The sequence below is a fragment of the Mirounga leonina genome, unplaced genomic scaffold (assembly GCF_011800145.1).
Source record: "Mirounga leonina isolate KUSES-001 unplaced genomic scaffold, KU_Mleo_1.0 Mir_166, whole genome shotgun sequence".
Taxonomy (NCBI): domain Eukaryota; kingdom Metazoa; phylum Chordata; class Mammalia; order Carnivora; family Phocidae; genus Mirounga; species Mirounga leonina.
Window position 1 is genome coordinate 23,378,296 of NW_023270418.1, and position 60,948 is coordinate 23,439,243.

The window sequence follows — 60,948 nt, forward strand, 5'->3', positions numbered from 1 at the left end:
GAGTTCAGTTAAGGGGAAACTGCCCAGGGTTTTGGGACCTTTGACTGAGGCCCAATCCAAGGTGGTTCCTGGCTGCACATCACAAGTCCATATTTCTTATGATAGCCGCTAAACTTATCTTGCTCTCCTTCAGTTGGGCCATAGCAACCAGCAGGCCAGATGGGAACTTAACCATCCAGTTGGCTCACCAGTCTCTAGAGTGGGATTTCTCAGTGTCAGCTCTATTGGCATGTTGGGCTGCATAAGTCTTAGTTATGGGGGGCTGTCTGGTGCACTGTAGGATGCTTAGCAAGATCCCTGGCCTCTAGCCTCTAGATGCCAGTAAAAAAAAAACACACACACACAGAGTCATGACTATCAAAAATGTCTCTAGACATGCCAAATGTCCTTGGGAGGCAAAAATTGCCCCTGGTTGAGAACCACTGGTCTAGAGTGATCCAGGTCTATAAACCGATCACACCACCGGTCCCCATGGTGGCCTCATTGCCTTGCATCACATCTCAGTGGGCCTGGATAAAAACTATTAGCCAACTCCTATTTCCAATGACAAGTGTTGAATACTTGGAACCCAGCATGAGTGCCTATGGGGTTCCAGACACCATACAAGGTGTTGAGAAGGAAGGGCAAACAGACAGACATGGCCCCTGTCTTCATGGATCTGACAGGCTGAGACAGGGAAGACGGACGTTAAACAACCCTGAGCGAGAGGCATGTAAAGAGAAGAAATGGCATACCATTTCTCTTTTTCGAAGAGGGTTTGTCACCTAGGTGGGGGGGTCAAGAAGGGCTCTTGGAGGGAATGAGGAATTAGCCAGTTGGAGATTTGAGGGTGAGGGAATGTTTTGCGGAGTAGGGACAGAGTGTTCAGAAGCCCTGAGTTAAGAGAGAATGTTGTGTATCCAAGGATCCCAAAGAAGCCTGTCATGGAGCAGGCTTCAGACGGTGGGAAGTCATCCTCTCCTCTCATCCCCAAACTTGCTTCTCCTGTACTCCTTCTCTGGATTTCTAGTACAAGCATATAAACTTAGGATCATGTTTAGCCATACTTAACCCCCTCCTTGTTCCCGGTCAACCCCCTCAACCACCCAGCTACCAAGTTCTGTTAGTCCTACCCCCAGGCTCCCTGTCATCCCAGCTCCTTGTCTCCCTTCCCAGCACCACAACCCCGATGCAGGCTCTCTTCATTACTCAGCCGAATTTGTGAAATAGCTTCCTAACGAGTCATCCTCCAGTCTCTACCTCAGAGAAAGACAGAGACAAAGCCCACATCTCTGCTGGGTTAAGAAACCCTGCATGGCTTCCAGAGGCCTGTCAGACAGGCTGTTTCCTCCTGTGACTTTCGTGACTTTTGGGCGCTCTTCGTTCCCTGCTCCCAGCATACCTCCCTCCCACTCTCCAGCCACACCAGGCCACGAGCCACACCCCGTGTGCCCCCACAGCTCTGCGAGTTGGCTGTTCTCTTTGTCAGAATTGTCCTTCCCCAACCAAAATAATTGGGGGAATTCCCACCTATCCTTTGAGACCCAGACAAAATGAACTCATTATACTCTCCTATCCCTTCTTAGCAGCCTTCTCTTAATTCTTCCCTCTGTTTTCATTGGGATTTATATATAGCTGCTAGTTTACCATTTGTCACGTTGACCCATAGTTATCTGTTTAAAGACGTCCCTTCCCTGACCCAGAGTCAGAGGGCCTCCAAGGCAGGTCATGTAGTGTTCCCTGCTGGTTGACTACCCAACACCCATTCTCTCCCTTCCTAAAAGAAGCCAAAGAAATGCAAGGCACGGTGTATTATTTAGTGTACAAGCTAAGCCGCTGAACAAACAGACCCAGAGTCCAAAGGCTTACGCAAGCCCATGTGCCTCAGTGGAAGCTGACCCCATGCCCGGCTCCAGGGGTTGGCCCACTTGCCCTTTCCAAGAATTGGTTCAAGCACTTGGGCCTAAACTAATCAATGTGCAGTCGAGGCTTTTCTGGTTTCCCAATATCAACAGTCACCTTCTTTAATAATAGAACTCCTGATTTTGGGCCAAGCAGATGGCTGCCTCGTAAAAGCTACATTTCCCAGCCTCCCTTGTAGCTTGCTGTGGCCTTGAGTTTAAGGTCTCACCACAGACTGTGGGCAGAATGATTGTACCGCTTCTAAGCTGTGCCGTCAGAAGGATTGTGCATGTGCTTCCCCCTGCCTAGAAGATGATAGAAATGAAAGCAGTCTCCCTGGACCCAGGGAGGGACGCCACATGTGGAGGATGGCGGAGCCCTTCTCTCAATCTTGGATGACTTTTCTCTGAACTCTTATAGGATAGAAAGTGACATAAATTTCTATTTTGCTTACTCTTCTGTATTTGAGGCCCTGCCTCTGCGCCTCTGGTTAGGCGAGCCGACAAATGTCCGTTTTTCTAAGCCAGCTTGGGTTGGTTTTCTGTCACATCTTACCTTACGGGGTCTCACTCCTCGTCCCATCCCTGCTGGGCCTCACACAGGAGTCAATAAACACTTGTGGAATAAATGCTCCATTGTTATTTTTCTTCTCTTACCTGTAATGACTACCCCCATAGAAGCTGTAAGCAATCTTCTTTCTCTCTGCGCCAGCCTAAACCCCTAAAGTACTCACGTGGACCTCATGTCTGGCAAATTCTTCTCGGAACCTCCCCCCCCCCCAACTAGCTACTTATACAGGGAGCTGAGGATTCCGCTATAAAATGAGAGAGTTGAATCAGCTACATCTAGCACATTGTCCCATACTCATGTCCTATGGCTCTGCCTGAGGCTCGTTCTGAAGGAGTCATTCTGTGCTCGGACTGAAGACCCATCTAGCACTAGCCATGTACAGTCTACTGAAGGTCCCCCTGGGCTCCTGCCCCAATTCCCTGTGGTCCCACAGGAGGCCCCTTCCAGCACTAACAAGCCTAGGGTTCTGTTCGACGTCTTTTCAAGCTCTGAAGGCCCATGATACTCTAATACTATACTAAGCCTAAGAGATTTTTTTTTTTTTAATATTTTATTTATTTATTTGAGAGAGAGAGAATGAGAGACAGAGAGCATGAGAGGGAGGAGGGTCAGAGGGAGAAGCAGACTCCCTGCTGAGCAGGGAGCCCGATGCAGGACTCGATCCCGGGACTCCAGGATCATGACCTGAGCCGAAGGCAGTCGCTCAACTGACTGAGCCACCCAGGCGCCCCAACCTAAGAGATTTTTGATTGGCTACTAGACCTCCAGCCCCAAGCACAAAAGATAAAGGCCTCGGGAGGGCCTGGACCGTCACAGCGTTGTCCTTCCAGATGAGACCAGAAACACTGGCAGGCAGCGGGGAGGGGGCCTTGCAATGCTCAGACATTCAGTAGGTCCTGTGGTGAGGACACTCAGCTTCCTGTGCCCACTGCCCAACCCTCCCACTGCCGTTAGTGCTGCTCAGAATGGGCGTGCAAGCCAGTTCCAGGCGACACATGCAGGCCTCCTTCTAGCCTTGAGAACTTCATGAGACCGGGGAAAGAGCTGTCCCATTACTCAGCCCCCTGGAATGTGGGAGACTTAGATCTCAAGGAAAATGACTAGTAATGGACCCTGGCAGCCAGGACCTTGAGGGTCCAGAGGTGCTTCCTCCCGAGTCTATGGTGACTCCCAACTGTTCCTTCCCATGCTTTTTGAAGTTGCCATTTATAGGACACTCATTAAGAGCTGAGCCCTGTGCTCAGCACTCTACTTGCATTAGCTTATTTTATCTTCACAGCAGTTCTGCAGGGAGGTATTGTTGCTAGTCCCATTTCGCAGATAAGCAGACTGAGGCTGAGAGGGCGAAATTGCGTGGTTGGAGTCAGAAAGCCACAGAGCTGGATCGGACCTCAGGTTCTTAACCAGAGTGTTTGGTGGGAGACTCTTGGCAGCATCTTCTCTGGTCTTCTAAGTTGGGCTGGCAAGGGGGAAGGGCACAGTAAGACCCCAGCCCTGTGAGGGCAATGCTGATGGGGAAGAACTTAGGACCAGAGAGAAAGGCAGTCACTGAAGTGAAGGACAAGGCAAACGAAGACCACTAGGCAGTCTCAGTCAGATATAAGGAGGGTGGCCAGCTCCACTGGACCCAACCAGTAGCGAGCAGAAGTCCTCTTCATAAGGGGGAGTATGGTCATCAGCATCAGGAGCTTGCCCACCCGCTATCCTGCTTGCTTGCTTATCATTTGCTATCACATCTGTTCCTTACTTTCTCTGTTCTGTTCAACATCTCAGAGGGCAAATGTCATATGACAGACTCCCCTGCTAACTGGCTTCTGACTAGGTTCACCCAGCGAAAGGTGCCGGAGGAAGGGGGGGCAGGAAGAGGAGAGAAGTCTGGGTGTTTCTCCAGACCCCCAGCTTCAGGCAGCAACTCTGGCCACAGCCTCCTCCTTGGCCCTAGCTCCCAGTGGGCAGCCCCAGCCCTGAGCTCTCTACCAACCCCTCCTCCCTGTGAGTTTCCAGCCTCAGAGGTTGTGGCAGTTCTCCATAGCTGCTAACTCACTTGCCTCCCCACTCCCACACCCTCTTTCCGCACTGCCAGCCATTCTCGCTCCTGAGTGGACCTCACCCAGACCGGGTCCTCACCTCCTACCCCAGCCGGGCTGAGCAGCAGTGCCTTGGTCTGCTGGGGCCACTGTGACACAAGACCACAGACTGGGTGGCTCATAAACAAATTTATTTCTCACCGTTCCAGAGGCTCGACTCCCAAAATCAGGGTGCCTATATGGGTTGGGTTCTGGTGAAAGCCCTCTTTCGAATCACACCTTGCCAACTTCTTGTTATGTCCACACGTGGTAGAAGGGCAAAGCAGCTCCACGGGGTCTCTTGTATAGGGGCACTAATCCCATTCAAAGGGTTCCACCCTCTTGACCTGAGCATCTCCCAAAGGCCCAACTTCTAACCTCATCACATTGGGCATTAGGATTTCAACATATGAATTTGAGGGGGGACACAAACATTCAGACCATAGCAAGCAGGCAACTCCTGGGCATGAAGGAGAGTCGAAGCCTATCCTATCCTATCCCCTTGAGCACCAGGTTAGCTGACTATGAGCAGAACTGAGCAGCCCCCAGCGGGACCCCATGGATCCCAAACCAGGAGCAACCGATGGGGTCTGAGTGTGCAGAATGTCTTCCTACCCAGCAGGGTCCATTCTGCCACTCACGTCTTCCCAGCCTCGGTACAGTCTCAGGTGGGTCACTTTCTCCATGATGACCGAGTCACTTGACCCTTTGGGTTTCAGTGTCCTCGTCTGCATTGTGGGGACACTGAGGTAAGTAACTGGGAGCTGCGTTCATCATTGTTGTGAAGAACAGCCTGGGCAGGACTAGAAGAAAGAATCCACAACCTGTGAGGATCTTTGGAGAGCAGGGACAGAAGAGATACGGTCACAGCCAGTGTGGGGCTGTCAAACGGGGAAGCAGCAGGATTGGGGGTGATGCGTCACGGGGCCACCTGCTGGTCTCCCTGCCCGAAGGACTGGCACCCATCGCTCTGGTACCTCAGACTCAACCACAGTTCTCCCTCCTGCTGGTCCTCAGGTGTGGTAGGCAACACGGTCCTGAACAAAGGAATACTCCATGCCTAAGAAGGGGATGGAAGAGGTTTGGGACCTCCCCCGCCACTCCAGACTGAAGACTGGATCACTAAATGGGGCTGGGGGTGGGAGAGGCCAAGGGCCACACAAGCATTAGGCGCTGCCACTGGGTGTTTGCCGCATGCCAGGCTCTACGCACAGCACCCCAACACCACCTGTGCGCTCTCGGGCTTACTCCTCACTCCCCCTCCAGCCACTGGAAGAGGAGGTGGTATCTGTTATCACCACCAACCAACACATCCCCATTTGATAAAGGCATTGAACCTCTCAGGTTAAGAAAGCCACCCAGGGTCGGATAGCCGAATGTGGCAGAGCCAGAATTTCAACCAACTTCATCTGATAGAAGCCTCCAGCCTCCCCAGGATGATTTAATGTGTCTCACTGCCCATGGCTCTGACATCGAGAGGGCACTGGCCCTGGCATTTGAGTCAAGGAAGTAGGGAAACGGATTGCTTGCCGAGCCCGCCCATGACCTGGCGTGGGCCTCCGGGCCTGTTCCGCCTTCGGGCGGTGTGCCAGATGTTAGAGACAAGGGCAAGGCTGAAAAGGATGGTCCACTAGGAGGCTGCCTCTGCTGATGTTTGTATGGACTCGTGCACACGTGTGTGTGTGCGTGTGTGTGTGTGTGTGTATACATGCACGTGGACACACCAGTCTAACCTCCACCTTGGCCCAGGAGAGAATCAGGGAGGACTGTGCATTCGGTAAGTGAGGTGTGAACGGCTGGGTGGCTCCGCTTTCTTCCCCACCTCAGTTCCCAGGGGGACACTCTAATATTTTCCTGGAAAGCTGGCTATGGGCCTGGAGGCCTCAGGTCTCCACAAAGTCAAGAAGAAAGGACACTGGCAAACTCTTCTCCAAAATCAGTTCAGACCTTATCAGCCTCTCTGAGCCCCCCAAGCCAGAGGGGGCGACTCACGCCAAGTGAGGACAGGCTGTCTCAGAGCACTTCATCCCCAGATCCCGCTGCCTCCTGAAAATCAACCTCCACATCCCCCCACGCCTTGCCCCAGACTCTGAGCAACACAGAATGGCTCTCTCATAATTGCCCCATGGGACACAGCCCGGTGTGGTGTGAGGAGCATGAACCTTGGGCTCACCTGAATTTCCGCCTGGACCTCAGTCCAGGAGCCATGAGGCCTGGGGCTGGTGTGACCCAATCCTTCTGAGCCTTTTTCAGAGCTCTCCTGGAAAACGAAGATAATAACTACCCATGGTAATAGGTGCAGTCAGTGTGAATGCTCCTGCCCCGTCCCTTTTTCCCTGCTTCCTTCTGGATCTCCTTAACCTCCACTGACCACTTTACCACCTAGCTTCAGGCCCCTCATTTCCCAGCATCCTCCCAGCTGCGGCCCGGCTTCTGAGCTTTGCAGGAGACAGTGGTTTTGCCACTCTTTGCTTGTGGCCTGCCATGAGCCAGCTCCCCTGAGAGCAAAGGCCTCAGAGCCCTGCGCCTGGGGCCCCACCCTCTTTGTAAACACCAGTTGGGCACCAACTGACCTCGGGAGGGAAGCGCTTCACCGGAACCCTCCTCTTCCAGCCCTGCCTGCTGCTGAATGTTCCAGAGGAAGTGCCAGGCAAATCTGACACCCTCGCACCCAGGCCACCTCCGTCCTGGAAATAGGCACTTAGAGCCAAACCCTCAGCTGAAGGTGGAAGGAAGTCAAAGTCCCTGAGTGCTGCTTCTCTCCTGCCCTCCCACAGCGCCCCCCTGCCCCACCCCCCCAGCCATCCCACCCAGGGCAAGTGCTCTCACATTTAAATGTTTTTTCAGGATCCTGATAGACGTCTGTAAGGAGGGCTTTCCTGTTACTCCTTGTTTCTTAAAAACAAAGACAGAAATTAAGTATAACCAAATATTAATCATTTTTATTGTTCTTTGCAACATCTTTTTTTGTATTGTTAAAATTGCTCTCAATACAAACATTTTTTTTAAGATTTTATTTTTAAGTAATCTCTACACCCACCGTGGGGCTCGAACTCACAACCCCAAGATCGAGAGTTGCATGCTCTGCTGACTGAGCCAGCCAGGCACCTGTAAATAAAAATACTTTTAAGTCAATAAGATTCATACAGCTTTATTGGGGAAAAATTCAGGAAATGCCAAAAGGTAGAAAGAGAAAAATAAGAATCACCAGAATCTCTCCTCTGGAACCAGACCATTTATCTATTGGCTTATCTCCTTCTGGTCCTTTTTCTAGCATGTATTCATGTCCTTTTATGCTTTTTTTTTCTTTTTTAAGATTTTATGTATCTATTTGAGAGAGAGAGAGAGCACAAACAGCGGGGTAGGGGCAGAGGGAGAGGGAGAAGTAGATACCCCGCTGAGCAGCAATCCCAACACGGGGCTCGGCCAAAGGCAGACGCTTAACCGACTGAGCCACCCAGGTGCCCTATTCTTTCTTTTTTTAATTAAAATATAATTGACATATAACATTGTACTTATTTTAGGTTCATTTTATTCTTTTTACCCCCAAAAAATGGAATTATACTGTTTAATAACCTTTTTTCCCCTTCATAATATATTTTGAGCAGTTTCCCATGTCCTTGGATCTTAATCTTTACTTTAGTGCACTTCTTTTTGTTTCAGTTTTTTTCCCATGTAATCATGAGTAAGGTATATTTCTTATGATTAGGATCCACATTGATCCCATTAGGATCATACCATTTACACCACTTATTTATTTTTTCCTACCTGAAAAGTAGTACACTTTTGTTGTGGAAAAGTTAGAAAATACAGACAAGCAAACAAATGAACACATAATATCCTTGCAGCCTCACCCCGCTGAAATAACCCTTGCTAACATTTTCGTGTTTAATCGTGCTGTCCACATTTTTAGGTATGCAGGTAAATATATAGAAACACACATTTTACAATAAAATCAGAATCCTATGATTCATATTATTTTTAACTTACATTTTGTTGTTTACTTAACAATACATCTGACATTGATTAGAATTGTTTCAGCTACAAATGACAGAAGACCCAAAGGAACAGTGGCTTAAACATGTTCATTTCTCTCTCTAGGAACTGATGTCCAGAAGTAAGCAGCCCAGGCTGGTACAGTAGCCCCGTGACCATCAGGGACTCAGGCCCCTTCTACCTGGGGCTCTCCATCGTCAGCGCATGCCTTCCACTAGTGACCCAAGACCGCCAGTGGAGGAAGAAGCAGCAAAGAAGAGAGAGCCCTGTCTCCTCGAAGGATGCTTCCTAGAATTCACATGCATCACGCCTGCTTATACCACGCTAGCCAGAACTAAGTCCCATCCCGCCACCCCCAGGAAATGGGATTTATCTGAATAGAGCTTTTATTACTATAGAAAAAGGGAAGAACAGATTTTGGGGGGCTAACTGGCATCTCTGCCACATTTTACAAACATCTTTCCAGGGCACCTAGTTGTATATCCCATTTTTTTCTTTTTTTGGTGAATGTTTGACCACATCATTAAATATCCTTCCATTTTTAATGGCTGCTTCATATTCCATAATACGCAGGTAACATTACTTATAGATCCAATGCCTTCTTACTTGATATTTGGGTGTTTTGCTCTGACAAATAAGGCTCTTCTATGGTTAAAACTTGTCAGAGGAAGAGATCCCAATCTTTCCTCTACACCCTGGGGTTGCCCACCAATGACATTTTGCTGAGGAGTCAGGGTAGTATCTGCCTTGAAAGCTGGCTTATGGGTCTGAGTTTATTTCTGCAAAAAAAATGAAGCTTTTTGGCAACAGGTATACCCCTCAGTTCCCCTTGCAGAGGAAGTCCAGGGGAGGGGGACCGCTGGGGTGGCGGGCAGAACCTGCTGGACAGTTCTGCCCTGGGCAGGAGGAAGATGGGTTGGGGGACGTGGGGGGCTGCGGGCTGGGGGTAGGGAGTGAGTGGGAGGAGACTGGGGACTCTCAGGAGCCAGGGGTGGACCTGGTCCTGGAGAGGCAAGGGGACTTGATGGGCCCAATTCATTTTTTTTTTAAGATTTTATTTATTTATTTGAGAGAGCAAGAGCAGGGGGAGGGGCAGAGGGAGCAGGAAAAGCAGCAGGGAGCCCAATGCAGGGCTCGATCCCAGGACCCTGGGATCATGACCTGAGCCGAAGGCGCCCGCCAATTCATTCTTTATTCAAGTTCAACCAGTGCTTTTTGTGTCCCTTCTCAGGGCCATGCCCTCTGCCAGTCCCTGGGGATGTCTCAGAGAAGACATGGTCCCTACTCTCCAAGAAGTCTAAATTTTCAGATATTAGAGTTCAGCCTGTAGCGTTGCCTCAAATACAGAATCCTCAGGCCCACACCCAAATACCTGATGCAATTCACGTTGGTGGGCCTAGAATCTGCATTTCTTTCAGTCTCCCCAGGTGACTGATGAGTATGATCAGGAACCTTTTTTTTTTTTTTTAAGATTTTATTTATTTATTTGACAGAGAGAGACACAGCGAGAGAGGGAATGCAGGCAGGGGGAGTGGGAAGGGGAGAAGCAGGCTTCCCAATGAGCAGGGAGCCCGATACGGAGCTCCATCCCAGGACCCTGGAATCATGACCTGAGCTGAAGGCAGACGCTTAACAACTGAGCCACCCAGGCACCCTGATCAGAAACCATTTTAGCGGAGGACTATCAGTAAGGCGTTTGGAGGAAGTCTCTTAAACCAGGCAAACCTGGAGCCTCCATCTGCTCAGTATGTGGCTTGAGGCTTGATTGAGCGTTAAGCTGTAACAAAATAATGAGGACACCTGTCAGACACACCTGAACCCAAATAACAGTTCCATCCTTCCATAGCTGAGTGACCTCAGGGAAAGTATTTAACCTCCCTAAGACTTGATTTTCCCATTTGTAAAATGGGAAGAATCATAGTGCTTCCCACATGGGAATAAACATCAGTGCTTAGCAGTATGTCTCTGCACTCAATAAATACTAGATATTATTAAATTAATTACAACTGCCTCTAGGTAGGTAATTCCAGCAAAGGACTGGAGACAAGGTATAGAAAGCATCTTATATGCTGCCTGGCTCAGGTGGTAGGCATTCAATACATGGCTATTATTATTGCTATCATCCTTATGTTCATCTCAATTCTAGGCTTACCCTCTCTGCAAGCTGCACCTGCCACACAATCTTATCATCCCAATAGAAATCATGGATGAAGCTACAGACTCATGACTCCAAATTGCGGGCTTCCTGTCATACCCCTAGTGCCTGCCCAGCATGAAAGAGGTTTTCTCAGGGCCTTCCAGAAGGACGTGCAAGCAACAAGCAGGTCAGCAGGAGTGGGGACCTCAACTCCCTGCTTTTCTGGGGAGCCAGGCATAGCCCCAGGCCATTCGCCTGGCACCGAGGATCCGAGAACTGTGCAGCCCAGGGCTGCTAGGAGGCCAGAAGGAAGAGGCAGTGTCACTGTTGATAACTACATTTTCAAGTGTTTCGTGGATGGAGCAGTTACCATGGTGATGCTCATGGCTCTGAGGAGAGCTGCAGCCTCTCTTGAGTTGTGAGTCAGGTTCAGCTTTATTTATTTAAAAAGAAAACCAACGCCCTGACCTGTGAAGGACAAAGCAACGCGCAGGTAGAGGCTGGGGCGTCCACTGAGGGCGGGGGCGATTCAGCACGCTCGCCGGCCCCCCGTGTCCTGACGTCAGTCAGCCCAGCTGGCTACCGGGCCTGGGAAAGTCCACAGAGGTAAGTGGGGGAGGCCGGCATTTCAAACTGGCCCAGGAGAGGAAGCACAAAGGGAAGCCACATGGCCAGGCCAGTCGGAAACCTCTTAATAGGAAGCAGATCCCATTTGCTCAGCTCGGACCCGAGGGCCAGACTCCTTCAGGGGACGCTTCCCCACCCTGGTATGGCAGGCCTCAGGGCCCAAGGAGAGAGGCAAGTGAGGGCCAGGGTCTGGCCTTGAGATGACCGTGCTGGCTGACCCACCTCCCCTACCCCCCATGTGTATACACCAGCAGTGCCCTGGGACGGGGGGGTTTCTCCCTGGGGGCAATGGAGCCCCTTTAACCAGAACCCCTGCAGGGGAAGAGGTAATCATAATAGCACCTACTCACAGGGTGGCTCTGAGGATGAAATGGCGATAATATTTGCAAATGTTTAACGTAGAGCCGGACTGGCATATAGTCAGCCCTGGATAACTGGGCTATTGTTAACTTTGGTTCAGGCCCTTATATTCCCCCTCTTGGATAGAACCGCAAAAGCCTCCTAACTCCACTGGCTGGTTCTAGTCTTACTCACCTCCGATCTATTGCCCACACCACAGCAGAGCGGTTTATTGAAAATGCATCCCGATCATGCTATTTTTCTCCCCTCAAAATCTGCCAGTGTTTCCATTTACCTTCAGGGTAACTCTTAGAATTCCTTGGAGGGGCCTAGGCCTCGAATGATCTAGCCCTTGGCTGCCCTCTCCAGCCCTGTCGCCCACCACGCCCCGCCGGCCTTGATAAGTTTTGGCCGGTACCCCAGTGTCAGCACTCTCCTAGGGTGCCAGGCTCTGTCGTACCTCCAGGATCTTTGGCATGCTATCCCCTTGGCCCAGAAAGGGCAAACACTTGCTTATCCTCCCAAGACCCCCATCAAGGACCCCATGTACCAGGAAATCTCCCTGTCCTCCCCTCGGATGCAGAGCTGGCCACTCCCTCCTCTGAGCAACTTGACGTCGCAATTCTTGCGACCCACGGCTGTGACACCTTTCAGCTTCCTGAGGGCAGCCCTGATTCTCAATAATGTCTGCATGCCCAGAACATACGACAGTACCCTAACATTCACAAGGGAGGACTGTGAATGAATGAAGGAATGAATGAAGACAAAAATCTCATTTCTAGAAAAGGGTACTGAGGCCCAGATAGGAGGAGTGACTTGGTTCAAATAGAGTCCCGAAGCCCTCTAGCTCCAGGCCCTTCTGATTCCAGAGACCAGGGACCATCCATCTGTTCATCCATCCATTGCTTACTAAGCACCAATCATCCAGCAGATACCGTGTTGCTCCCTGGAGTAGCCCTGGCCCCCAGGGGCCCACAGACAGGTGGGATAGAATGACAGGTATTCGGACAATTCCCTCACTTTTCACGATGAGCCGGGACAGAGGGTGCAGGAGCTATGGGAATTCCAGGGACCACGATATGGACGGAGGTAGAGGGAGGCCCTCTGTGTCTGTGTCTTCCACTCCCTCTGCCCCAGCTCCGGAGCCCAAGCTCCCACAGAGAGCCAGACCAAGGCAGCTGCCCTCCAGGTGCCGTCAACACAGGTAAACAGACATATATACGTAGGCTCACACATACCTACGTCGGGTGACATGGACATACATGCCTGGCCCCGTGGGCAGGACACACAGTTACAAGGACACATGTGCACCCCTCAGTGATCATGTCAAGAGCCATCAGGGAGTAAGGACTGATGAAATCAGACCGCAGAGCATTTTCGGACACTTCACACCACCCCTCGCCCTTCTGCACACCAGGTCTCCTGGATTCCCCCCCCCCATGTGGTCCTCTGGGCAAGACAGATATATTGTTCTCTCCCCAATTTCCAGATGGACAAACTGAGACTCAGAGAAATTTAACTGACTTGCCCAACCACCACCACCACCACCTGGTCAGTGGAAGTTCTGGAACTGACCCGTCATTCCCCAGGCATTTGCTAGCATTTAGTCTGTGCCAGGCCTTCTGCGGGGCACAGGGGATGCCGAGGGGAATGAGCCACAGCCCCAGCCTCTTGTGGGAGATGATAGCCTTGTCTATCCCCAAGGTTTGAACCTCAGTGTCACCGACTAGCTGGGTGAGCCTGAGCTAGGTGTTAGCCTCCGCGACTTAGTCTGAGTCTCTGATTCAATATCTAGGGGCGCCTGGGGGGCTCAGTCGGTTAAGCGTCTGCCTTCGGCTTGGGTCATGATCCCAGGGTCCTGGGATCAAGTCCCACATCGGGCTCCCTGCTTAGGGGGAAGTCTGCTTCTCCCTCTCCCTCTGCCTGCCACTTTGCCTGCTTCTGCACTCTCTCTCTCTCTGTCAAATAAATAAATAAAATCATAAAAAAACAACAACACAAATTAGATCAAACCCTCCCATCACACTCAGCAGTACCCCGCATGACCCAGCTCCCGCTCCCTTACCCAGCTCTCTTCCTATCACTGTCCACCTCCCGTCCCACTGGCCTCCTGGCTGTGCCCGCAGCAAAACAAGGACCTCCCACCTCCAACGTCCAACCTTCACACCTTCTCTTCCCTCTCCCGGACACGGTTTCCCCCAGATTGTCACAGAGCGAACTCCCTCCTGCTGCCCACGTCTCTGTGTCTTCACACGGGAGGACACCACTGAGTCCAAAATGATGGCCCTATACTTTTCTTGAAAGTACTGTCTTCATATTATATGACATGATACTATGTGTATTTGACCGTTTGTTTACGACCTACTGGTACAGAAGGGGAGGAATGTGCGCACTGTGTTTACTACTACACCCTCAGGGCCTAGAACAGTGCCTGGCGCATAGTAGGAACTCAGTAAATTTTTATGAACAGGAATATATCAATCATCCTGTTTCCTCCCCTTTAAAATGATACCTATAGCACATAGCTATAAGGATTAATTATGTTATAAATGGAAGATGCTTAACCTGGTACCCGGCACTTCATTGGCACACCATAATGCTGTTATTTTTTTGCTATTGCTGTTATCATTGGGGAGTCGATGGGGGAGCAGTGGGGGAGACAGGTGTAAGAATAAACTACACAGTGTGGTAACAACACTCTTGCTTCTGAGTCCAGTCGTCCAGTTTGGGGCCCAGGTAGCAGCCCCTTCATGTGCCTGAAGATCAAGAACCAAAACTCTTGCCCTCTTGTCTGCAGGGATCACCCTCAGGGTCTCGCGCCGATGGCCAGGAGACCTCTGGGCCCCACCTGGGCTGGGGGCAGTGGGCAGAGTCCAGCCCAGGCCTCAGAAACCCTTGATTCCCACCCCCCCCCCCAGCAGGCCCCACATCAAAGCCAATCTCCAGAGGGGCGAGGCCTCAAGATAAATGGAAGATTAAAGAAGGCAGGCGAGGTCTCCACAGGCCACAGGGAGAGGCAGCAGGCAGGCGACCACAGAGGGGGGGCCCTGACACAGCCCTGGCAGCAGCCATCTTGGGGGGCAAGAGGCAGGAGGGGGGCCCAAGCCTAGGCAGTGGAGCAGTGGAGCAGCAGGGGGGGGGGGGAGGGGATGGGTAGCTCAGCCTGGGTCTGGCATTACACTTTGGCCTGTTCCTCCAGTCCGTGCCTACTTCTTAACCCTTTCCCAGCCAGGCAGCAGCAGGGAGGTGCATCGGAGGAAACCCCGGGCCTCTCTTCAAGAGAGTTTTTTTGGTCATTGGGTTCGGTCATTGGGGTTTGCTCCCTCCAGCAAAGGAGCCTGTAATGAAGACCTCCTGGTCCCAGTCTTCCTCCCCAGGAAGGTCTGTAATTAGTGCAGGAGGCGAGGCTGGGGAAGCTCAGACAATGTCATTTGAACCAGGATGAGACAGGGCTCAATTGCTAGTCTGCACATTTTTTTTTTCCTGGTGCCATTTCATATACAAAACTCCAGCAAGCTTAACCCTTTTCTGGATGGGCCCTGATGCTGGGGTTTCAGCCTGGCATATCACCCATTCCTGTGCCCAAGTGTTCCCATCTCACCTGCCCCCCATGCACACCCCAATGCAGGGGAGCCGTGATTTCCAGCTTCCCTAACAGCCAACACGCCATCTGACAATCCATCATCCAACAAGCCTTTGGAGAGGGGACCCAGAGGAAAGTCTACCATCTTGCCATCGAGGAGATTACAATCCTCTGGGCAGTGGAGGAATGCAAACCAGCAACAGGTGGTAAGTGATGCAAGACAGGATAGAATGAGATGGTGAGGACCAGCAAGGGGCAGGGAAGGAAGTCGCATGCAGGAAGCATTCTGTAAATATGTACTGAGAAGAGCCATCTTCCTGGAGCAGAGCATTTCGGCAATCAGGGTGTGAGGGCCGAACCCACAAGGAGCAGGGAGGCCGGCAAAGCCTTGGCAGCTCTAAGCCAGCCCCAGATGGAGACAAATGTCAGAGTCTACTTGGAGGCAGAGGCTTTTGCTTCCTCTCTCCTTGCCCTGAAGCACTCATTCTGAATCCCTGAACTACAGTTCATCTCACACTGCCGTACAACCTGTCTGATCACAGATCCGAGACCCCACTGGACTTTGAGCAACCTAAGGGCTTTGTCTCTTCCTCTGGTCTCTGATGCCTAAGCACAGAGCCTAGCTCTCAAGAGGTACTCAATAAATGCTCATTGAATAAATGACTGAGTTTGGATGGGAGGGTGGAGGTGTGGGGAAGAATCTACCTCTACTGCCTTTCCCAGAGGGGATGCCAATTGTGGCCTCACTGCTCCTATAAATCATAGCACAATCTCCCTAACATGTAAAGAGCTTCTAAAAATCAATAAGACAAGACCGACCACTAATTTTTAAAAGGTCAAAGAATATGAACAGAGTCTACAGAAAAGGAAACATAAAGTGTTCTAGGGCATCTAAAATGACTCTCAGCCTCACTAATAGAAGAGAAATGCAAGCTGGAAACCATTCAAAAGTTTACTAATATCCTCTATTTGAAAGACTGTAGAGAAATCAGCATTGTCATATATTGCTGCTTGGGGGTGTAAATTGATATGAACTAGTTGACAATATCTATTGACATTACAAATGCATATTCTCTTTGACCCAGTAATCCCATGCCTGAGAATTTACCCTACAGATATACAGTGCTTGAACAAGGCTATCATTACTGCATTGTTTGTGATAGTAAAAACTTGGCAATAATCCAGATGTCCATCATTTGGGGACAGGTAAATAAATTAAGGTACGGTCATACAGTGGGTAGCTATGCAGCTATTAAAAAAAAAAAGAATGAGGAAGTTCTCTATGTCCTAATATAGGCAGATCTCCAAAACAGATAAAATAGGGGGGAAAAGATATAGAACAATGTATATAATAATCCTCTTTTCAGTTAAAAAAGAGAAAGAGATGGGGCACCTGGGGGCTCCGTTGGTTAAGTGTCCGACTCTTGATTTCGGCTCAGGTTTTGATGTCAGGATCGTGAGATCGAGCCCCGCGTCGGGCTCCACACTGAGCATGGAGCGTGCCTAGGATTCTCTGTCTCCCTCTGCCCCTCCCCACCACTCTCTCTAAAAAATATATGGATACATACGCATACACACACATACACACCCCAAAGAAGATGCCCAAGGAAGTAATTAAATTGATTATACGTTGGTTAAAGGGTGGGAACGTAGTGGTGAGGATGGAGGGTATAGGGATGGGAGGATTAACTCTCATTGTATTCCTTTTTTTATGTTTTGAGTTCCATGACATATTATCTATTCAACAAATTCAAAAAGACAAAAAAAAAAAAAAAAACCCTCAAAAGCCATCTGCCTGGATATTGGGGGTTCTAGGCTTTTTCCCAAGTTGCTAGGTAGAAAGGATCTCACCTCAGCTGGCAGCCCCTCCTTCACTTTCCCTCCCCAGGCCCTGCCATATTTTCCTGAGGCCTTGGGTCCCAGTCTGGGGTGGCTGTCATCCCAAGCGGTACTTCTGTAAGTACAGACTATGACATCGGACCAAGTCACTGTGTGAGCCTCAGGAAAACAGGATAATCCTGGTATCTGCCTCCAAGGGGTGTGATAAGGCTTAAACGAGGCTTAAATAAGAAAAGGCATAGGAAATGCTTAGCATAGATCCGGAAACGTGATAAATGTTATTGTATAAATGTACCAGACCCACTGTTCATATTTTTTTGCCAGTATATTTATCGGATTTTTGGTCTTTATCTTATTGATTTATAGGGGCAATTTATGGATTCAGAAGATTGAGATCCTCATGGCAAATTGGCAGAGCATTGAAGGGCCATGGGACCATAATATATGGCAGTGTGTGAGAATCATTATTTCTGTGATGATTTCTCCCCTGGGCCATGCATGCGAGTGTCTGCAGGCATCCCACATTAGAGGCCTCAGGGCTCATCTGGACAGGCCCGAGGGACGGAGTCTTTATTCATTGGCTCTACGTCACTGTGTGGCTCTGCCAGGGTCCCCTGGGTTGCCAGAGACTGTCATTCTCCACTTCAGCTCTCAGAACAACATCCCCTTCCATTCTCGATTAGACTTATTCTTTGTGCCTTCCCAGAGGTCCCCAGGTTTGTGGAACACATGTGTGGTGCCCGCTCATGTAAGGACTGAATTCACTAATGGATAAGTTAAGGCTGACCCTGGGAATCCCTAAGTCTTCATGCACGGGCTCCCCAGGGGAGACAGACTCCAGATGGACAGGCCTGAAGGGGTGCAGCAAGGGATCAGCGCCCAGAACACACACCATTGGAGCCCCTCACCCTGATCCTTGGATCCTTGGTGCTTGCTTGCCATAGAGCTGAGAAAAAATGTGGCTCCCCTGGGCCCACATCCATTCATTTTCTCCAGGGCATTAGTCCGCCCTTCAATTCTGGAGGCTCCAGAAATGTTCCTCAGAGCATCTGGAATATATATTTGCTCTCACTGGTGATTGCCAAGGCCAGCTCTGCTGGTTTTCTGTTTGTTCTGCTTAGCCATGGGAGCTGGGGCTGGTCCCTGAGGATGGGGGATGCCCATGGCCCCCAAAGTCCTCTCTCTCTCTGCATGACATGGGATGGGAGCCCTGATGTGGACCTGCTCTTCAAGCAGAGGAGCCTGGATGAGGGCCACCAAGAGCTAAAGGGTTGAGTCTGCAAAGCCCCCAGGCTCCTTCCAATGCCCCAGAAAGCCCCCAATTACTGGGCAACTTGTCCAGTCCTAGAGTCTGGTACAGTGGAAAGATTAAGTCAAACAGACCTAAGATCAAATTCCCACTCTCTTGCTTAATAGCTCTGTGACCCTGGACAAATAACATAACCTCTCTGAGCCTCACCTTCTTCATCTAAAAAAGTAAGAATATTTTTGTATTTATACCTTATCTCACTTCAGGGTACATTAAAGATATTTGGGAAACCCTGCAGACAAGGGAATTAGACAGCTTTTAATAGAGGAAAAAGGATACAGAGAAAGGGGGATAAAGACCTAAGATGAAGCCAGGGCCACAGTCAGTTTGTGAGATGCACCACCCGTGAGATCCTCTTGCAAGAGGTGTGCCCCAGCAAATTCACCTCTGAGCTTCCTGACAGCCCAAATAAAGGAAATTCAATGAGACACAAAATCCAAAGTGGCCATGAGATTCAAAATAGACCCACCGCTCAGAAGCAACCCGCTTTTCTGTGTCCTGAAGTCAACGAAGCTCTCTCCCCTGGACCTTCCAAAGGGGGCAAGTTGGGGAGGAGGAGCGTGTGCACAGTGAAGATGAGGCTATCTTCTAGAGCTTTTGTGTGTTTGAAATAGAATAAAATGCCTGACGGCAATCCTTAGAGTGGCCAGCACATAGTAGGTGCTTAATAGGTCTGTCCTTCCTTCCTTCCTTTCTTCCTTCCTTCTTTCCTTCCTTCCTTCCTTCCTTCCTTCCTTCCTTCCTTCCTTCCTTCCTTCCTTCCTTCCTTCCTTCCTTCCTCCTCAGTCCTCTGTCTCCTCCCAGGTAAGGAGTATCTGTGAGATCTTTCGTGCACACAGCCGTCAGCTCTTCAATCCTTCGGCACACGCTAATTAAATACTTACCATGTACCAGGCTCTGGGGAAGGCCAATGCGGGAACTGCCCTAAACCTCACTAGATTCTTTCCTGCTGTCCTCAGATCCTTGGTCTCAAAAGTTCTCTCCTTCCCCCCACCACCCACCCTTTTGGGTCTCAGGACTCTGCCTCCCCTGGAACAGGCCTATAAACCCCAGGGAACCCCACTCTTGTGGCTTGCCCCTCATTCCCCACATAGCTTCAGGCTGCTCCCTCCTACCACCACATTCATGGAGCTCAGCCATGTGCAAAAGCACAATTAATATTCCACTCAGTCTCCCCCAGCCCTGCTGCCTATTGGAAGAAGATGGAAACCAGATTGGCGGCCGCACGCGCTGGCATGGATGTGCACGGAGGGGTGGGCCCACCCCTAGGTGTGAGCTGGCGCTTTCTCCCCTGAGGCTCAAACGTGGGCACGAATGGCAGAAGCCCCCCCACCCCCGACCAGGTCGGTCCGCACCTCCAGACACAGGATCAGCCGCCCGAGCGGCGTGAGCAGGCATGGTCACATGGCTGCGGACTGCACACTCAGCTCCTGGCCAATCGATGCCCAGAGAACACAGGGGCACCTCACATACAAAGCCCACATTTGCTTTCTGGACAGAGGGAGACAGAATCATAGCAGCTCAGGGCTGGTAGGATGGAATCTGAGCGATCATCCTGTCCCAGACCCTCATTTTACAGAAAAGAATCTGAAAGCCTGGCTTAACCTTGAGTGTTATCAGTCCCCGCTAACCTGAACACTGCCTGGGTGCATTTTAGCAAAGCTTTGGATTTAAATGCCCGATGCTGCCTCTGTGCTTTCCTGCTGATGGGCCACTTCGGCCTCGCCAGCCTTGGAGGTTGGGGAAACTGAGGCATAGGGGCAGGCTGGGGGTGAACTTGGCAAGTGCGGCAGATAATGGGCAGGGTCCAGCCTCTGAACTTTCCTCCCTCTCAGTCCCCTATTTCCAGCTCTGCCAGGCCTAGGTGGGGCAGGATTTGCAGGAGAGTGTGCCCGACAACATGAGGGCTTGGGGAGGCAAAAGGAAAGCCTGGCGTGGTTGATTTTTCTCCCCTGACTTCTGACTTAGAAAGCAAAGGGGCTGGAGGCTGGATACCTGAGAGTACGTATGTATGTCTCTGGGGTTGGAGCCAGTGGCCTGAGTTATAGAGGCATCTAGAAGCAGAGTTGCTACAGGTGATTCGAGGTAGAGGAAAGAAGGGTGAGTTCAGAGCAGGACTGAGCAAAGCAGGAAGCGGGTGGAGCTGTTCTCCAGGCGGCAGGCAGACCAAGGGCCAAGGGGCGGGCCTGCCTCCAGTCCAAAGATGGGACAGTAGAACAGAAATTCAGGGAAAGTGAAGCTAAGATAATTACCAGGAAAAGTCGCTGGAAGAGAGGCAAGTGTTTTCTTAGTCCTTAAGGAACTTCAGTCTTCAGAGAATTTGGAGAGGGAAAAAAATCTATCTTCAAGGTCCTTTTCCAAGGAAGGGTGGCTGGTGATTCACTAGCTGCTGAGGAAGGCCCTGGAAGGCCCTCCCCTCAGCTCCTGCCTCTCCCTAGTGAGCAAACCCTGCAAAGGCAGTTCATCTGGGGTGAGTGGAAAGGGCCCTGGGTAAGAAGCCTGGAGGCCCAGATTTCAGCCCTCTCTCTGCCTCATTGAAGCTGGTGACCTAAGGCAAGCCTCGGTTTTCTCATCTGAGGATTGGGGATGATAATAAATCATGTTTCATCAAATCTAAGGATCGATATCATCAATTATATGATGCACCACTATATTATGTACATTAACAAGGAAAAAACTACCTAACTACCACATACCATCGATTATAAGACACATTCTGATTTCAGCGATGCTAAAACGTGCATCCCAGAATCAGTGAATATGATACTCATTTCACAAGCTTCTTCCAAGAATTAAACGCGATAATATAAGTATTTAGTGCCTGGCACAACGCAAGTACTCAATAGATTTCAGGTATTTTTATGGTTCGGGGTGGAGCAGTGGAGGAACCACAGGCCAAGGGGATGGGGAAGAGTGAGAGCCTGGGTCTGAAGCCCACCCCCACCCACCTGACAGGGTGCCACCCCAGGGACTCCACATCTAGCCCCAGCAGGGGACACAGGGAGAACAGCTGTGCAGCCCATTTTAGGGAGCCACAAGAGAACAAAGGGCCCCATCTGTGCCCCGGAAGTCAGCCTAATCTCCAGGATGAATATGTTTTCATTTCTCAGAAGTTCCTGTTAGAGTATGCCAAAGTGTTTTTCCCTTTACAATCCAGGCAAACAAGGCAGGTTTACTTTGGGTGACCTTCTCACCACCACCCAGGGCCTGCCTGCCAAGTGTAAATACCCAGCCTTGCACCCTTTTGGAGGCTCCAGGCGGGAGCCTGGAACATAGGAGTGCCAGGCTTCCTAAGGAGGCAGGCCCTTCACCCCTTCCCATCTGCACTCTCCAACAAGACCTGTCCTGGTATAGGCACATTTAGAAGGTCCTTGGAGAAGACGGGACCCTATGCGTCCTTAACACGTCTCCCATTGTATAGATGTGAAAACTGAGACCCCAGAGAAGGACAGTGACTCTCCAGGGGTATCAAAGTGTGGCAGTCCCCATCCAAGCTCCCCCACCCTCAGATACACACACACCATCCCTACTCACAGCTCAGCCAGACAAGGAGCCCCTCTCTCCACCTGACCTTCAGGGTCCGGGACAGGCAGGAAGCTTCTCTCCGTCCTTTCTCTCCTGTGTGTCACTGCGGGGTTGGGATGCCTTTATGCCTTTCACGTCACATCCGAAGTAGCAGCAGGAAAGCAACAACCAGATCTTGCTAAGCCCATAATAGAAGGGGCTACAGTCTGTGCTTTTCTTGACCTGGATTGTGGGTGTTTGCAGAGCCAATTTTGGTCTCCTTCCCCTGACCCTTCAGATGTAGAGAAGGGGCCTGAGAGGGGCTGGGTTGTGGAACCAGGTCCAGGGACTGGTGGGGAGGGAGCAGACCCTCCCTGTTAGGAGAGAACCCAAACTTCAGACCCAGGGAGCTAACTTCCTCTCCCTGAAAATGGAAAATCGGTAAGAGAAGATACAGAAGGGATGCACTGCTCCAGAAGGCTTCAGGTGGGCCCTCTAATCTGAACTAGCTCCACTCTTTTCAGTACTTGAATAGATCAGAGCCTCGAGCCTCTGTATGATCCTAAGTATCAGGTTGGTAGAGGGCACTGGAGTTTCCCATTCATCCTCTAGCTCCCACATCAGTGCCTGCCCCTCCCACTCTTTCTCTCCTACTTACTGTTCCCTCTGTCTGGAATGCTTTTCCCTCCATTTTGCTCCCTTTTGCCATTCAGTTCAAGCTTCCGTTCTCAGCTCACACATCCCCTCTTCAGAGAGGGCTTCATTCCCCCACTCAGTTGTATCATACTACTTTATTTCCTTCGTGGTCTTCCCACTATCTGAAATCATCTTCTTAAATTTTTTCTACCCATTCTTCCCTCATTGACTATGGAAAAATTCTTAATCACCGCTGTATCCCCAGTGCCTGGTCTAGGGACTGTTCATCATGCTCAGTAAAACTTGCAGAATGTGTGACTAAATCCCCTGCCATTCTCATCTTTGCTGGACTTCGTCATCCCCTTCATCCCAGAAAAAAAATGATCATGCTCCTACTACGTGCCAGGCTCTGCACGGCCCATTCTCTCTTCTCTCCTCCTCCCCACTGCCCCCACCCCCAGGATTTTTCCTGGGAGATCCTGCCTCTCAGGCTCCACAGGAGGTGCCGGAACCAGAATGTCTCCCCAGGATCATTTTCAATGGTTTCCTGGGGTGTTCACCTGGGTAAGAATCAGGAAAGAGAGGACACTCTAATCCTATTTATCTAAAACTATATAATCTTCCCCAATCACTTAAATGGTGCCTCTGTCTCTAATTACAGAGCCAGCTGGGAGGAACACAGGCAAAATTTCTAGCCAACCTCAAGCAGAGGGACACTTTTGTTCCTCCTGGGGGCCTACAAGGACTCCAGCTTGGGGAGCTGGACCCCAGACACCTGCTACCTCGAGCTCACCCATCCCAGACTGGTGTGTTGGCCCAGCCGGACACTGCGCCCCCCACACCTTCCTGGAAAAGGATCAGCCACATTCTCGGTGTTGTTAAGGTTCCCCAGTTGGCCAGATGTGAGGCATGTGGGAACACGCCCGTGGTCCCAGCACCCTAATTCTACCTGTCACTGTTTTGAGAGTCAACTGATTGCTTTTTGGCCCACCCTAAGGGCTCAGAGTTGCACTGCTGGGTGAACCCTAGAGCATGGGCTATATTCTCAGCTTCTCAGAAACAAACTCTCCGGGAGGCCTGGAAGCTAATAATCATGTGACAGCCTGGAGGTCAGAACCTTATTCTCCAGAACTCTGTCAACCGGGTCATGAGATGGAGGGAAAGCACGTGCCTGCCTCCCTGCCCCAGGCAAGCAAACAGCTTCTATCTCTGCCTCACGGTGTGTTGCCCACCTTGGCACTGAGAGCAATTTCGGTGACATTCTGGCTTAACTGCAATGACATCTGTGCTTCTTAAAGGCTTTTTGGTTCCTGAGCTAATTAAAAGCCCCAAACCGAGAGGACACACTTAATCCTATTAATGACTTCTGGGCAGGAACCCGGTGTGCTCAGCCCTCTGAGGGAGTGCCTTTCTCACTCCCTCCATTTGTTCAGGTGCCTGGTGATTGTTTATCAGCCCTTTCAAGAGATTAAGCTGAACTCCTGAGCAGGCCACTTAGGTAAGGGATCCTGGGGAACTGGGAGTGTTCGGTGACCCTGGGTGTGCAGCCAGCCACACCTAGCAAGCTCCATGGCCACTGTTCTTCAACGTCTTGCTCTTCTGAACCATTACAGGGACTGGACAACTGATGAGAAGAGGGGTCCTCGCCTCATTTCTGCTGTTCACTGGGCCCTTTCAACAAACAAGAAAGCTGGATACACTCCTTGCCCTGAAGGATCTCAGAGTCCGGTGGGGTCAAAGACACGTGAGCAAACAATGACAATAACACATTTGACAGGCCACAACGGAGGTAAGAGCACCGTGTCTCTCGAGTGTCTAGGATGCTCACTGCTCCAGCCTGCAAACCAAGGAAGTCTCCCTGGAGGAGGAGACATGTGAAAAATCTCCCCACTGAGAGATCTGTTGAGGGGCCCATGAGATGGAATTGCCCCACTTTGGATTTGGTTCAGGCTCTAGCATAAGGCTGGAAGAATGGAAATAACTCAGCTCCCACCTGAACTTATGGGAGAGTGGTTGGCAAAGCCTCAACAAGATGCCGAGGTTCCAGGAACACAGTTATTGGCTCCAGGATAATTTTGCTCCAAGCCCCGACGTTGATCTTCCAGAGAACAGAGACTTTGGCAAGGAAGATTAGCTTGCAGATGTCTCTTTAAAAGAGGAGGGACCAAAAAATAAAAAAATAAAAAAAAATAAAAGAGGAGGGACCATTCCTCAGGCCGCTCCCTCTTCTCATTAATATGAAAGTTATCGTGAATATTGATGTGGGGGCGTGGCGCCTCGGCCAGCTGGGCTAACCAGCCAGGGGTTCCCGGTTTCACAGAGAGGAAAGTGACAGAAGCCGTGCAGAGGGAGACGCAGAGAGAGCAGAGCCCCGGGCAGCCACCCAGTCCCGGGGGAGCGCTTAGCTCCCCCACCCCCCGCTCCCACCCTGTCCGGGGGGCTCCTGAAGCCCTCAGCCCCACTCCCAGGCTCCCCATGGAAGCCAGCTGTGCCCCGGGAGGAGCCGGAGGAGGAGGAGTCGGCTAAATGCTCGCGGTGCGCCCGGGGCCCCTGAGCCCAGCCAGCTCCGCGCCGCTGCCCTAAGGCCCCCGCGCCCCCGGCGCCCCCTACCCGGGGCCGCGCCGCCTCCGCCCGCGCCTCCCCGGGGCTTTGCCCCGGATCTGCCCCCGCCCGCTAGCCGGCGCTCAGGCAGGAGCTCTGGGCCGGGCGCGCCGCCGCCCTGGAGTGAGGGAAGCCCGAGCAAGGGGGGTCTCCGGAGCCGGCCGCGATGGACGCGGTCTTGGAGCCCTTCCCGGCCGACAGGCTGTTCCCCGGATCCAGCTTCCTGGACTTGGGGGACCTGAACGAGTCGGATTTCCTCAACAATGCGGTAAGACGAAGGGTCTACGTCCCCCTTCCACCACTCCGCACCCCTCTTCGCGGCGCGCCTGCCTCACCTCCCCCCTCCCCGAAGGACCGGGTAGAAGCGGGGGAGGGGGGCTCGGTGCAGGGTCCCCGAGAGACACGTGTTGAGAGCTCTGTGATTCGGAGACCAGATCCCTCGACACCCCCCTAGACCCCGAACCCGGATCGGAGCCTCTGAGCTTGCGCTAATGCGCACCCCTCCTGGGGGCTCCGTCCGCGGATACATTGACCTCGGCTTTCTAGGGGAAGGGGACGTCGAGGCGTCCGGGCCAGCCGATCCCTGGATATGAGCCCGAGAGACACCAATCCTGCCCCCTCCCACGTCCTCTAGCCGTCGTCCACCCACTCCCGGGGTCCCCCGACCAGATTGGGCGCAAAGTGGCGGCGCCCCTTCCTGCGCCCCCTTTAGGACCTCGGTGGCTCCGCGACTGGTTCTCCGCTGGGGGGCGCACAGGGAAGTGTTCGGAAGGCCAGGGACCCGACGCCCCTTGGGGGGCCAGAGCAGTACCCGGGTTCTGAGCCAGTCCTGGAAACTTAGGGGTTCTGCCGCGGCCGCTCCGTGAGTTCCCCAAAGACGGACCTGACGCTCACGCTCAGATGGTCAGGGCAGCACAGGGTGATCGTTCAGGAGGGGGGAGATCTATCTCCCCATCTCTCTGTCTCTAGGTGTGTTCCTCTGTCCCTCATGTCTCCCTGACCTTGTCTCTCTCCCTGTGTCTTCGTGACTGTCTGTCTGTGAGCTTGTCCTTCTCTTTCTCTCTCTTCCCCTCCCTCCCTAAGGAAACGTGGCTTCTCTCTCGTCTTCCCTCCCTTCCTCCCTCTCTCAGGCTCAGCCCTAAAACCCTTCTGGGGGGAGGGACATGGGCTCCGAAACGCAAGAAAATATTTGGGTTCAGAAGGGCCTGCTGGGTTGAAATGTGGACAATTTGGGGAATCTGGTGGGATTCCCCCACACACACACCCCGTGCAGTAAACTGCCCATCTCTCTCTCTCTCTCTACACACACACACACACACACACACACACACACACACACACCCCACCTAACGGGTCTCTGCTGGCTGGCCTCTAGCTCCTGGGACCACGATAAACTTGGCCAGATAAGAGCCAAATGCACAGAGACTTTCAAGGATTGGGCATCTTGGACTTCCACTTCAGTTGTCCCAGGCTTCTAGACTGATGGTGGGGAAACAAGCCAAGGGACAGGAACCTGACCGGGAGGCATGGGGTGTGAGGTCTCCCAGCCCTCCATTAGGGAGATCTGGGTCACCCTGCTTTCTGAGGATGGCCCCTGGTCCCAGTCAAAGGGAGCACACTTCGGCACACAGGCCAAGTGGAGAAGGGGAGAGGACTTGGGCTGGTAGTGGGGAGAGCAGGGTTCTAGGCCTGCCTCTGCTTGGGCATCCCACTGTGAGCCTGGTCCTCTGCTTCTTCGTCTATAAAGTGGGGAGAGGTTGGGTCAGGTCTTTCTAAGGATGGTCTGGCACAGATCCTAGGAATAAAGTGGCAGGGATTGGGGGTTCCGTACACCCCTCCTGGAGTTGGTAACAGATACTGGTCAGAGGGAGAGGTGTTTGTTGGAGCGTGTAGCCTTGCAGCCAAGGCGGGTGGTAGAGCCCTCCCCACCACCACAGTGAAGTGCCCTCAGCAGCTGAGTGGGGCTTTCTTCTGAATGAACTCTGCCGCCTACAGCCTCTTCCTGCTCCTCCATTCAGCCTTGTGTCCCCAGCTGCTCAGCTGGGCCTTGGTCCAGCACAGGAAAGGAGGCAGGATTAGACAGTGGTATCCAGCACTGGGACTGGGGAGGGAAAGCCCTGCTGGGGGCTGACCTTGAACTAGGCAGGGCCAGGCCAGGCAGGGAGAGAGGAAAGGATTTCTAAGAGGAGAGACCAAAAACTCCCAGGAGATTTGGTTCTTGGCTGTTCTGCTACCAGCCAGCTGGGCAGTTCAGACAGGTGGCTTTTCTTCCTCTGGGCCTTGGTTCCCTCATTTGAAAAATGGAGGTATAGATCCTTCCCCATAGTGGTAAGAAAATTAATTAAAAATTAATAGAGGAAAATGCCTGGCAGGTAAGTTTCTATAGTTAACTTGTTCCAGAAACTAGATGGGGTGGTGGTAAGAACTATGCAGCAACGAGTTGCTGTGGGACCTTGAGCAAGTCACTTTCCTTCTCTGGTGCCTCCACTTAGATGTCTAAGATCCCTTACAGCTGGGACCACATAACCAACCCTACCCCCAGCTCCCTCTTCATTCTGCATGAGGGTAGGGAAATGTTTCCAAGGTAAGGATGGGAAGGGATAGGGTCTGTGTGTTTCTCAGTCTAGAAGATGGAGAACCGGGTATTCACTATCCTGCTTAAAAATCCAGATAAAGACCATAATGTCATGTGGAAAATGTGTGTGGTCTGTTGCTCCATGCAAAAAGCAAGAACCCAAAATTCTGATGCTCACACTGGACACAACTCTATAAGAAATACACATTCGCTTGGGCAGAGACAGAATGAGTATGCAATTCAAGTCAAGTGTGCTTGGAGGGGTCAGGGATGCTTTCCTTTTACCTTCTATGAAGATACCTTCATGCTGTTCCCAGCTTATCCGTGTGATTCTCGGAGACACCCCTCAGAAGGGGCTGTGCTTCCTGCCAGATGTGCGGGACTTCTACTCCCTCTCCCTCCCCCACCCTCCCACAGTTCCTGATGTGACCACAGGAGAGCCCTTGTCCCCTGTATCCTGTGATCCTTCAGCCCCTGGGCAGGTATGAGATAGGGTCTGGTGCTCAGGAAACTGGGATAAAGGACCAGAGGGAGAACAGGTTGTGTCTCCAGATAGAGATATTAGGTCTCTGTGCCTCTTGTCTTCTTCTGGCTAAGGAGAGGGGATGACTCTAGTTTCTCTAGAGAGAAATGGCTTTGGATCCCAGAGACGCCCCAGCTGGGAGGGTGTGGGGAGGAGGAGGAGGAGGAAGGGGAGTGCTATTTTCTCAGATGGGAGCAGCAGGAAGCTGCAAGGATGTTTGCCCAGTATATTCATTTACCTCCCAGCAGTTGGGGAGGCCAGGTGTGGGAATGACTAGGACCCAGGGACCAGCCCAGGGGAAGGGAGGTGTGGGGGCTAAACCAGGCCCATAGCCCAGCTTCTCTGGAGCTAAATAGGGAAACAGAGAACCACCACCACCACCACCATCACCACCCTGGCCTTGGGGGATTAGGGAGATTAGAGAAGTATGTGCATTTGGGTGTTCCTATGTCTGTGTGTGGGCCTTTAACAGCCCCTAAAAGGGGAGGGGTGTGTGTGTGTGTGTGTGTGTGTGTCTCTTTAAATTCTCACCAACAGGAAAGAGGACCTAAGGGCCAAGGCACTCTGGTCTCAGAGTAGAATCCCCTAGAAAAGGATCAGTGGGGAAGCCAAAATCTCAGGGCTCCAACTCAGGAAGGGAGATCTCCCCAGACACCTAGTCCTCCTCCAAAACATTGAGTTTGTTTGGGGCAGGGGTATTTTGTTTTGTTTTTGCCTCCCCCACTGGGATACAAGCTCCTTGAGACAGGGGTTTATCTGTCTTGTTCGCGGCGATATCCCCAGGGCCCAACACAGTGCTTGACACAGAGTGGGCCTCAACCAAGGATGGCTAAATGGGCCCAGCCCAGACCTCACATATTTTTAGGGAGGAGGAAAAAGGGTGCTTTAGCCCCTAGCCATCAGGATCCTGCAACCCATACTGTCTCTGAGATTCAGGAAGGGATCGCCATGATTTCCAGGGAGTTGTGGTTGCCTTGAGCCATCCACCTCCTATGCACAGAACCCCGGAGCCCCTGCATGAGGATAATGTATAATTAGTTGACCTACAGCAGATCTGAACTTGTGGCTTAGAAAGCCCCACTCAGCTCCATCTTTGAACATTGGCTCTAGGGCTTCCATCTTCCCCAGTCTTCTCTTGTTCAGGTTGCTCTGGGACTCCTGGATCCACACTCACCCAGCTTCAAACAAAGTCTCTTCTAGTCCTGCCTCAGGGCCTTTGCATGTACTTGCATGTACTGTTCCTGACATCTAGAATGCTTTCCCTCCAGTTCTCTCCATCCCATTCTCTTTAGTCCAAATGCCACCTCTTGAGAGCAAGCTCCTGACCACCTCAAGTGGGGCCCCCTCTCATTTTCTGTTTCAGCCCTTTGATGTCTTCATAGCCCTCATTCCAGTGTAGAGCTCTGTTATTGGCTTATTGTCCATCTCCTCCACTGAGAAAGCAAGTTCCGTGAGAACAGAGACCCTGTCGGTTCTGTTCATTGCCATAAACCTAGCCCAGTGCTGTGGTACAAAATAGGTGCTTAATATGGTAAAACTCTGCCATAAGAGACAAGAAGCCACGTCCAAAATTTTCAGTCCCGTAAAATGTGGAGTTATGTTATTTCAGGAGCAATGAAAAGCAGCGTTTTTCTGTTGGTCCATACTATTGCAAAAAGCCCCAAAGTAGAGCTCGTGGGACCTTACCACATGCAGCAGACCAACTTGAGAAAGCTCCAGAGAAGGACAACTGCATCACTTCTTTACCAACCATCCCGCCCCAAGATAAGAGTTTTGCCCACCTTTATTTGAGGTGGGCCCCAGGCAGAGGACAGAGCCAAGTTTGGGTTGCCTTGTAGTGGACTTTGCTCCATTTCAAGGATTTACTGTATTTGTCGAGAAAATTACTTCAGACTAGAGCAGTCCCTGGAAGGGAAGGGGAGAATGTTTTTTAAAAGACAGGCCTGAGCGTTCGAGAAGTGTATTGCTCATTCCAGAAGGGGCCCCGGGGTTCTCAGGGTCCTGGCCTGGCCAGCCCTGAGGGTGATGGGGATGCTGGATCCCACGAAAATGCTGTCTGTACCCCAAACTACGATGGGGTCCCTCCGGCTTCCCTGGACCAGCTGGGGCTTCGCTTGGTCGTTCTTCAGTACATGCATCCAGGCCTTTGACAAATGGGCACAGAAGGAGCCCCTTGCTGGTCACTACGCATAGCGACCTCAGCCACTGCCATGAGAGAGAGGCGAAGCTGCAGCACCACGGGGCGCTGGATGGAGCAGAGCAGGGCGGGTGCCCGAGGAGGAGCGTCCAGCCAAGATGGAGGTCACAGAGGGTTTCTTAGAGGAGGTGACCTGGCACACGCCGTCCCTCATGGCCCCATCCCTATTGGCAAAGGAGTTGCTGGAAGGCACTGTCTCTTTTGAGCATATAGAGGTATCAGTGTCCCCTGTGCAGATAAGAAAGCAGAGTTTGGAAAGGAGGCAGGGGTCCCATGGAGAGAGTCTAGTTGGGGAGATAACCATCTTCTCTCTCTCTCTCTCTCTCTCTCTCTCTCTCTCTCTCGTTCTGGTTTGCACTTTGCTCTCTAGGGCGAGGAAAGTTTGGGCTCTCTGATATCAGAGGGGCCCCGCCTTCACTCTCACCCACTGCCACCGTCAGGGCACCTTGGATGCCCGGAGCATTAGAAGCAGAGCCAGCGGGTTGCGTGGCCTGTGAGAGCCGAGCAGAGGCCCCCCCTCCCGCCCATCCTGTGCCCTGTCCTCAGACTCACTTTGGGATGCTGCTCCCCAGCCCACCTGGGAACTTGGACCTCCGCTCTCTGTAGCTCCCAGGACTCCCCAGGAGAGTCTATATATGCCTGGCCTGGCCTGGCTACTGTGGCAGGAGAGGAGAGGACCAAGGACACCCCCACCTTGTGTCTTCCCCTCCCCATACCATGTGCCTCCTGCAAATCCCAGTACAGAGGCCCTCCCAGAGCATCCCTCTCTGGGACCTGGCTTGCCCCCGAACCTCCCTCAAGAAACCAGCTCCAGATGCTGGAGAACAAGCTGTTCTTCTGGAAGTCTCTGCGCTCCAGGGGGCAGGATAGAGGAGGAAGATTTGGGTGGAGTTAAGTCAAGACCATGAGCATTGCTTTGGCTGGGACACTGTGTAACCCCCTCAAGCAGACGAGGGGAAGTCAGAATAAGTGGCAGGACCCTTGACCAGGATGGGGGAGAAGGTAAGGGTGGGGGCGTCTGGTTCAGGAGAGGCTGGGAGGTGCAAGAGATGGTCCAGAACTCTGACCGTCACAGAAAATAGGTCAAAGGGATCGATTTCCTTGGAATGTCAGAGTCTGATCTCCATGACCTAGACATAGCATATCACCAACAAGGTCAACTTGAGCACTGGGGCAATAATGGGCTTCCCTGCTGCCAGCTTTGCTGTGAGTCCTCTCCCAACTCTCCCGGGACTGAGCCCTCACTGCAGCTTCCTTGGCCCTTGGCCCTTGGCCCTTGGTTCTTGGCCCAGGCACCATTTCACCCATCCCAGAGAGGCTGACACATCTGGGCTGTGGACAGCAGCAGCTGTCCCCCTTTTCCCCTTCCAAAAGGAAAACAAAAATGAAAGCAGCAGAGGAGTAAGGCAGGCTCTTCAGGCCCTCACGGAGAGCCAGGAGGCAGTTTTAAAGCAGCCACTGAGGGGACCTGCTTCAGAGGCAGGCAGGCCCAAGGCTTTGCCCACTGTGTGCCCCTCTGCCTGGACCGTCCTCACCTCTCCTCACCTCTTCTCACCCCATTTCCCCAAACTCCCTGTGTGACCTCGGGCAAATCACTTCCCCTCTCTGGGCCTTGGCTTCCTCACTGCTGAACTAGACAGAGAATTCTTTGAGAGCAGGAACATCAGACAATTACTTTGTTGTCTAGTTATAGCTATAGGGACTGAGTGCTGAGGAAATGCTTATTTATTGGATGGATGGATGGACGGACGGATGGATGCATGGACGGACGGATGGACGGATGGACGGACGGATGGATGGATGGATGGATGGACGGATGGATGGATGGATGGACGGGTGGATGGATGGATGGACGGATGGACGGTTGGATGGATAGAAGGAAGGAAAACAAGGAAGGAGTGGGGAGGGGTGATGGATGGATAGACGGGTAGATGAACAGATAGTGGAAGAAAGGACACTTTCACACTTACAACTTTAATGATACTTTTTTTTAAAGTGGATTTTATTTTTTATTGAAATAGTGAATTTTAACCTAAATTCCACATCTACCTTTCAATTTACCATACTAGACTTTTGTATCGTAAAAGAATATATATGGTGCATGCATATGAATTATAAAGGATAATAAAATAGATACATGTGTACTCACTAGCACCATTGAAGATCTAGGCCCAGCTCTGAATATCTGGGTCTCTCAAAGCCACATGAGTTCGGGGGAGAGCTGTGCTAGGGACCCTGAATCCACTCCACTCTGGGTAGATTCTGAACAGGAATGTCCTGAGACCTGGTGCCTACTCCCAGACCCAACCTGACCAGACAGCGAGTCCACAGGTCAGATAGCTAATACCTCAAAAACATACCAGAGGTGGGGTGTGGTGGCCATGAGTGGTCTCCTTTAATGGCTCAGACCTGGGAGCAAATCTTGGCTCTCACCATTTGTCATCTGTGTGAACTTGGACAGGTGCCTGAACCTCTCGCAGCTGATTTTCCTCATCCATAAAGTATGACCATAGAACATAGGGTTCTTTTTTTTTTTTTTAAAGATTTTATTTATTTATTTGCGAGAGAGAGAATGAGAGACAGAGAGCATGAGAGGGAGGAGGGTCAGAGGGAGAAGCAGACTCCCCGCCGAGCAGGGAGCCTGATGCGGGACTCGATCCCGGGACTCCAGGATCACGACCTGAGCCGAAGACAGTCGCTTAACCGACCGAGCCACCCAGGCGCCCCAGAACATAGGGTTCTTATGAGGATTCACTTAGATAAGGCCTAGCACAGTGCCTGTCACCTAGTGAGGCCTCCATAAACCATAGTTGTTGCCACTCGTTTTATTCTGATTATTGTTGTCATGGCCTGGAAGGAAGGTCCCCAGCATTGGCCAGTCCTTGGAGGAGGGTCCCACCTTCTCCATCCCTTTCATGAGCCCTGGTTGTAGAGATTTTATTTCCCTGTCTGTCTGACCTCTTGGGAGCTGGAAGGCTCTTTTAAGTACAGACAAAAGATGCCAGACCCCTTCCTAAGGCTCTTTCTGGGCCTCAGGAAGGGGATGGCCAGGGATGAGCGACATTGGGGCCCCAAGTGGGGCCCCATTTGCATGGAATTTGAAGCCATAGTTTGTACCTGGCTCTGCACGGGGTGTTGAGAATGGGGCAGCAGAGAATCAGCCACTCCTTCAGCAATCAGTTTGCTTCAGAGCATGAGCTCTGCATTCAGAGCCTGGGTTCACATCCTGATTCAACCTCTTGCTAAATGAATGAACCTGGGGAAGCTGCTTGACTTCTCTGTGCCTCAGTTTCCTCAACTTTAAATGAGGGTACGACCTTATCTTCTGAAAGTTAAATGAGATACTACATGGAAGGAGCTACAACAGTGCCTGGGACATAAACATTAGCTGTTATTATTATTATTTTCATTATTAGGCACACTATATGCTAGGCCCTGTGTGAGGCCCAGCAGAGGGTTGAAGGATGAACTCCATCCTGCATCCTACCCTCAAGGAGATAAAAGTTCAGAAGGAGAGATGGGTCCCATTGTGCCTACTTAGAGTTCAAGGCATGATACTGACCAGTAACCCAACAATCTATAAGTGCTATGGCGGTTCAAGAGGGACATCAGGTGGTACAGGTGGGCAACCAAGGAAGGCTTCCTAGTGGAAGTGGCATTTTAATTGGGCCTTAAGGGATGATAGGAGTTGGAATGAAGAGATAAAGGGCAAAGGCATTCCAGACACAAGGAATGGTATAAGCAAAGGCCCTGGGGCAATGGAGCTCACAGCAGTTTTGAGGAGCTAGGAGTGGTCATCCAACTAGGATGGAGGGAAGAGAAAGATGAGGGTCTCCAACTACAGTGGTAAGTTGAGATGCATGTACAACAGATCTTGAATGTCATGCTTAGGAGCTGGGAGTTTTTTCATCAGGCAGGAGGGAGCCAGTGATAGTTCTGAGCTGGACAAAGTTGTGGTCCCCACAACTCTGAACTGTCTCAGTGCTAGGAGGTCTAGGGTTCATTAGGAATCTGCTGTCAGCCTGCCTGGATGCTGAGGGACCCTGCCCAAAGGGAGAGAGGACTGTGGGCCCTCCCTGAGTCGGAGCAGCCTGAGGCAGTAGCTAAGCCCAGGTCCCTTCTCTTCTCTGACTTCCACCCTGTGCCCTGATGTGACTCTCACACTGGGCCAGGAGTACCAGTTCCCATCAGGCTCTTTCATCCCCAGCCCTCGGGCCAGGCTGACCTGGAGAGGCCCAAGGCGACTCCACCCTCGCAAAGGAACAGGCTTCCCTCTTCAGGGCTGAGAGCTCTAGCCTGAACCGAGTCCTTCCTCCTGGCCCAACCCCAGGGCCCTAATGGGGTTCCCCCACCCCTCCTGCAGCTCCGGACCCTCCACTCTCAGGCAAGGTATGTCCCTGTAGGGCCCAGGGCCCTCTAGAAGGATCTGAGCCCTCCTTCTGAGGCCAGCCCAGCCTGGCACCCTCACCTCCTTGGCCCTCACACCCAGCTAGCTGGGACGAGATGCCCAGAGCCCCTTTCATCATCCTCCCAGAGAAGAGGCCCAGCCCTGCCCTCCGCTGCCCCAAGGCCTTCACCCCTTCCTCTCCCAGAGCTGCAAATCAGTTCCACATTTGGGATCTGGCATGTACTGTCTGCTCAGAACTTTCCCCTCCCAGTTAGCTCAGGCTCCCATCTCCCCCCACCCCACATGGTCAGCCCATGGGGTCTGCAGAAGGGGAAGGGCTCCTGCCTTCAATGACCTCTGAAGAGGTCCGAGAGGGAGCCAGACTACGGCCAGGTACCAGAGGGACCATGGACAGGAGGCCCTCCTGGGGAGAGATGAAAGAGAAAGGGTAGAGGGGGTGGGGCGAAGGCAGAGCTTGAGCAAGCATATGAGGGGATGAGGGGTTGGGGGTGGTGAGGGAAGGAGCGAGGTAGTTCCCAGCTCAGCACATTCCTGAGACATCTGGACGTGCTGGAAGGGCCCCAGCTGGCCTGCATGGCTGTAGCTCCAGCTTCTCTACTCTGTGATGTCAGGACCCAGCACTCCCCCTCCTCGCAGAGTCCCGCTGGCCTGAGGTCCACCTTGGGGCTGAGTGCGGGGGTCTCCTCCCCAGACCCTTCATCCCCAGTGAGCAAGAACGAGGCCGCTGAGGCCCTGGGGGAAACGCCTGCCCCGGAGGAGGGCCTGGGCATGGCGGTAGGAGGCCCACACCAAAGACCCAGGGGTTTGCCCATGCGGCTGACTCAAGGAGATTCCTCTTTGAGGCTGATGCCAGTCCCTCCCTTCTCCTTGGAAGGGAGATCGAGACAGAGGAAAGACTCTGGAAATGGCCGCTTCCCTCAAGCTGTGTGATCCTGAGCAAGTCCCCTCCCTTCCCTGGCTCTCCGTTTTCCTCTCTGTAATAATAATAATAGTAATAATACCAGCTCCAGGTCAGTGAGACCCTTCCACGCATCCTGCGTTGTGTCAGGCACTTTACAAATGTCATCCTTTATTGAAACCTCACAGCCAACCTAGTAGTTAGAGATCAGTACCCCTATTTTAGAGCCGAGACTGGGGCTCAGAGAGGTTAAGAATGTTGCCCAAGGCTACACAGTAAGTAGCAGAGCCAGGATTAGAACTGGATCATCAGTCTGCCTCCCTTGCTCTTAACCGTTGAAGTACATTGCCTCTGTCAATAAAAGGGGATGGACCCAGTGATGCCAGAATTCTTTTCAGCTGGAAAATGGTGATGATTTTTTTTGGCTGTTGTGGGGCTCTTCAAGAAGGGCAGGGGCAAGCATTAGTCACACACTGGGTGGGGGGAGGAGAACAGAGGCAGCTGGCTTTGAAGCGTCTGATGGGTCAGGAGTCTTTGGAGGTCCCCTCCCTTGGAGTTCCAGTGAGGTCCAAACCCCTGAGGCTAGAGCCACAGCCTGATCCCCAGCCGAACCCAGGGGTCCCACACCTTCCCTGAAGGAAAGGAGTAAATAAGGAGAGAGAATGCAGCTTCTTCCAAAAATAAAACCTGAGGACAACTCAGACAGTCCGGGACAGCTGAGGAAGCCAGAGGCCGAACGCTGAGTGCACTGGAGAGAGGGAAGAGGCCAAGGGAATTCCAGCCAGAGCCGGGTGGCAGGCTCCAGCTGAGGAGGGCCTTCCAGCTGGCCAGGGTTCCCGAGCGCGGCTTGGCTGGGTGGCCGCGGGGCTCTGCTGCTACTCTTGGGCCTAGTCAAACCCTGGGGGCAGCTGTTACGGCACTGAGGGGGGTGGGGGGACTCTGGTCCCCAGGAACTGGTCTGTCTGGGGCTTAAGAACAAAAAAGCCTTGGGAAACAACAACCTGGATACAACAGGCCCCACTAGGGAGGAGCAGAGGGAAGGAGGCCAGGAGCTTGCAAGCTGGCATGGAAGCAGAATTCAGGGCTGTCATTCCTGGAGGCTCAGCTGCAGAAGAAAGGCCTCAGTCCATTAGCTCACTGGCACATTCCTTCATTTACCCACTCATTCAGTCCATCAGGCAGTCAGTCACTCGGCAAACACCTGCGCACCCACCACGTGCTGGGACCAATGCTAGGCTTTGGAGATACACCTGAGAACTGGACACAGCAAGACATAGAGGCAGTATGGCTGGAGCATCTCAAGCTATACTAAGGGACCTGGAAACTATCCTAAGGGCAGTAGGGAGTCATCGATAGATACTGAGGAGGAGAGTCACATAGTCATATGTGCTAGAAGATTCCTCTTAACGGAAGGTGGAGAATGCTCCGGAGACCGATCAGAGTTCACGCCTTAGACTTACCTTCACCAATGGGGTATTTCACACCGCTAGTCAGAAAGCCTTTTGTGAGCAGGAATTGGGCTTTGTTCATCTCTATATCCACAGGCCTGGGCACGTAGTAGGTGCTTAGTAAATACTGAACGAATACATAAGTGATGAATAAATGGCTGTGATTGGATGCCCTTATTCTCCAGAGGTCCCCAGTGCCAGCCCTGGCACTTAGTCTTCAGTGTCCTGAGCTGTCCCACAGGGATCCTCTGGCCACCGTGTACGGACCGACATCTCCAGCAGCCAGACTGTGGGCTGCTGGGCCCTCAGTGGTGCCAGTCACAGCTAATCCCAGCCCTGGGCGACGGCATTCATTGCCACCGCTTCCTCCTGCCCAGACAGTACCTGGCACTAACCCCAGGGTTGGGCCACAGTACATGGGCCGCCTGGTTGGAAGATGCCAGGGGCTGGCCAGGAACCTGCAGGCCAGCTCTCCACTTTCCTGAGGGATCTGCGACCTGGCTAGGGAAGGGTTACCAGTGTCAGGAGAGGGAAGTGGAGAGCCAGACCAACAGGGCTGGGGGCTATGGAGAACGTGCATGCCCTCCCCAGGCCCTGCAGCGCACATGGAAGCAGCCTGTGGTGGGTGCCAGCCTGCGTGTTCCGCTCTCCCTTCCTTTCTCCAGCACACGCATGGAAAAGCTCAGTCCCCGTGTCATCCCCTCCTCCAGTCCCAGCCCTCACTGTCCCAGCCCCTGGCGAGCCTGGGACTCCCAAAGCTCCCTCGCTGGGGGTCATATGACTCAGGCATGTGGGTTGGCGCAGTCAGCATTTAGTTCTGTGGTGGTGTGACATGTTGTGTGTGTTCAAGTGAGAGGGTGCGGGGCCGTGTCTAACCATCTCTGGGGTGGCTGCACATTTGTGTGTGTGTGTCCAGGAGAATGTGTGTCCATCTGATCACACCTGAGGAGGGCGTCCTTGTTGGGGCTGTGTTTAGTGCCTACCGGTGTCAGCCTAGGGGAGCCCGTGAGTGGGTGTGTGCCAGGCTGTATGTGGAATGTGTCCGTGGATGTGGATCTCACGTTGTGTGGTATCAGAAAAGTGGTGTTTCCCCGTGTAAGAAGGAACCTCACAGCCCATGTCTGTCTAGCGCACGCACACGTATGCACACACATACACACAGAGAGAAGCATTTCTGCTTATTTGGACTTGGGCTCTGTGGTGAATAGTTCGGTAGAGGGAAAATATGAAACCTCAGCAGCCGCCTTCCCTGGGCCTGTGGGGAATGGGGGATGAGAGTGAGGTTGGAGGTTGGAACAATGCGCCCCCCTTAACCCCCATGCCCTTGCCAGGAAGGCTCAGGGACTGGCTCCAGGGACCGGAGGACTGGCTCCAGGGACCGGAGGACTGGCTCCAGGGACCGGAGAACTGGCTCCATCCCTTCCCAGTCCCCAGGGAGGCCAGGACAGAGGAAAAGAGCCCACTCTCTGAAGACTAGTTCACTTCACCCTGTCCCTGCCTGCCAGCCCTGCCTCAGGAACACGGTCTATAACAGATGGGGTAACTGAGACCTGGCCAGGAGACACCACCTGCCCCTGCCCAGGTCTGCCCCAGAACACAGCTGGATCTTGAACTGGGGCCTCCAAAGTCTGAGTCCAGGGCCTTTTTCCCTTCACAGGACAACCTCTGATTCTGGCTCTGGGAAGGGGGTCCCCAAATGCCTGGATGGTGATGCTTAAGAACAGGGAGGGCCTGACAACTGGATACCCAGGGGCCCACCTCCCCTCCCCTAAGTCCCTCCTTGTCTCCCTTGAGCCTACCCCTCCCCCCCACCCACACACATATCCACACACTCAGGGCACAGCACTGACTCAGACTCATGGCCCTTCAGCTTGAAATGGGGTCGATTTTCTAGTGACCACGAGGCAAGTAACCGTCCCGGAATGTATGGGTCAGTATGGGGGGGAGGGGGGCATGTGGCCCAGTCTGTGGGGGAGGGAAGGAAATGTGAGAGGACTCTCCTCCCATCTCTCCCCAGAGCTCACTCTCGGAAGGAATGTCCGGGCTCGGGATTCCCCCCTCCCACTCCTTATCCCACAGCTCAGCCTGGACCCACTCTGGTCTCCTCCCTCCTTTCCCGAAGCACAGACTGAATCAGCGCGGGCGAGGGGAGAGGCAGAAGTCAGGGCCCGGGGTGCACGCGCCGTGGGGCTAGGGGCGGAGGGAAGGGGGCGCTCTGAGGCTGCCCCAGGTCTGGGGAGAACTTTCTCCCACACACCCTCTCAGACAGCTGCACTCCCAGAGCTTTTCCCTCTCTCTGCATTGATCCCAGTGGAGAAATTACGGGAGGGGAACTGAGAGGAGCTTCAGATGGTCCTGTTACGGCCCCAGGAGCGTTCCCACTCCCCGCACGACCAAGGACCCGCTGCCCCGTCACTGCGCCCTGTGGTAGGACTGTTCGCAGAGGGACGGAAGGAGCTGAGCTGGAAGAGCCGCCAAGGGACATAAGAATTGCGGCGCGGCCTCCCCTGCGAGCCAGGGACTTCCGAAGAGACCCTCCCTCTCCACTTCCCCCCGCTTGCTCGGGGGCCGTGCAACTCATAAGGGTCTGGGACTGCGTGGGGCTGCCGGCCCCCTGGAAGCTCCAAGGGGCCGTCGTGCCTCTGCCGCAGAAAAGGACACACAGCGGGACCTAGCGCTCCGGGCCCTTCCCACGCCCCCGCGGTGCGCGAAACGGAGAACGCTCCTCGCTCGCGCCCCGCCGCCGCCGCCGCCGCCGCCGGCTGCCCGCAGCCTCCTCCCATTGGTCAGGAGCTCCGCGGGTCGCACCAATGAGCAGGCCTGACTCCGGCGCGGGGCCGCCCCGGTGCGCAGGCGTTAACCTCTGGCGGGCCGCGAGCGGCTCGTGGGACCGCTCCTTCTTTACATTTAAAGGGCTGGCGGCTGAGCCCGGGCTCCGGGAGCGGGCGCCGCTAGGAGAGGTGTGCGCGGGGCGGGGGGCTGCGAGCAGCATTGTCCGAGACCGCTCCGCGAGAGAGGGAGAGAGAGAGAGAGAAGCCGGGTTAACTGCGCGTGGCCTCCGAGAAGGAGCTTATGTTGGCATGACTGTAGGAAAAAGTCTTTAACGAGGAGGGAAACAAATCATAATATTTCCTTCTCTGGCTTCCCATCCCGGTTGCCTGGAAAGGCACCCCAGAAGGTTCACCAGCCCCATGGAACCCTATCCCCCTCTGAACGTTGACCCACGACCCCCTGCTGTTTATAGATTTGATAAGGGAAATCTGTGTTCTAAGGTGGCCGACCAAGCCAGCTAGGGAATCCCAGTCCCGGGCCGTTCGGGGTTTTCCCTCCTGCCCCGCCTGCCCGGCGCGGGAAAGTGCCACATACACGGAAGTAAAAGTGTATAAATTACCCCCTTTGTGCTCCGGGCACAGACCTTTGGAGATCATTCTCCTCTGAGCCCGCCAGCGTTAAATAAACCTCCTATCCTCCAAGATCTCCGAGTGCTGCTTGGTTTCTCCGTCAGGCGATCCAGTCCAGGTTCTGTAACAGATTAAGACCCCCCCTTCCTCCCCCAGGGCAATAATTTCCTTCCGATAGTAGTGAAACCTCAGCTTCTAGCGTGTGAACTAGAGGTAGAGCTGGGTGTGGTTGGGGGGGAACCTGGGCATGCTGGAGCTGAGGAGGCCTGAGATCCCCAGAGTGGGCTTTCCAAAGTTGGGGGAGGGTGGGTACCGTGGAAGAAGTGAGAGGACAAGAAGGTGACCCCCATTCCTGTGCAGCCTCAGAGCTTCAGAGGACCCCCTCCCTCAACATCACCAACTCGCTGTGTGACCCTGGGTAGGCCTCTTTCCCTCTCTGGACCTTGGTTTCTTCATTAGGAAATGGGGTGAGAGGAACAAGAGGGAGGGCCATGGGCTTTCTCAGGTCCCTTCTGTCTCTAATGTGATATCAATCAGCCATAACTGAGCTGCTTTGAGAAGCCAGGCACCAGATAGAAATCAGGCTACAAAACTCTCTGAAGGGAGTCCCTTCTGGCCTGCTTCCATGAGCAGGAGGTTAGCCTGGAGGTGATGAGACATGCCCACCATTGCCAATGAGGGGTCCGACCAGCACACAAGGAAGCCCTGAGCAAAGAGGACCGGGTTTTCTGAGTGTCCTCCACTCCCACCCTGCCTGCCCCTTGGCCGCCCTCCCCTTCCACTTGGCTCCCATCCTCTGGAAGCTCCATCCTGCTGGGTCTTGGCTGCCATTTCCAGCAGGTGGGGGCTGCCCACAAAAGGGGGCAGCTGAGCTCCCTGAGCAGGTTTCTGTGGACACCCCGAAAGGGGTCTCTTAGAAGGACCTGGCTCATCTGCCTGGAGTTAAGGCCTTCAGGGACCCCAGCCCAGACTGGAGGAAGCATTTCTCCTCTCCCAGGCCCCAGGAAAGGGCTTGGCAAACCCTTATCGCCTGAGAAGCAGCTGCTGGAGGAATACCTTAGCGGCTGACTCACTGCCCTCCTTCCTCACAACACCCTCCCACTGGGCCCCACACCAGGCCTCTGAGAGACCCTGAGAGAGCAGGGGCAAAGCGCCCCCAGCTGGGCTGGCCCAGGCCCTGCAGAGGGTGTAGCTAGCACAATCCTGCCTGGGGCTGGCTGGATGATTGGGGGGGGTACCCTGTAAATGGCCTTAGTGTGGGATCACAGTTATTCTTAGAGATGTGTTTAGTACTAGTATCTCCTGGTACTGCCTCAGCCCAGGCCCTGATGAACAACTGACATGCTGATGGCATTGCCCTCTGGGGTACAAGGCCATGTCCCTGCAACAATAGTTATCATGGGCCAGGGGCTGGGATTCAGCAGGTGAACAAGATATAGATCCTGCCTCAGGGAGTTTTCAGCCTGGCCAACGGGCAGTTCTTGAACAGAGGAATGTCTGCTACAGTTGGGGAAGGACTGGGCAATGAGGGGTTGTGGACACTTCCCTGTTGTACTTGGCTTTCCTGGGCCTCAGTTTCCCTATATGTCAAATGCAGATATGCAACTTCCTTATCTCATTGGGTAATCGTGAGGATTAACTAAAGTCGTGCTTTTTAAAGCACTCTGGAAGGTTAAAATCACAGTAAGGGCGCCTGGGTGGCTCAGTTGGCTAAGCGACTGCCTTAGGCTCAGGTCATGATCCTGGAGTCCCGGGATCGAGTCCCGCATCGGGCTCCCTGCTCAGCGGGGGGTCTGCTTCTCCCTCTGACCCTCTTCCCTCTCGTGCTCTCGTTCTCTCTCTCAAATAAATAAATAAAATATTTAAAAAATAAAATCACAGTAAAAATGTAGGGTAGATGATAAGTTCTGGCAAACTGGGGAAAGGGGAGAGAGTACCTGAGTCAATGGGTTTCTGCATTTATTTTGTCCTTGATTCTTTGATCATTCTTCAGCTCAACTCAGCTCAAGCCCGGAGTTTGGCTTTGAGTAGCTGCAGTTTTCATACTAATAATGGCTAACAACCATTGAGTACTCACTACATACTAGGCACCATTCTGCTACGTGCATTAATGTGTGTGTGTTCTATGTGTAAGTGGTGTGTGTACTTCACTCATTTTACCCTCATAATCCTATAAGGTGAGTATTAAGCACCTAACAAATATTTGATCTTCATGACAACAATCTTCATGATCTTCATGACAGTTCCAATGAAGTGGAACTATTATTTCCCCTTTGCAGATAGGGAAACGGAGGCACAGAGAAGTGAAATATTCTGAAGCTTGTTCTCAGAGGGCTTTTCTGTTCACCCCTTCAGAACTGGGGCAGGCTTTGAGTATTCCATGTGAGAAAGGGCCACCAGCTCTGACCCTGAACCAATCAATCCCCCAGAAGCCGGTCGTTAACCATTCACCAGGTTGGACTCCAGGACCTGAAGCAACCCCCCCTCCCACCATCTCTTCCAACCTACCAGCAAACGCATTCAATAGGCACATGTTTATAATTCTATAGAGAGAAAAAAATAAGCACCTACTATGTACCAGCCACCGGGTGCTTTATTAATAATGAGATGCAATGTTTGTTGAGTATTATGTACCCAGGGCCATCCTCATAACAATCCTGACAGAAACTATTATCATCCTCACTGTACAAAGGAGGAAATGAAGCAGAGAGAGGTTAATTAACTTTCCCAAGATCTCAGAGACGAATATTTTTCAGACTTTTTTGTTTCTAAGAAATGTATTTTACTTCATTACTGAGTCCACACACACACACACACACACACACACACACACAACTGGGACGAAAACCTCACCAGGTATTTAATTTCACTATGTGAAGTGCAGTCTGGTATTTTCTACTCTTATTTTTTTTTCTGTTTTACTTTTTCTTAAATCCTGGTTGTGACCTACTAGATTGATTTCACAACCCATTAATGAGTCACCACCCACAGTCTCATCAGCACTGAGTCATAGCTAGAAGTATCAAGGTCAGGATTCGAACCCAAGTAACATGGCTTCAGAGCCTAATCGCTTGGCATAAAGAAAGTCTTGGAAAGCGGAGAGTCTGGAAGCATGAGGACAGGTGAGGACTGTGCTAATGAGGGGAGGAGCAGCCTTGATAATCCCACCACCTTGCACTCGAGCAAAAGATATGAAAGTCACCAATATTGCCTTTGGGATGTGAACTTGCTGGCGTAGACACACACTCTTTCCTTAGTCTTCCCATGAAGTAGGGCAGACGGAGAAACAGACTCAGGCGGTCTGAGCGATTGAACCAAGGTCACAGGGCCAGAATGAGAGCCTGGTAGTCTGTTGCCTGGTGCGGGGATGCTCTTGAGCCCTCCCCAGCTCACCCTTGAGGATAATGACAGTGAGGCTGGAGATGGCAGCGGGGGGTGGAGGGAGAGGCGGGGGTAACAGCAGTGCCAGCTGTGATAGAAATGATAATAGTTGGTCCTGGGGATATGGGGAGTGGGGACGGTGGTGGCCTTAATGACGGAGGGAAGAATAATGGAGAGGATGTGGTGACGGTGGTGGTGGTGGCGGGCCTGGGGGCCCCACCCCAGCAGCATCTGCGCCCCCTTCCCAGGCTCCGCTGATCGCCCCCATGCCCCTCCTCCTTCCCTAGCACTTCCCGGAGCACCTGGACCACTTTGCGGAGAACATGGAGGACTTCTCCAACGATCTGTTCAGCAGTTTCTTTGATGACCCCGTGCTGGACGAGAAGAGCCCTCTACTGGACATGGAACTGGACTCCCCCACACCAGGCATCCAGGCTGAGCACAGCTACTCCCTGAGCGGTGACTCGGCGCCTCAGAGCCCCCTTGTGCCCATCAAGATGGAGGACACCACCCAAGGTAAGAAAGGGTAGAAGGACCCTGGGCCAGCCCAGACCCAGAAGGCCCAGGAAGGTGTGATATGAGAGAGAACAAAAAGGCAGGAGGTAGGGCGCCTGGGTGGCTCAGACGGTTAAGCGTCTGCCTTCGGCTCAGGTCATGATCCCAGGGTCCTGGGATCGAGTCCCGCATCGGGCTCCCTGCTCCTTGGGAGCCTGCTTCTCCCTCTGCTTCTCTCTCTCTGTCTCTCATGAATAAATAAATAAAATCTTAAAAAAAAAAAAAAAAGGGCAGGAGGTAGCACTCCTCCAAGAGGTGTTTGGGGTGACTCCTCTGGGAGCCCCTGGGCATCTCAGCCTGCAGTGCCCCACCCCGGTCCCTCAAAAGCTTCTTCCCCTCCTCAGAAAACCGAGGCTTCAGGAAAGCCGAGTGGTTTAGGTCACACACACGGTAAAATGCTTGGTAAGGACTTGGGAGCAAGTGAGCCCCTTGCTGCTAAACTGCACACCCTTGCCACCATCACATTCGCCCCCCTCGAGGGCCGGCAGGGTACGGGGTGTGGACCCAAACGGGCTTTGCTGTGCATCATGAGGCGTCACCTCCACGTGCTGCCATGTGGTCTTGAGCAAGTTGCTTCATCTCCCTGGCCCCTGTTTCCGCAATTATGAAATGAAGGTAATATATGTGTCATAGGAATTCTGGCCAGGGTTTTTAAATCTATACATAAAGTACCCAGTTCAGTGCCCAGCACATAATATGTAAGAAGAATTAGTGGCTATTATCATTGTACGTATAAAAGTCCTGGTAATACTCGAGTGGCTAGCACAATGAACAGCATTTTTAATTCCTCTTTCTCTTCAGAGGACAGTGGTCTTGAATGAGTTTCTTGATATTCTCATCTATTAAATGGGGAGAATAATAGTGCCTGCCCCATAGGATTATTGAGAGGGATAAAAGAAGTCGTATGTAGCAAGGGCTGAGAGCCAGTGACAGCTCAACAACTGTGTGCTTCTGACGGTCTTTGAGATTCCCCGGGGCAGAGCTGGGACTCTGCACCCCACCCCGCTCACCCCTGTGAGGGCAGGGACTCCGTCTGGGGTTTAAATGGCTTCAGGGCTGGGGCTGCTGAGGTCTTAGCTTCCCTGCATGCCCTGGCCTCTCAGCCAAGCTTCTGGAAGTCACGTCCGCGTGTCCTCAGGCGGGGACAGGGAGGGGAGGGGCAAGCAGCATGTGGGGTGGACCTCCTCCCATGGTAGGTTCTCCATCCACCCCCGCTGGGCCAGCCCAGCAGCTCCTCGGCCACCCCAAGTCTATTTTTAGAGCAATTTGTCTCTGGGCCCTTTGCAGGGGCAGCTTCCCGGAGGCTGGACAGCTGGCCCTGTAATTTGGGAAGATTGTGGGTGTTCCTGGAGCTCTGGGGCAGCCTGTGGCCCAGAGCTGGGGTGCTCAGGCTCCCAGCAGGGTGGGGCCTCGTCTCTGAGGTGGGACCAGGCACCACTGACCCCCTCTCTCTACCCACAGCGGGCCCCAAAGGCCAGAGCGCCCTGGCCCTTCCCTTGCATATTGGCTCCCCAGACCCCCGCCTCACCTCACCACTGCCTGGGGCTTGCAGGGCTGACTTGGAGTGCAGGACTGTAGGCACCCATCAGGAAAAGGGGTGATGCCTGCCAGCCCTGTGGCCCAGGTGGGGCCAGGAGCCTCACAAAGAAGGCAGGAAGTGGACACTACCCTGGGAAACCTGATCATCACATCTCACCACCCACATGCCCTCCCCACCCCCACCTCCTCACACACACACACCCCACCCCGTCACCAGGTCCTGTGGATCCTCCCTTCTGAATTTGTCTCCAGCATGTCCCTTCCTCTCCATCCCCACTTTGCTCAGGCTTCATCTTCTCTCGCTGGACTGTCACCTCCTGCGAGTCTCCCGGCCTCCACCTTGCCTGCAGTCAGGCCTGTCTCCACATAAACACAACATGATTTTTTTCGACATTACAAATCTGAGCGTGCTTAAAACCCTTCAGTGCTTCCCTCGTTACCTTTAGGACAAAGTCGCAGCTGTGAGCCCAGTCTCCAAGGCCACACTACCCCTGCTGGCCTCTCTGGGCCCACCTTCCCCTTCCTCAGCAGCACTAAAACTGCTTGCGACTCTCACCAGGTCCCCCGCCGCCTAGCACAGTGCTCAGCAAATGTTCACTGACTAGCAGTCATTGTGTTAACAATAGCTAGCATTTATTGAGCATTTACTTCTTGTCAGGCACTTTTACAGATGAAGAAGCTAAGGCTCAGAGAGGTTAAGCAACTTACCTAAGGTCACACGGCCAGTCAGGAGGGGTCCAGATCTGTTGTCCACGCCTGCTCTGTGAGCTGCAGAGTAAAGAAGATGCCCCACCTCTTCTGGCCCCAGCCTACCTCACCCAGCGCCCCTCTCTGCCCTTGCCTGTTTGTACACTACATCTTTCCTCAGCCCAGTCTAGAGCAGCTCCCGGCGGGAGGAGGGCGGCAGAGCCCTCTGCTCGGGGAGTCCCCTGAGCCTGGTCCTGCCCCCTTCCCCAGACGTGGAACATGGAGCATGGGTGCTGGGACACAAACTGTGCTCCGTCATGGTGAAGCAGGAGCAGAGCCCGGAGCTGCCCGTGGACCCTCTGGCCGCCTCCTCGGCCATGGCAGCTGCTGCCGCCTTGGCCACCACCCCGCTGCTGGGCCTCAGCCCCCTGTCCAGGCTGCCCGTCCCCCACCAGGTGAGCCTGGGGACTGTTCCCAGGGGCTGAGGGAGGGAGGCCGGGGGAGGCGGGGGTCTCTGTGGGAAGAGGCCTTCAAAGCCCTGTGTAGCCCAGGGCTGGGTGGACTGGGAACAATGTGAGCCTGGGGGCTGAGGGTCAGAACTCCTGGACCAGGCCTCTGCCTACCCCTTGGGCTGCCCCTTGGCCGTCCTAGAATGGGAACAATCCATAGCACCCTCGAAGTAAGCTGGGCCCCTCACTGCGTGCCGAAGGAAGCTAACGGGGGCCCTGGCAGAGCTGGGCATCAGGGGCCCGGTCCAGGGTCTCAGAGATGGAGAGAGCGCAGGTCAGATAGCTGTCTCAAAGTGTCGGGATTTTTAAAAAGAATGACCAAAATGAGAATACAACCATTGTCAATATTTCAATTGTATATGTTTGTGAGATCGATATTTTTTACCTCATACGCTCCGGTCAGCCCCCCATCACCCCCCATGATACATAGATAACAGCATTCAACTCTAGATCCAAGGTCGACATCTGAAGAGCCTCCTGGGAATGTGAGGCCCAGACTCCAGGCCCTGCCTGGGTCCCAGTTTAGCTCTCATTTGTGCTCTGGGCGTGTTACCTTCTCTTTCTTCCTCAGTTTTCTTATCTGTAAAATGGGAGCATGAGCTGCCTCTAAGGGGCTTCAAGCCCTGAGTCTACAAAAGGGCCGTCTTAAAAATCCCTAGATTGGGGGTTTGACTGGCTCTGCCCCCTGCTGGCCACACGTCTCACCTGATCAAAATGCATGCGGCCAAAGGCCAAGATCAGCCCCTCCCCACCCCTGCACTGACCTAGGGGACCAAGGGTCACCTGTAAAGGTGGAAGATCTTTTGTGACCATCTCCAAGACTGGCTCAGCGACTCCTTGGGCCTTGCCGAAGCAGGAAGGGAAGGTGCAGCAGCAACCGCCGCCAGAGTCCTGGGAGGTTGGGCACATGCCTCAGAGAGGGAAAATGAGGCTCAAGGAGCTAAGCGACTTGCCCAGAATCACACCGTCAGAAATAATGAGCTGCAGGGCGCTTGGGTGGCTCAGTTGGTTTAGCATCCAACTGTCGGTTTCGGCTCAGGTCATGATCTCGGGGATGTGAGATCAAGCCTGCTTAAGATTCTCTCTCTCCCTCTCTCTGCCCCTCCCCCACCTCTCTCCCCCTCTCTAAAACAAAACAAAAAATCCCACACGCAGAAATAATGAACTGCATTCCAAACTTGGCCTACAAGACCTGGAAGCCCACACTTCCCACTCTAGGGAGATCACGATGCTCTTGTGGAAGGCACAGGAACCAGAAGTTGGCATTGTCAGTAATGGGCTGGGTGACCCACCCTTCTGCGTCACAGTGCCCTCCCTGTCACTTTGAGGGCTGAGCTGGGATGTAGACCAGAGAATCTCCAAGGTCCCTGCCAACTTGAACCTTCTGTGATTCTTACTCATCTGCCTACATTGGAGATTCTGTGTCCCAACCACAATATCATGGCCTCTCTCTGCTGGCTGTGGACCCAGAGGGGAGACTTGGTCCTGAAATCCAGCACCCAACAACACAGTGCCTTCCGCAAAGAGAACACCACCTAGATGCGTGCTGATAATCATGTGCAGGAAGCCATGCATGTTCTTCTATTATTATTATTCAATTAATTAACATATAATGTAGTATTGGGCGCCTGGGTGGCTCAGTTGGTTAAGCGACTGCCTTCGGCTCAGGTCATGATCCTGGAGTCCCTGGATCGAGTCCCACAGCGGGCTCCCTGCTCGGCGGGGAGTCTGCTTCTCCCTCTGACCCTCCCCCCTCTCATGTGCTCTCTCTCTCTCTCATTCTCTCTCTCTCAAATAAATAAATAAATCTTAAAAAAAAAACATATAATGTAGTATTAGTTTCAGAGGTAGAGTTCAGTGATTCATCAGTTGCATATAACACCCAGTGCTAATTACATCACGTGCCCTCCTTAATGCCTGTCACCCAGTGACCCCATCCCCCATCCCCCCCTCCAGTAACCTGCAGTTTGTTTCCTATGGTTAAGAGTCTCTTATGGTTTGTCTCGCTCTCTGATTTCCTCTTGTTTTATTTTTCCCTCCCTTCCCCTATGCTCCTCTGTTTTGTTTCTTAAATTCTGCATATGAGTGAAATCGTATGATAATTGTCTTTCTCTGATTGACTTATTTTGCTTAGCATAATACCCTCCAGTTCCATCCGCGTCATTGTAAATGGCAAGATTTCCCTTTTTGGTGGCTGAGTAATATTCCACTGTAGATATATACCACATCTTCTTTATCCATTCATCTGTTGATGGACATCTGGGCTCTTTCCATAGTTTGGCTATGGTGGACATTGGTGCTATAAACATTGGGGTGCACGTACCCCTTCGGATCACTACACTTGTACCTTTGGGGTAAATCCCTAGTAGGCCATACCTGTTCTTGATGTCCTTTCTGGAACAGCAAGTGGGAATATAAAGAAATGGGAATGCATTGTTTGTTTAAAACATAAATCTAGTTCTGTCCGTCCCTTGTGATACAACCCATCAGGGACTCCTTATTGTTTCAAACTTCCTTGTCTGGTCCCTTTCTACCCTCTGTGAATCCTACCACCACCCCCGCCCCACCCTCTAGCCAGGCCTTCTGGTCTTGTTTCCTACCATTCCCCCCTGACATACACCCCTATACTCTGGACACCCTGAATACTTGCAGCTTCCAGATCTGGCCATGCGCTCTAGCCTCTGTGCGTTCGCAGATGCTTTTCCCTCTGCTTGGAATTCTTTTCCTTTCACTTACCACCTGCCCTGTCCTTTATCTGGAACATTCCTATTTATACTTCCGGACTCCTTTCCAAGTTGAGCTGCTTAGAGAGCTCACCCTGATCCCCCAGCCAGTTAAGGCCTTCTTCATTGGTGCTACTGTTACCCTTCACTGAACAGCTACAATGCACCAGACATTCCTTCTCTCCTCTTGGCAACCCACATACCAAGGCCTATGCAGCCTTCACAGTCAGCACAGAGCAGCCTCCATCAAAAAGATGGCCTTGGCCTTGGAGGCCACAAGAAGCCCTCCTTCTCCAAGCTTAAGGTCTAAACTACACTAACTACTTAGCCACCATTCTCTTCTCCTAGGTCTTACTTGGCTTCTCCGAGCCTGAGAACTTGCCTTCTCTCCCTCTGGGCTGTACCCAGAACCCTGAGTCCAGCCACCTCCTTAATTGTGCAGAGCAGACCGCCAGCCTCAGGGAGGGTAGGAGGTTGAATGGTGGAGACAGCCTCAAGGGCAGCTCATGGAGCTGGGCCTGTCTCTTCCTCAGGCCCCAGGAGAGATGACTCAGCTGCCAGTGATCAAAGCAGAGCCCCAGGAGGTGAATCAGTTCCTCAAAGTGACACCAGGTAAGTGTGTCCAGAGGGACTATTCCTCTCCAGTCTTGGGCAGACAGCATTCCCTACCCCCTTGGCCCAGCCCACCCATCTCCCTCAACAGCCCCCGTCTCTCCCCAGAATATCCTTTCCTCCCTGTTCTGCACACTTTCCATCCATCCAGCTCCCTTTTAACCCAGTCTACAACTGTCATCTCTGTTATTGACACGCTCACCCTGTTTGCTAATCCCCCTCCTGTCATTCACTAATGGAAGCCCACTCTATAGCCGCCCATCCATCCATCCACGCATCCATCCATCCATCCATCCATCCATCCAATGAGAGTTCATTGGACATGTCTGGGAAGGCAGAGGGAGAAGACAGTCCTGTGCCCAAGTAGATCACGGAGTAGTGAGGGCCCATTTCCTAGCAGCTATATGGGTTAAAGATGGCAGATTACCTAGGAGGCCTTGGAGGCACATCCCCAGACCTGACGGGGGGAAGGGAACACAGAGGAAGCTTCTTGGATTGGCCAGAAGGAGAATAGGCTAACTGAATCTTTCCAACCCTACCTCATTAGTTCATCAAACATTCATTAAGCATATACTATGTATCAGGCCCTGGGCTGAGTAGCACAAGGTTTAAAAAGATGAGTAAGACCCAAGCTTCGCCCTCACGCTATTCACTCCCTCGGAGAGAATATTCACAGAAGGTAGAAAGGGGCCATTGTGAAAACACATCATCTTGTAGAGTGCCCTTCAGTCCGTAAAGCATCTTCATATACATGAGCTCATTGCGTCCTCAAGGCTCCCTGCAGTCAGTTCACTCCCTTTCCACAGGGAAGTGAGGCCGGGAGGGGTTAATAAATATGACTATAGGTCACACACTCAGGGCGGGTGACAGCAGAACTTGAACTCAGGCTCCCTGACTCCACGTTCCGGGCTCTTCACATTAGGGCACCCTTAAGAGGCAAATCAAAGTGCAGGGAGGGAGAGAGGACTCGTGCAGAGGGCAGTTAGGGGCCGAGTCTGGAAGGATGCAGCTGTTCCTCTGGAGCCTCAGCCCGCTCTGCAATGATCCGGGCATTCTGTGCTGTCCTGGGAGCTCTCCCTGCAGCTGGGCTCTCGGTCCTCGTGGCTCTGCCCAGGATCTTCCCTGACCACCGCAGGGTGCCAGTCTTCCTGATGCTGCAGCCACGGAGCAGCAGCGGGGAGGGGGAGGCTGGGGACCGCAGGGCTCCTGGCTGGTCTGCTGAAAGCCTGCTGTCCTGTCACGCTCAAGCTGGAAGTGGAAACCCTGGGATTGCTTGGGCTAGATGTTTGGCAGTGGGAAGAAGGAAGTGACGGAGCCCGTTGCTTGCCCAGCCCGATCCCGTGGGACTGGCTATGGGCAAACTCCAGTCACCTCTGGGGTTACCAGTGGAGGTTCCAAGGGCCTGGACCCTGTGAAATCAGGGATGGGGGAGGGTCTTCGAGAATCCGGCCTCCGTGACAGCCACACCGAGGAGCCAGGCCTCTGTGGCCTTGGAGATGGGATGGCATTCGGAAATGAACTTCTGGATGTCAGCTCATCTTTCTGACATGGCAGAGGGGATGGGACAGCTGATGGGACAGCTGGTCAAGGCCCCAGTATTCCGTCCCCCACAGTGTCAGGGCTGGCTGACCTCTGATGTCCAAGCAGAGATGGGATGCAACCCTGCTAACCTGGATTCCCCTCCCCCCGCTCTCCCCAGAGGACCTGGTGCAGATGCCTCTGACGCCCCCCAGCAGCCACGGCAGCGACAGTGACGGCTCCCAGAGTCCCCGCTCTCTGCCCCCCTCCAGCCCTGTCCGGCCCATGGCCCGCTCCTCCACGGCCATCTCCACCTCCCCCCTTCTCACCGCCCCTCACGTAAGCAGCTGGGGGTGGGCTGAGCCTAGAGGCAAGGGATTGAGTTAGTCCACCCCGCACACGACCAGCGAGGAAGGGTCGGGGAGCCCCAAGCCTGATCCCCATCCCCATCAGCATTCAGAGCAGATGGGAGTGCGAATCTCCTAATCCTCTTCTGGGGTAAAGAGGAAACAGGTAGAGAGGTCCAAGAGGCCTGCCACACCCCCACGGTTGCAGAACCAGGACTAGAACTTGACATTCCTGACCCCCAGGGGATGACCCAGGCTGGCTCCATGGAGCATCGCTTGGGAACAGGCCTCAGGAGGCCCCAAATCACCTGGGAAACATGGAGCTGAGTCCTGCATGGAGCCTCCCAAGTGAAGACTGTAGGGGTCTGAGGGGGTTGCTGTTTAGGGGCTCTGGACAAGTCAGCTTTGAGGCTGTGGATTCCAGAATGGGATCTAGGGGACCCCCCTACCCCGACCCTGCAATAATATACTGAATGCCTAACATGCTGGGCTCCCAGCACTGTTGATACATGTTAGTGGATTTCATTCAGATCCACCCTTTTTCAAGTTAGGAAACCGAGGCTAGGAGAGTGGAGTGCCTTCCCTCAGTCACGCAAAGTCAGTGGCAGCGCTTGGATTTGAACCCATGGCTGTCTGGTTCCTAACCATCATGTCCTACCTCCCACAGAAATTACAGGGGACATCAGGGCCACTGCTCCTGACAGAGGAGGAGAAACGCACCCTGATTGCTGAGGGCTACCCCATCCCCACGAAACTCCCCCTCACCAAAGCCGAAGAAAAGGCCTTAAAGAGGGTCCGGAGAAAAATCAAGAATAAGGTAAAGCATGAGCTGGACCCTGGCCCTGTCCTAGGGCTCCCCTGGTGACACCAGCCCTAAAATTGAGGGCCCCCCGGAAATGGTTATGTGGCTGTGGTAACCCCTTTTCTGCGGCCTCCCCCCTAGATCTCGGCCCAGGAGAGCCGCCGTAAGAAGAAGGAGTACGTGGAATGTCTAGAAAAGAAGTAAGTATCCTGGGCAGGGCGGTGGGCCTGGGCCCCACTCCCCCGCCTGCCCCGCTGTCCCCAGGGCTCTCTCAAAGGGCACCGGAGCAGGGGGCTTGGGGCTCGGGGCCTGGGATGCCTCAGGGAGCGGTGGACAGGGCAGAGAGGGCAGCAGTGAGTCTGGGGCCTGGCCCTGAGCCTGTGTCTGCTTGGCCCCCTCAGGGTGGAGACATTTACGTCAGAGAACAACGAACTGTGGAAGAAGGTAGAGACCCTGGAGAATGCCAACAGGTGGGTGGTACCACCTGCCTCCTCCCCGGCCCCCTGCCCTCCTGCAGCCAGGGCCCGGCTCTGACATAGCTCTGGGAGGCAGGAGGCAGGAGAGGTGACTGAGTTCAGGATGACAGGAACCCCAGAAACAGGAACCCTGCAGCCTGGGACCCCGGCTTCCCATCTTTCTTCATCCGCGCATAGCTCTAAAAACCTGACAGGGCAGCTGAGCCGCGTAAGTGAGTTGGTAGAGGGCAATGGCTTTCAAAGCGGAATTCCCCAGACCAGCAGCAGCCGCCCCTGGAAAGTTTTGGAAATGCTGATTTTCAGACCTCAAGCCAGGCCTGCTGAATCAGGAACTCCCTGGGGAGGGCTCAGCAATCTGTGTTTTCATAAGCCCTCCAGGTGATTTTGACGTACCCTAACGTTAGAACCGCTGGGGTGGGTGGGTGCTTGCAACTCAGAGCTCTTCTCACCAGCAAATAGCATCAGCACCACCTGGGAGCTTGTAAGAACCGCCGGATCTCGGGACTCTCCCCCGACTTACAGAATCAGAATCTGCATTTCAACACGATCCTTCAGTGATTCGAATGCACAATTCCCTTTGCGAAACCTCAGTATAGGGCCAGCACAGGTCACAGCTACCTAAAGTCACAGCCTGGGTTTCTTAATCCCACTCTGCCATTTTTGTGATTCTGGGAAAACTGTTAAACCTCTCTGGTCCCCAGTTGTTTTGTCTACATGGGGATGATAGAAGCTCTATCTCACGGGATTCTTGTGAAGATACAATGAGACGGCGCCGGTAAAGGGCCCAGCACTGTGCTTGGCATTTAAGAATGCTCAATTCGTGTTAGCTTTTCTTCTCCTCTTTTTTTTTTTTTTTTTTTTTATGGTTATTCTGAATTCTTGATAGTGCCTAGCCAGGAGCCCACAGTAGGTCTCTAATAATTATTTGCTGGGGTAAATTAAAATGACAAGAGACAACAGCTGGTATGTAGCAGGTGCTCAACAGAAGGCTTTTTCCTTCTTTCCTTCCTTCTCCCCCAGCTTCTCCAGCAGGATCCAGCCACTCCCCAGATTGACCTGGAGAATGCCGCCCACTCAGGGAAGGGGGGCGGGGCCGCACTCCTCACCCCTGTACCTCTGGCCCAGATTCCTCTCTGGCCCAAAATAGGGCCAGGCCCTTGGAGCTCTTTCGCCACCTGCTGTGCATTCTGGTAACTGCAACCCCAGTGCCCGGCTAGGTGGAGGAAAGAGACAGTTAAACTGTGGTTGGCCAAGCGTGGGCTGAGGAGACCCAGTGTGTGCCCGGAGGACTGCACGTCGTTGGGTGGGACCCGGTCCTCGCCCTCAGGGAGCCCACGGTTAGTGAAGGAGACTGACATGGAAACCCATGAACAGAAACGAGATGTTACAGGTGCCTTGGTACAAGCAACAGTGACAAAATTAACCAAAGTGGTAGCTATATTTACTGGACCCTCACTACACACCAGACAGCCGCCGGACATGGCCTTCTTATCAGCTCCGGGAATCGTGGGGTACAAAGGAAGGAAGGTCACTGTAGCTGTGGCTGGCGTAGGTGAAGAAAAAGGTGACCTCAGCCCAGGTGGGGCAGACCTTCTTCCCCACCCCACTTTGGCCAGGAGCATCACAGGGCACCCCTGAGCCCCCATAGGGTGACCCAGCTATTCATCACGAGACAGGCCCCAGGTTCCCCAAGCCACGCCACAGAGGAGCCAAGCGGGAGGTGACCTTTTCTGTCTTGACTGAAACGGGCACCTGGTGTGGAAGCCAAGTGTGGAGCCAGCCCAGGTGCTCCCTGGGAGAGCTCCAGGAGGCAGAGATGCCTGCTGGGGCAGAGCCTGCCAAGTGACCACTGTGCCCTCCTCAGGACCCTGCTCCAGCAGCTGCAGAAACTCCAGACTCTGGTCACCAACAAGATCTCAAGACCTTACAAGATGGCTGCCACCCAGACTGGGACCTGCCTCATGGTAGGTGCTATTCCCTCACCACAGGGCCACATGAGGACGAGTCTTCCCCAGGCTGGCCTTCTAGGAAGGCCGGCAGAGCTTTGATGATTGGCAACATCACCAGGGTACACCATCCTAGTGCCTGGTGAGCTGGCTCCTGAAGACCCCAGCCTCTTTCACCAAGCCCATGGAGCCTTCCAGAACATGACCTTCCCTGACCAGTTCTAACACAATGTGGATGTGTAGTGACTCACGTGAACCCAGCTAGGGGATAGCAGGGCAAGTCCCTTGAGGAGGCAGTTTCTATACCCTGGGGGGCAAAGGGCTTAGGGAGACACAGGTTGGGAGGCACTTGTTTCTTTCTGGAATGAATAGCGAGGAGAAGGCTGAGCAAATCTCTAGAAGCCCAAAAGAATGTGCAGGGTGGGGGTGCCTGGGTGGCTCAGTCGTTAAGCCTCTGCCCTTGGCTCAGGTCATGATCCCAGGGTCCTGGGATCGAGCCCCACATCGGGCTCCCTGCTCGGCGGGAAGCCTGCTTCTCCCTCTCCCACTCCCCCTGCTTGTGTTCCCTCTCTCACTGTGTCTCTCTCTGATAAATAAATAAAATCCTCAAAAAAAAAAATGTGCAGGGTGTGGTTCAGACACCTGCAAATCCGTCTTCCACACTGTCCTGGAAATGTGCAGCCTGCTGCCTCTTGGCTAATCGCTCCCCAGGCCCTCTGAGATCCTCATGCTCTCAGGTGGCAGGCATGATGTGGGGTGGGCTTAGTTCGGGCTGTGTGACTCTTAACTCCTCCTGCTGAGAATCTGGTGTGATGCTCTGTCCCCTCGCTTGTCCCCCACCCCCCCACGCCCAAGTACTCCTTTCTCACTATCCTGATTCCCCCACCTTATAGGTGATAACCGTGTTGACCACTTCCCTCTTTTTCTAACACTGCCTGTGGTGGCCCCCTACCAAGAGCTGACATGGCCTGAGCAGCCTCCTCCATCTTCTCCAAAAAGGGTGGAAGACTGCACATCTAGGGGGTGGCTGGCTCTGGGCACTGCTTTCTTGGAAAAATACCGAGCTTTTTATACCTACTGGTTTGGGGGGAGAAGGATTGGGGATGGCCAGGGTTGCACCCCCCCCCAACCTGCTCTGACCACCACTCTCTCCACTACCAGGTGGCAGCCTTGTGCTTCGTTCTGGTGCTGGGCTCCCTTGTGCCCTGCCTCCCTGAGTTCTCCTCCAGCTCCCAGACTGTGAAGGAAGACCCCATGGCCACTGACAGCGTCTACACAGCCAGTCAGAGTGAGTGCCCTGAGCCAGGCGACCTTCCCTGGGTCCCAACTTCTGGGCATAAGCCAGATACAAGGGAGGAGCTGGGTTCTGGGTTGGCGACATCTCATTCTACCTCCTCATTTTACAGATGGAGAAACTGAGGCCCCCCCCCAAGGTTCTATGATTTATTCGATGTTAGTTGTGGAATTGGGACTACACTGCAGGCTACCTGATCCCAGCCCACCCAAGAGTGGCCTGCGGGGGTGAGGGGTGGTTTAGGGGACAGCAGGAATGTTCCCACCCTACCCGCCCCCACCCCAGCCCCCAGGAATTATGGTACCAGTGGTTACGGGGCATCTGCTAGGAACAGTTAGTATTTTGGGACTGGGATAGCATGTGAGTTTCGGTTCAAGGGCACTTTCCCATCAGACAGTGGTGGCTGGAGCACTGTGTTACGGAGTGCCAGGATGCACCGGTAATGTCAAGCACGGGCAGAGGAGGGGTGGTGGTGACGTGGGCTCAGATAGTTACCAGCCCATGGGGAACTGACCGCAAGATACAGTGCTTAAGAGCATGGGGCTTCAGAGTCAGTCATGCCTGCCATTGCCCTTGCTAACTGTGTCACATTGGGCACGTGTCTTGACATCCCTAAGCTGTCATGTCTTCATCTGAAAAACAGGAGTTACAGTTCTGCACTCCCCGAGCATGGGTGTTGTCACAACTAAATGGCACAGGGCACGCACACTCTTGGTACAGGGTCTGGCACACAGTAGGCGCTTAATCAGTGAGTGCATCCCCTCCCTTTTTGAAGACCTCACCAGAGGAGAGAAAAGCTACAATAGGCAGGCGGCAAGGGGAGAAACTGGTAGAAGGTGCAGCAAAGAATAGTATGGATTTCCAGAAGCAGAAGGTACTTCAGGTAGACCTACAGAGGAACTTCCTAACTGTTCATCGTCTACCAGGAATGAATTATCTGGCAGGGCAGGAGGAGGAAGAGGAAGCAGATGGGGGGGGGGCGGTCAGAGAGGGAGGAGACGGGGAGGAGTAGGATTCAAGAAGGAGAGATAAAAAAAAAAAAAAAAAGGAGAGATAGGCAGGGAGAAGGAGCTAGACCAGCAGGGCCTTGACAGGAGGAAGGGGTGGGGAGGGCTAGGGGAAGAGGAAATGGAGGTAGCGAGCGAAAACCACTCCCTGGACAAGCGTGGCCTGAGAAGAGACAGGACAGTCACAGAGGGAGGTGGGCCGCAGGGGTGTGAGGGCCGAGAGTCCCATATCCATTTTCCAAGGCCAGGGGGGCCCTGGGGTCTTCGGAGGTAGAGGAAGCCGGCGGAGAGGAAGGGAGGGAAGTGGGGGGTGGGGCCAGTGTGGATGAACAAAGCCCCTTGGAGTGAATGCAGTGGGTTGCAGGCCCTGTGTGTATCTGTGGTAGGAAGTGGCCTCTGGAGCTGGCGGGCTTTCAGGGCTGCTGCATTGCTCAATGGCAGGGAGTGCCTTTCACACACACTCTTAGGTCAGGGCCTGAGGGCCCGGAAGGTGCTGGGGGATCCTGGAGCCAGGCAGCCCTGGGTTTGCCTCTCGCTTCCAGCATAGGCCAAAGTACCTGATAAGCTGGAACCTCACCTGTTCTGTGAAACAGGGCTAAAAATAGCTCCTTCCCAGGAGTTTCTGGGAGATGCTCGTGATTTGATATACAGGTCAAAGGGCTCTGCACAATGCCTGGCACAGAGTAGATATCCCACAAACGTGTTTTCTTTTCCTTCACTGTCCTGAAGTGCACCCTAGGGCCTAGAATGGGGAAGAGGGCACCTGGGTGGCTCAGGGGGTTAAGCCTCTGCCTAGCTCCCCTGCCCCCCAGCCAGGCTCCCTGCTCAGTGGGGAATCTGCTTCTCTGCACCAGCCCCCCTACGAGTGCTCTCACTTTCTCAAAGAAGTAAATAAAATCTTCTAAAAAGAGAGAAAGGGGAAGAGATTGATTCAAGGTCTCAGAGAAAGTGAATAGTAGAGGTAGGATTAGAACCCAGCTCTCAGGGCGCCTGGGTGGCTCAGTCGTTAAGCGTCTGCCTTCAGCTCAGGTCATGATCCCAGGGTCCTGGGATCGAGTCCCACATCAGGCTCCCTGCTCGGCAGGAAGCCTGCTTCTCTCTCTCCCACTCCCCCTGCTTGTGTTCCTGCTCTCGCGATCTCTCTGTCAAATAAATAAATAAAATCTATAAAAAAAAAAAAAAAAAAAGAACCCAGCTCTCAGATGCCCCGCCCTGGTACCCTCTGCTTAGGAAGAACTACTCTCTCGGAGTGCATACTAAACACCGTTTCAATCACTTTGCCCCTATGGTCTCATCAAACCACATCTACATGAGGTTCGGCCCTAGTATCCCTATTTTACAGATGAGCAAACTGAGGCTCAGAAAGGCTAACGCAAAGGCCTGACTCGCCAGAGGTCATACCAGTGGGCAGTGTTAGAGCTGGGGTTCAGACTCAGGCCCTCGTCCTTCACTACTGGGCCAGGAATGTGGCTGGGAGTGGGGAGCCTTGGCACGGAGGCTCACCATGAGCTCTCTGTCCAGTGCCCTCCCGGAGCCTCCTGTTCTACGACGAGGGGGCAGGCTCGTGGGAGGAGGGCCGCAGTGCCCTCCTGCCTGTGGAGCCCCCAGACAGCTGGGAAATCAAGCCGGGGGGGCCGGCTGAGCAGCGGCCCCAGGACCACCTGCAGCATGACCACCTGGACAGCACCCACGAGACCACCAAGTACTTGAGTGAGGCCTGGCCAAAAGACGTTGGTGGAAACGGCACCAGCCCCGACTTCTCTCACCCCAAGGAGTGGTTCCGTGAGAGGTAGGTGGGTGGCCCCTTCCCTTCCTGGGGCCCCAGGCTCCACCCACGCTCTGCGGGGAGGGGAGTCCCCATGTCAGCCACGCCTCCCCAAGGCCCCCTCCCACTCACATTCTGATCCAGTGCACAGAGGGGTGAGAGGATCCTCACTGGACACACTCACCCCGGACTTCTGTTCTCTCTCCAGGGATCTGGGCCCCAATACCACCATCAAACTCTCCTAGGCCGCGCCAAGACCCAGGACACAGGACGTACCCTCTGGCACCCAGAAGAGGGGTTGTCTTGCTCTCTAACCCGGATCCAGCTTGTCCCCCTGCCCCCTGGGCTCCCATCCCAGGAGAAAGCGTTCCACTTCTCCCCAGCCCTTCTTTGCCCCACTCTTTCCCAGGGCCTCTCCTTTCCCCACCACATTTGGACTGTTTGTTACCTTGGGCCGACCACTCTGTTCTCACCCCTCCCTCCCACAGCCATCCGTCCTTCTCAGATAAACCACTCACTGGGCCAACTCCCTCCTTTCTCATAATGACCAACACGACCACTGCCTCCCTGCTCCCCCCACAGACACACCCATCCCCACACCGACACACACCCCCCTCCCCGCCCCGCCCCACTGTACAGAGACCAAGAACAGAAATTGTTTGTAAATAATGAACCTTATTTTTTATTATTGCCAATCCCCTAAGATATTGTATTTTACAAGTCTCCATCCTCCCTTCACCCCTCCCTTGTTTTATATTTTATGAAGTTAGTGCGGGCTTTGCTGTTCCCTGGCCCTCACCTGGCCTCCCCCTGCCGCAGCCCAAGCCGCTGGGCCTTTCTAATTGCCAGACTGCTTCCTCCATGAGCTGAGCACATGCTTTAAGAAGGCAAAAGTAAAAAAAAAAAAAGATGCAGCATCAATTCCTGACTTTGTGCCTTCCTTCATGGGGGGGAGGGGCGGGGAGGGCACTCTCTTCGTGGGGGGAAGGGGACCAGGACCGAGAGAGGGGGAGTGAGAAGAGGAAGTTTATCTTACATTCCGCCAGGGGCTCATCGAGGGCGTGCTCATGTGAGAGGGTGTTTCTCCCTCTTCCAGCCAGGCGCAGGATTCAGGCTAGATGGCCAGAGGACTGCTGTAATCCCCCCATCCCAGGGCTCCTCCTCCAACCGCTGACCATGGAGGCAGAGAGGCGTATCAGCCACAGTCTTGGCCTTTGGGGATGTGAACCGCTAGGATCAAGCATCTACT

The 60,948-nt window shown here is 53.3% G+C and overlaps 1 protein-coding gene and 1 long non-coding RNA gene across 2 annotated transcripts in view; both read left to right on the forward strand.

Moving 5' to 3' along the window:
* LOC118015806 overlaps positions 1–9,058 on the forward strand; it is a 15,948-nt gene extending 6,890 nt beyond the window's left edge. The window contains exon 3 of the long non-coding RNA XR_004680705.1: positions 8,619–9,058. This is a non-coding gene — a long non-coding RNA (uncharacterized LOC118015806). The remainder of the gene's footprint in view (positions 1–8,618) is intronic.
* Positions 9,059–24,800: 15,742 nt separating this feature from the next.
* CREB3L1 (cAMP responsive element binding protein 3 like 1) lies at positions 24,801–60,609 on the forward strand. Its single transcript, XM_035012671.1, has 12 exons — positions 24,801–25,356; positions 44,207–44,435; positions 46,971–47,155; positions 50,466–50,544; positions 52,244–52,401; positions 53,077–53,226; positions 53,353–53,411; positions 53,613–53,681; positions 55,552–55,651; positions 56,795–56,921; positions 59,456–59,723; positions 59,908–60,609. Exons 1-12 carry the CDS (start codon positions 25,255–25,257, stop codon positions 59,942–59,944), a joined length of 1,563 nt encoding a protein of 520 aa, XP_034868562.1. The 5' UTR covers positions 24,801–25,254; the 3' UTR covers positions 59,945–60,609.
* The last annotated feature ends 339 nt before the right edge of the window (positions 60,610–60,948 follow it).

What these genes read in the sequence shown, in the direction of transcription:
- CREB3L1 (XM_035012671.1), top strand. Translation starts at nt 25,255, where the DNA reads ATGGACGCGGTCTTGGAGCCCTTCCCGGCCGACAGGCTGTTCCCCGGA. An exon ending in ACCCTGGAGAATGCCAACAG is followed by an intron (nt 53,682 to 55,551) that starts GTGGGTGGTACC and finishes TGCCCTCCTCAG; the next exon opens with GACCCTGCTCCAGCAGCTGC. An exon ending in AAGGAGTGGTTCCGTGAGAG is followed by an intron (nt 59,724 to 59,907) that starts GTAGGTGGGTGG and finishes TTCTCTCTCCAG; the next exon opens with GGATCTGGGCCCCAATACCA.